The sequence below is a fragment of the Borostomias antarcticus genome (assembly GCF_949987555.1).
Source record: "Borostomias antarcticus genome assembly, chromosome: 8".
NCBI classification, from domain to species: Eukaryota; Metazoa; Chordata; class Actinopteri; order Stomiiformes; family Stomiidae; genus Borostomias; species Borostomias antarcticus.
The window spans coordinates 26872209-26940876 of record NC_140241.1 but is presented as its reverse complement, the minus strand read 5'-3'; the positions used below and the strand labels follow the sequence as shown (position 1 = coordinate 26940876).

At 44.3% G+C, this 68668-nt stretch overlaps 9 protein-coding genes across 11 annotated transcripts in view; 6 read left to right on the top strand and 3 right to left on the bottom strand.

Moving 5' to 3' along the window:
* The window catches only part of mpx (myeloid-specific peroxidase), a gene marked incomplete at both ends in the record, with an annotated part of 10534 nt that extends 8730 nt beyond the window's left edge, over positions 1–1804 (top strand). The window contains 5 exons of the mRNA XM_084442567.1: positions 231–468; positions 790–1004; positions 1212–1244; positions 1409–1462; positions 1686–1804. Of these exons, the coding sequence (XP_084298693.1) occupies positions 231–468; positions 790–1004; positions 1212–1244; positions 1409–1462; positions 1686–1804 (659 nt within the window). The remainder of the gene's footprint in view (positions 1–230; positions 469–789; positions 1005–1211; positions 1245–1408; positions 1463–1685) is intronic.
* Positions 1805–9497: 7693 nt separating this feature from the next.
* On the top strand, positions 9498–12575 carry loxa (lysyl oxidase a; the record flags this gene model as incomplete). Its single annotated transcript, XM_084441852.1, has 6 exons — positions 9498–9630; positions 9733–9841; positions 10228–10365; positions 11790–11946; positions 12085–12180; positions 12456–12575. The coding sequence occupies 6 exons, from the start codon at positions 9498–9500 to the stop codon at positions 12573–12575; spliced, it is 753 nt and encodes a 250-aa protein (XP_084297978.1).
* Positions 12576–13664: 1089 nt separating this feature from the next.
* snx24 (sorting nexin 24) lies at positions 13665–18541 on the top strand. 2 transcript variants are annotated; one of them, XM_084442344.1, is made up of 8 exons: positions 13665–13832; positions 14364–14447; positions 14749–14853; positions 16007–16101; positions 16288–16317; positions 16590–16654; positions 17249–17315; positions 17499–18541. In XM_084442344.1, the coding sequence occupies exons 1-8, from the start codon at positions 13764–13766 to the stop codon at positions 17893–17895; spliced, it is 912 nt and encodes a 303-aa protein (XP_084298470.1). In that variant the 5' UTR covers positions 13665–13763; the 3' UTR covers positions 17896–18541. The 2 variants fall into 2 exon arrangements, with proteins under 2 accessions (XP_084298470.1, XP_084298471.1); XM_084442345.1 differs by having other exon boundaries at positions 17249–17639.
* Positions 18542–18710: 169 nt separating this feature from the next.
* ggcx (gamma-glutamyl carboxylase) lies at positions 18711–26019 on the bottom strand. The gene is made up of 15 exons (XM_084441798.1): positions 25867–26019; positions 25335–25583; positions 25073–25231; positions 24438–24603; positions 24264–24342; positions 24017–24123; positions 23747–23910; positions 23261–23562; positions 22866–22997; positions 22035–22186; positions 21770–21939; positions 20653–20783; positions 19947–20094; positions 19610–19814; positions 18711–19399 (listed from the first exon to the last, which is right to left on the bottom strand). The coding sequence occupies exons 1-15, from the start codon at positions 25895–25897 to the stop codon at positions 19240–19242; spliced, it is 2355 nt and encodes a 784-aa protein (XP_084297924.1). The 5' UTR covers positions 25898–26019; the 3' UTR covers positions 18711–19239.
* Positions 26020–26862: 843 nt separating this feature from the next.
* Positions 26863–31998, top strand: gmcl1 (germ cell-less, spermatogenesis associated). Its single transcript, XM_084442645.1, has 15 exons — positions 26863–27169; positions 27372–27554; positions 27759–27882; positions 28035–28131; positions 28283–28380; positions 28537–28649; positions 28756–28821; positions 29073–29157; positions 29351–29441; positions 29611–29751; positions 29918–29987; positions 30212–30287; positions 30408–30553; positions 30715–30802; positions 30960–31998. Exons 2-15 carry the CDS (start codon positions 27379–27381, stop codon positions 31098–31100), a joined length of 1512 nt encoding a protein of 503 aa, XP_084298771.1. The 5' UTR covers positions 26863–27169; positions 27372–27378; the 3' UTR covers positions 31101–31998.
* Positions 31999–33135: 1137 nt separating this feature from the next.
* On the bottom strand, positions 33136–35539 carry fam136a (family with sequence similarity 136 member A). Of its 2 annotated transcripts, XM_084441613.1 has the most exons (3): positions 35292–35539; positions 35064–35204; positions 33136–34946 (listed from the first exon to the last, which is right to left on the bottom strand). In XM_084441613.1, the coding sequence occupies exons 1-3, from the start codon at positions 35376–35378 to the stop codon at positions 34758–34760; spliced, it is 417 nt and encodes a 138-aa protein (XP_084297739.1). In that variant the 5' UTR covers positions 35379–35539; the 3' UTR covers positions 33136–34757. The 2 variants fall into 2 exon arrangements, with proteins under 2 accessions (XP_084297739.1, XP_084297738.1); XM_084441612.1 differs by having other exon boundaries at positions 35064–35539.
* Positions 35540–35639: 100 nt separating this feature from the next.
* On the top strand, positions 35640–41273 carry pcyox1 (prenylcysteine oxidase 1; the record flags this gene model as incomplete). Its single annotated transcript, XM_084441754.1, has 7 exons — positions 35640–35835; positions 36159–36309; positions 37020–37226; positions 37325–37499; positions 37729–37940; positions 40304–40456; positions 40600–41273. Exons 2-7 carry the CDS (start codon positions 36198–36200, stop codon positions 41271–41273), a joined length of 1533 nt encoding a protein of 510 aa, XP_084297880.1. The 5' UTR covers positions 35640–35835; positions 36159–36197.
* A 5618-nt stretch (positions 41274–46891) lies between these two features.
* Positions 46892–61967, bottom strand: slc20a1b (solute carrier family 20 member 1b). The gene is made up of 11 exons (XM_084442212.1): positions 61701–61967; positions 58667–59364; positions 58290–58430; positions 57950–58035; positions 57513–57609; positions 53162–53281; positions 51694–51960; positions 50913–51492; positions 50499–50684; positions 50165–50249; positions 46892–49905 (listed from the first exon to the last, which is right to left on the bottom strand). Exons 2-11 carry the CDS (start codon positions 59013–59015, stop codon positions 49750–49752), a joined length of 2067 nt encoding a protein of 688 aa, XP_084298338.1. The 5' UTR covers positions 59016–59364; positions 61701–61967; the 3' UTR covers positions 46892–49749.
* A 1001-nt stretch (positions 61968–62968) lies between these two features.
* stard7 (StAR related lipid transfer domain containing 7) lies at positions 62969–68165 on the top strand. The gene is made up of 8 exons (XM_084441757.1): positions 62969–63701; positions 63969–64126; positions 64273–64322; positions 64544–64654; positions 64869–64951; positions 66283–66382; positions 66506–66590; positions 67494–68165. Exons 1-8 carry the CDS (start codon positions 63253–63255, stop codon positions 67667–67669), a joined length of 1212 nt encoding a protein of 403 aa, XP_084297883.1. The 5' UTR covers positions 62969–63252; the 3' UTR covers positions 67670–68165.
* The last annotated feature ends 503 nt before the right edge of the window (positions 68166–68668 follow it).

Genomic DNA, 68668 nt, shown 5'->3' with positions numbered 1-68668 from the left:
CCCTCAGCACTTTTACAGTGCGCCTTATCACCCGGCAAAAGACAATTCAGCTGATTCTCCGGTACATCTCAGCTAATAGATGCTATAAATGCTTGCCACGCTATCGCCAGAGTAATTCTGCTGCAGCAAAAAAAATAGGAAAACCTCCCGACAAATTCCACATTCCCCCCCTCCCGGACTCTTTCCCCGTTCTCCAATCTGAATCTTGTCCCGTGTCTTCCCTCTCCAAGCCTACAACGAATGGCGCAGGCTGTGTGGGCTGTCCCAGCCCAAGAACCAGGCTGAGCTGGCCGTCGTTCTGAAAAACACCAACCTGGCCCGCAGGCTGCTGAAGCTCTACGGCACACCGGACAACATCGACGTGTGGCTGGGAGGCGTGGCCGAGCCCTTCCTATCGAGCGCCCGCGTGGGGCCACTTTTCGGCTGCATCATTGCCAACCAGTTCCAGAGGATCCGCCAGGGAGACAGGTGTGTGTGTCTGTGTGTGTGTGTGTGTGTGTGTGTGTGTGTCTGTGTGTGTGCCTCAGGGTTGAGGTCAATTCATTTTCAATTCAGTCCACTCTGGAATCGAGTCAATAATAATAATAAAAACTTGCTGTCCTATACAATAGCATTTGCAGCATTTGAAATAATTTGCTATCATCAATTAAAGAATTACTGTTATTTCAGACTGAATTGAAACTGAACTGACCCAACCTTGTGTGTGTGTGGTATCTGTCTGTCTGTCTGTCTGTCTAAATATATGTGTTTGAGGCTGTGTCTCACCTCTTCCTGTATTGCTGTTTCCAGGTTCTGGTTTGAGAACCGGGGCGTCTTCTCCCCCAGTCAGAGGGCTGCCCTCAATCAGGTCACCATCAATCGTATTGTCTGTGACAACACCGGCATCACGTCCGTCCCCAGAGACCCCTTCCGCGTCACTTCAAGAGCAAATAGACTTACCAACTGCAACAGCTTCCCACGCCTCAACCTCAATCCCTGGAGAGTGAGAAACTGTGCGAGTGACGGTAAGTGACCGCTGGAGGAGGCCCCCTCTCTCAAGGCTCACACATACTGAACACTCTACAGTATAAGCATGCAATGGGTCTATTTGCCTTCACTTCTACTCTGTATTGACATTCAAACTGCATAAATATCTGCACACACAATAATTTTCATGAGAAAAATCCATGATTCTACATACCCAAGGCTCATGGTGGTATTTGGTCTTGCAGGTAACTGCGAGCTTGGCAGTGGAAATGAGGTCAGTGATTTGATATATTTTTAAAATCACACTTATGCAATAATTTTGATCACACATGGTAATAAAATTAAGCCAGGTTTTCTCTATTTCCGTCTTTCTTTGGTTTGCTGCAATGACACTTAAGTTTAAGTTGTACCTGTTTAATGTTTCCACCTTTTAAATCCTCAGATTGTGGTCGAGCCATAGGACCAGCTGGACCCCCAGGACCCCCTGGAGAACGAGGTAAATCAATATTAACGATCAGATTAATTGATCAGTCCAATTTCATTCAGTTAATTTCAGTTACTGTACTGACTTAATACAAAGCCTACAGTACATAGCCAATCTAGCACTCCAATTTAATTTGTATACCTGTAAGTGCTTAATCATTATCAACCCTTCAGAGCTTGTCATAGCCTCTCTGTAATCTCTCTGGTCTGGCCCACCTCCTCCTCTGTGATTCCAGGTCCTGCAGGTCCCCCTGGACCTCCGGGATCCAGCAGCAACGCTACCCAGCAACTCTCCGCCTTCTCTGTCCGCCTGGGCGACACCAATCCCTCTAGCAACAAAGGTCTCAAAGAATAGCTGTGAATGTGGTGGATCCACGCTATCCAGCTTGTTGCATCATGAGAGCTCTGTAATGCAACATCAACACTTGATTTAATGTAGACTCAGGATTAGCCTTTTTCGATAAATTGAATATTTTTTTACATTTTTTGCAATATTGTTTTCAACTGCAGATATACCTTGTTTGCCAGAGGCCATTTTCACATTTCTCTAATTTATTTTGTAAATGCATTGCAACAAAAAATGAAAATAAAAATGCTCTATCGCCATTTCTATTCATTCTATGAGGCTTTGGGGCACAAAATCATGGATTTTCTTGTCCCTGCAAAGGTGCAGGCAGGTTTCCTAGCAAGTAGGGCCTCCTCAAACCCGATGGGCGTGGTTTTGCTGGACATATAGTCCACGCTTTGGCGGGCTCCGTGACACAGCACACCCCGGGTGCTCTGAGTGCACTTCCTACGATGGAGCGCGAGTTTAGTTTGGTACAAATAATGTAGGTTAGGCTACTAGCCTACTTTTAGAGCTCAATGAGATAACTTTTTTATAGTTAAGTATTTACCTTTACTTGCTATTAGTTTATGAACTGGCCTTAGCAAGACCCCAAAAATTGTGTGCGTGTCACAATATCAGGAAGACAACAAACACTTCACCCCGCGAAACGAAATCTACATGAACATAAAAGAAAGAAGACCAGTATTTACCTTAGTCAGGTGGCTTAGGACCAGATTTGAGAAGGATGGGGACGTGCCAGACAAAAGCACCAATTTTTTTCCACAGGTTCTCTATCAGGATCTCTATCAGGTTCTCTATGGGGGTGGCTGTAGCTCAGTTGGTAGAGCGGGTGGTTCAGTGATTGAAGGGTCAGTGGTTCGAATCCCAGCTCCGACTGTCCACATGTCAAAGTGTCCTTGAGCAAGACACCTAACCCCAAATTGCTCCCAATGAGCAGGTTAGCACCTTGTATGGCAGCTACAGCCATTGGTGTGTGGGTGAATGAGAGGCCATACAAAGTGCTTTGAGTGCCGCTTAGGTGGAAAAGCGCTATGTAAGTGCAGTCCATTTACCATAGCTTTCAATTTTTGATAGGAGCCACGTCATCAAGATGGCGGATGGCGACCATCTTGGATTTCAAAGATGGCGACCATGTAAAATAAGTGCCAATATCTCCGGTTCCAAGCCACCTAGAAGGTCAATCTTGGTGTCAAAATATAAATTTTCTGGGTCAAGGAATGCATTAAAGCTAATTAGAATGTCACCAGATGATTATTTGTGCCAAAATCAAATAATAAATGTGTTCATTCTAGCAATGAATTTACATAATTTTCCACTCGGTTAGCGGTCAGGCACAAGGATGCATTAATTGGATTGAAATGTATCAACAAATAATCAAATTATCTCACATTTACAGCTGCAAAGCTCTGTGCAATTCCACTGTGCCTTCTTGCAACTGCATCTTGCATCACACCCACTCAAGCTTTTGCAGCTGCACTTCACCAGTTGGCTGCAGGCTTTTGAAGCCATGGGGAGAGTACTCCACACAGGAAGCCAGACCTGGTTCTCTCCATCCAAGGTCCATCCCCATCCTTCTGGACTGGGTGTCGGCTGATGGGCCAAACACCCAAAGCGCACCCAAAAACAATTTAAATATGATTTAAGTCTCTCTGGGATTTTTTTGTGTCTATTTACCATCCGTTTTGAATTGAAACTATCGTGAAATCCGTCCTGGTTTGGGGACCTATATTTCTTCTTCATTGTTGACATTGACAAGCGCTGGGTCCAGGCTGGCTCTAGACAGATCTAACTTTTGGACTACAGCTCAGCATAAGAAGAATCCCCCGCATCCTCAGGATGCTCTACACGTCCACCGTGGAGAGCATCCTGACTGGTCGCACCACTGCCTGGTATGGGAACACTACCACCCTCAACCACAAAGCCCTGCGGAGGGTGATGCAACAACCCAACACATCATGTACTGTAGGTCAGCTTCCCTCCCTCCAGAACGACACTAGGTGGCGTGGAAGGAAAGCGAGGAGAATCCTTAAAGATCCCAGTGGGATGCCCCGGTGGCTCAATGGATCGGGGCGCTTACCATGTAAAGGCTAGTCCTTACCACAACGTTCAAATCCGGCCCCGCCCTTTGCTACATGTCTTCCCCTCTCTCTCTCCCACCTTTCCTGTCTGTCCTTCCACTGTCCTATCCCTAATAAAGCAGAAATGGCATGAAAAATATCTTTAAAAAAAAAAAAAAATGACAGTCACCCCAACCACAGACTTTTCACACCAATGCCATTAGGTAGACGCTACTGCGGCATCAGGGCACACACCAATCGTGTGCGAGACAGCTTTTTCCTAACCTGACGCACCAGATGGTTTGCTTCGAATAACCATCTGGTTTGCTTCGCATAACCATCTGGAAATTCTCAGTTGGAAACTGTTAATAAAAGGGCAGGCACTTTCAAAAATACTTGGCAGGTGATTGGATGAACCATCTATCACGCACGAACTTCAACCACTCCTCGCTATCGTCACATCTAAACCCGCCCAGCGTAACTGTTAGTATTTCAAACTCCTCAGAACCAACGCTGATTGGTGAGATCGTTTTCTGATCGGGCACAAACAGATCTCTATGGAGAGTATCGAGACTGATTTGCGAGAGAAACAGAATGTGAGCTCGCGAAAACAAGATGGTCTCACGAGGCTAGCTTTTTCCCCCAGGACATCAGACTATTGAACTCCTGAGCTGTGTGCACAGTTACCACCTACTATGGTGCTAGGTGGGGCTGAAATCCATAAACAGGTTCCTGGCGTAGGTTCCTGCAGAGTCCAAGTTCTGGAATGTAGGGTCATGTTTACGGCATCGTCCATAGACCCCCGTTGGCTCTGTAGGCAAACTACAGGGGGTCCAAGAGTGGGTCTGTGATGATTTTGAGGTGGGACAATACAAGGCGCTCAAAAGTCTTCATTACCTGATGTCAGGGCAACAGGTCTGTAGTCATTAAGTCCTGTGATTATTTTGTGGGTGGTGGGGGGGGGGATGATGGCTGAGGTCTTGAATGCTAGTCTTGTATGGTATGGTTGTATTTTTGCTACACCATGTTTTCCTGTCTGCAATTGAACATGCTTCCGGTAGATGGGGCCAGTGTGTTATCATACAGTGGTGTAGTGTGCCGAAGTGCCTGCAGAGTTTAGACCACTGTGAGGCGCATTACTGCACTGCACTACACATTGAGTGTGTGCCAGTGTGATGGTACTTGACTACTGAAAGGATATTTCAAAACTGGCATTTTAATAAGCTTCAGAGTTGTCCCCATTTCCATAAACCTTTTATCCGAGGACTTCAAACTCGGTGGACTTCATGTGGACTATTCCCACAATATCTCATGCATTCCTATGCATATTTGTCTTAATATGCTCCAGACGATGCTTGCTGTTCAATGATGGGAAAGTAAAGATTTCAGATATATTGGGAATGTGCAAAAGTTGTCTGACTCAAATACAGACAGATAACCCTCATCCCTCCTGTCATCCCTCCGGGTTTCCAGAACTGGAGAGGCTGTAGTGCCGTAGGGGAGTGTGTGCTCCAAATTGGGCTGACTGTGGAAAGAGGGGGTAAAACCAGTGTGGTTAGGCTACTGCAGTTGCGGGGCAGTAGAGTGTGAGGTTTGCTGGAGCTCATTCTTGGTGCGAGGGCTCCTCCCCCTGGTCTCAGTGTGTTTAGTGCTGCATCTGCTGCGGCCCACACGTGCTGAGCGCCACGTAGCCCCTGAGTCTTGGAGCCAACTCCAGCTCCACTCCTAGACTCTGAGTAATGGAAACCTGCACTTTTATTCAAAAAATTACATGCTCCTCACATGTGTTTGTGTTAAGGATTGTCACAGTTTTGTCTGCAGTATAACACTACATAATATTACTAAAAATGATCTTAGACTACTTCAGTTGCTATTTTTAAGCTGGGGGTTGGGGGTGAAGTAGGCTTATAGTAGTTGCAATGAGATGAAAGAAAATCAGACCTTTAGTTTTAATTCATCTTGGGTGAGATAAGAGTTAATACTTACATTTATTTTTTAGCTTGAAGGATCTCAAAACAAAGATGGTGGAAAAAGATTGTGTGTGTTTTCGAGAGTTCGAAATGTTTTATGTTTTATATATCATATTTTACCTTTATCAAACCTGGAAGGAGCCATTGACGTTATAAACCTATTTTGCGAGGGTGACCTGTCACCTGACCTAGAGGTCAACAGGAGGTAGTCTGAAAGTAAGTTACATAAAGACAATACAATACAGTAAAAATACATTAAAAACAATCACAGTGGTCAACAACATTTTACTCAATTAGAGCTTTGAACTCAGCAAGCGATGCACTCTCCTCTACCTTTAGCTAAAGTTGCAGCTGGTTCCAGGACCAAGGAGCTTTACCGTATCCTTACCGTAGGGACTGTGAAGGATAGGAGCTGAGAATTTTGTCAGCTCCTGGTTCATTTACTATATAGCTGATAAAACAACTAGGGTTTTTGTCCCATTCATCCCACTCTGAGGTCCAGGAGTCAGTGGACGGGGTTTGAATATTTCCTAGTCCAATAGGCTGCCCGCTACCCAAAACCAGAGACAGAGAATTCCAGCAACGTGGACAAAGGAACTGGGTTAAGTGCTTGCAGATGTGGCTCGTCTGACTGGGGAATGCTGTTTGTCCCTCACTGGAGAGAGTATTTGTGCATGGAGTGAAGTAGTTCAATGAATTATGGGTGAAAAATGAGTGACCCTGCAGTACAGCTGGGTCTAGTGTTCCGTAGAAATGAACCCCAGAACACCCACGCATTCTTGCACTCTTTGGTAGAACCTTTGGTATGCAGAAGCAGGAGTGCAACCAAGTGATAACACACTATCAAATCATGCCGAAAAGACATCATACTGATTTTTAAATTATTGCTCTGCTTTCCTGGAAAGATGGTCCAACTTGAAATAAGGGTCCCACATACTGTATGACAAATGGAAAACTGCATAGAATTTGATCTTGGAATAAATGCTTTTGCAGCTGGATGGGAAGCCATACTTTATGAGAGAACTCCAGAGAATTACAACCAGCACACATATGAAAAATAGCTGTTATGTTCTTTACAGCTGCTTTTGTTTATGAAATTCTGTGAAATTGAAGTTTAGGCTGCACTCTAATTGTCCCAAAGTGACAATATAATTACTACTCTTATTATTACTCTTAAATGCCTTCCTAAGGTGTTGCTTATTGTATTTGCAGGCTGTCTTTGTGGTTCATTTCAACATTGAACTGGGTGAGTATGTACTGTAGCATCGAAATATGTCTGTAGCCAGTGGGCTGGAGTAGTTCATATTGGCCAACCCACTGGATCAAATATCTGCTATTTATCTCTGGTTCTCTGACAAGTCTGGAGGATACATTTTTGGGGCATCGAACAATGCCTCTTGGCTTGGATTTGCCCCTCTGAGCTTGCACAAGCTGAGCTGTGATGTCATGTGACTCAAAATGTGCAAATGGCCAGTTCCAGACAATAACCAGTCCTAAGCTAATTTGAATAGCTTATGTATTGAATATCTTATGTTGAACTATTGATTGGTCTACCTGCAATCTCTGGTACTGATGGATAGCCTTGATCAGCCTAATTATTTATTATGCCTAATCAGCAATGCTCTCAACAATATAATGGGTTAGCTGGTCCTTGCATAATTGTGGTTTGCAGCCACCTGCCCCCTAGTGGGAAGTTATGGTATTGGTATGATATAACACTGGAATTATTTGGATAATGTTCTATCATTAATTGTAATCACTGTATGTGCTGTCACATATTTTGTGTCACATATTTTGGGATATGTGCGTTATGTACAACTAGTAGGCTAATAACTCTTTTATGGGTTTTTCTATTTCTCTTAATACTATATATATATATACAATATATATATATACATACATATTCCATTTTATATTTGTCATGAATATCACAGCTCAGTCACATCTTCAGCCTCAGAAAAATTTAACAACAAATAGCAAATGCTGTGCACAAGAACTGTGTTTAGCCATGATATGGCAGTGTCTGTAATTAGTAAGAGAGTGCCCTTGTGTGGTGACGAATGTTAGTACTTTTCGGCCACATATCCACTTTGGTCAATTGAAGAAACCTTTCCTTTTCCGCCAGACAGTGGCAAATTGAAAGCTTTGATTCGGTTATCCAATTATGTTATGTCCCTTACTGGGGCAGTGTATAGAGGCCCACATGTGTTAAAGGCTTGGGGTCTGACTGCTACCACAGACAACAATTAAATAGTGACGTGTCTGAACACTGTGCCCTCACTGTTTAATTCAGAATAACTGCTGCGTTAAAATCACCTCACAATAGGTCCACTGGGGATAACCTGAACGCGTAGCCAAAAAAGGGCCAACGGGACAGAGGAGAAAGGGATATTTGTTTTAGGGGAGTAGACGTCCCAGAAAATGACATGTTTGGAACCCATCATACACTTCTGTTTATGCTTCTGAGCTCCTCCTGTGAGAAACTTGATGATGATGGAGGAAACCTGGCACAGTGACTAGGACTTCTATCAGAGTTCATCCAACAGTCAAAGTAGCATACTTTGTTTAGACAAACATGCCGTTTGTCTAAACAAATGTTCTTTATCTGTCTGTTTGTGTGGCTAGGCTCTCCTAATGCTCATTCTATGTAATTTGCCAATAAAATGTTCAATATAAGGTATTGAAAGTATAGCCTATTTGTAGTTTGATTGCGGTTTGATGGATAGGGCCTATACTTCACAGCATCTCTTTACCGCATATGCACTTGAAAATAAAACAGTTGTTTATCAGACATTATGGGCTGACCCATTAATAGTCGGTCAGAACTCGACGTATCCAATTGTTACATGAGCACCAGTAGGCTACCATTCTGGGCTTGGATAACAGCGGAATAAAAAACTTCAAATGTTCAACTCCTCCTCCTCCCCTCACTAGCGCATCTGCAAGCCTCGGAACAGAACGATGTGAGATTACGCGGAGAGCATACATTTACAAGTCCAAGATTATTTTCTTCCTGATTTAATTTAGGTAATTTAAAAAGGACTGCATATAGAAATGTATTAATAGGCATATGCAACATTCGTGCATTTGAAACATTTTAGTAGCTAATCAAAATATATTTTAATAATTAATTTCACTATGGGTATATTTGGAACGCGGCTTTACGCGTGTGCGCAGGTCTGTGTACTGGTCTGCATACTGCAAACTGCCCAATCTCAACGACACCCAGAGACGAGGCTAGGGGTTAACCAAGGAGGAACAGGTACTTTACGACAGACCATACAGTGGGCGCACAATGGCAAAGTGTTTAGTCTCCTAACTCAAGGCTCAGAGTATCAGCCACCGCGACAAAGAGGCGCAAATAAGGATCAAGAGGAACCAAGATCTGTCACCATCATTAGCGATGGAGACGCGACCGATGGAGCAAGAAAACCGTCTGTATCTTCGAGACAGCATCCATCACGATCATCTACCCAGACGATGTCCGGCGGCGCAGGAGCGCGCACAGGCGGACCACGCTGGCTCCCACCTCAAGTTCAAAGGCGCTCGAGAGGACATGCTCATCAAGATGTCCATCCAAGTAGCCAAGCTGAAACAAAGGCAAATGCCACAAAGAATGAGACACAGGACAGGCCCACTGTCAGTCCCTCCCAACCAAGAAGAGAAGACATAATGGCCGGTGATGATCCATATAACCCATACAAGTCCACTGATCCTGATAACCCTTACTACAATTATTACGACACTTATGAGAGACCAAGGCCCAGACAGAGACCTGGATATGGCACAAGGTATCATCAGCATGGTAAGAATAAATATTTAACAATAAACTGAAGGGTAATTTTTTAGTATATTGCGTAACATAGAATTAATTTGTTGGTGATCAAGACAAATGAATCCCCCTTAGGTCTGCCTGATCTGGTCGCAGACCCATATTACATCCAGGCCTCAGCGTATGTCCAGAGGGTTCCTATGTACAACCTCAGATGTGCATCAGAGGAGAACTGCTTGTCAAGGTATATTAGTATCTTACCTGTGCGTGTGTGTGTGGTTGCGTGTGAGTGCATGTGTGTGTGTGTTTGTGTTGTGGGTTTCCCAGAGGAACCAGACAGATGCATTTGTGAATAAATAGACTCGGGTGTGGCGGTGGACATCTGTAAACAGTTTAATCCCCTTGCAGTTTAACAGGAAAAGACATTACCGGTTAGACTGTTAAACTCATCAGAACGAATCCAACCATATCCTTTACTTTGCCTTTTACCCAACCTTGCCAGAGGTAAGAGGAGGCGTCTGAAAAGAGACTAATTGGCATGGGGGGGGGGGAGTGTATTCCAGTAATTGACCCACCACCACTATGGGAAGAGTATGTGTGTTAACTTGTGATGTTGTTGTGGCTGGGAAGCTCTGCCTACAGAGGGGACGTGAGAGACTACGACACCCGTATGCTGCTGAGGTTCCCACAGCGGGTGAAGAACCAGGGCACGGCCGACTTCCTGCCCAGCAGACCACGCTACTCCTGGGAATGGCACAGCTGTCACCAGTGAGTCTGGTTATGGTCTGTCTAGGGACTATCTATGGACTGTCTACTGTATGGACTGTCTATGGTCTGTATTATGAACTGTCTATGGTCTGTTTATGGCCTGTCTTTGGTCTGTTTATGGTCTGTATTAGGGACTGTCCAGAGGGTTCATATGTACAACCTCAGATGTGCATGGACTGTCTATGGTCTCTATTATGGACTGTCTATGGTCTCTATTATGGCCTGTCTTTGGTCTGTCTATGGTCTGTCTATGGTCAGTATTATAGACTGTCTATGGACTGTCTATGGTCTGTCTGTGGACTGTCTGTATTATGGACTGTCTGTTTTGTATTATGGACTGTCTATGGTCCGTCTATGGACTGTCTATGGTCCATCTATGGCCTGTCTGTGGTCTGTCTATGGCCTCTCTATGGTCTATCTATTGACTGTTTATGGTCTGTCTATGATGACTGTATATGGCCTGTCTATGGACTGTCTATGGCCTGTCTATGCACTGTCTATTATGGTCTGTCTATGGACTGTCTATTATGGACAGTCGATAGATTGTCTATTATGAACTGTCTATGGTCCGTCTATGGCTTGTTTATATGGCCTGTCTATGGTCCATCTATGGCCTGTCTATATGGCCTGTCTATGATCCATCTATGGCCTGTCTATTATGGTCTGTCTTTGCACTGATTGGCCTCTCTATGGTGTGTCTGTGGTCTATCCACCTTTGTCTTGCACTATTTATTCCTGTTTCTGCAGGCCTCTGTATCAGTGTGCCTGTTTTCTCCTGTTTGTCTCCAAAATCCTTGTTTTCTTCTGTTCCGTTCTTTCATGATGCTCTTCTCTTACAGACCACTGTACTGCTTCATCAGTGTAGACTAATTTCTTTTCTTACAGACCGGTTTGTTTTGGTAAAAATAGTGATCCAGAAATTTGTATGGCTATATCAGACTCTAACGCAAATGATTACTTGAGCTTCTCATGAGGAATGCACTTCTGGCTGGCTGTGTGGCCAGAAAGAGACTCTGAAAGGGAATGGGAGCCTGAGACTTTAGGCCAAAGTGGCTAGTTCTCTTGATTTCACAGACCTCTGTCTGCATGCTGAGCTACCTCAGTCCATAGCTATGTCCTGACGTAAGGCACTTATTACCACTGCCCACTGCCCAGTGTGGAGTACATTTGGCAGAGTCCCAATCAACATATTAACCTACATCCTGTAGTTTATTATTGTAGTGTGAGTAAGTCCAGTGGGCTCTCTCTAGTCTCATTGACTGCAAAAGCTCTGACTTTTAGGCCAATAGATGGAGAAACAAGGATCAACAATAAGAATACTTTCTGTTCTCTGCATCTCCAACATAATGCTTGCAGGAACACAATTGTGACTGATAACTTGACATTGTTAAATAACTGTGTGTTGTTGCTGTTCCATTCTGCAGGCATTACCACAGCATGGATGAGTTCAGCCACTACGACCTTCTGGAGTCCAGCTCTCAGAGTAGGGTGGCAGAGGGCCACAAGGCCAGCTTTTGCCTGGAGGACACATCCTGCGACTACGGCTATTACCGACGCTATGCGTGTACCTCACACCGCCAGGTTACTGCCACAACACTTAACCCACATAAAAACACTCAAAAGCTTTATTGTCCATTTTGTTGTGTAAAAATGGCAGGGTTTCATATCCCAGGACATCACTTCTATGCAGATTGTATGATGGTGTTTTCTTATTCACAGGGCCTAAGCCCAGGATGTTATGACACCTATAACGCGGACATTGACTGCCAGTGGATCGACATCACAGATGTGAAACCTGGAAACTATGTCCTCAAGGTTAGTTACAAAAACAGGTGACATTATTGGCACTTTACACAGTAGGCACCTCACCCAAACTCCAATAACCCTATTCCTTATAAGGACATTGTATACTGTATACCTCATTGGGGGGGGCTGTGTTGATTGGAATGTATATCAGGACCATTCAATCACTGGTCTTCTTCACCTGTCTATTGTTTTCCCACAATATTTTCACTACAAATCAAATAGAGTGAAACATGAAAAGTCCCTCATCCACAAACACCCCTTTACCCTGCCTCTTCCTGTTGTAGGTCAGTGTGAACCCCAGCTACCATGTCCCAGAGTCGGACTACGGCAACAATATTGTGCGCTGCGAGGTTCGCTATACGGGCAACTATGCTTATGTGTCAGGATGTAACATATCACCGTGAGTTAATTTACTTCATATTATTTACTTTAACTTACTTGCATTTGTCCTATCTCTTGTCATTTATTGTTGTACGTGAGTCAATTTCTGTTACTCCACTATTCATGACAGTTTGATAGCTCACATTGTGATTAAAAAGCTGCTGATTTGATTCATTTTTTTGTTCACTTTGCAGGTATTGAGAAGACTGGTCTTCAAAACACTAAAGGATAAACTCAAATATCACGTCAATTCCTCCATCAAAAGTGGTGGATAAAGAACATTAGCTAAATGGAATAAATTGTGTATGGTTCTGCTCTTCGCTGACCTTTTAAAGTAGGCTTCCACATGGACACATATAGAGATTATTCATCAGTTATAAAAGTTTATGTGTATGTTTTGTGCAGGACTGTAGGCCTGCTTGTCTGGAGTTTTCAAAATATTGTTTGAATTACTTGCTACAAGTGATGGAACAACATTGTTATTACATCTACAGTATTTACAAAATGTATTTGGAATGGTGTAAATTAAGGATTATAAATTGACTATTTCGAATATTGTAATGCTAGATGCTCTTGCCATTGTTGTTCTTCACAGTTCAAGGACAGAAATCAGCACTACATTCATCAGCTTGCTTGAGGACACCAAAGTAGGCCTAGTGCCTCGTAAAATCACTGCCTATTCCTCATCATATTGTGTCTGATGTCAGTCATCCTGTCACCCTTTACCTTATTATTCACATTAGCTTTATATTGCATTTATACTGTCGCTTTTGCAACTCAAAGTTTTTGTTTTTAAAAGTTCAGTGGTCACTCATCTTTTTATGAACTTGTAAGCGAACCTGAACCATCACTGCGAGTACTTTTTTGATGAAGTCCAGGAAATTGACTTGAATAAATCACCGTGGCATTCTCTCTCCCTCTTCATCCATCTAGCCCACTATCGAAGGATAAACATCTCTGTTGCATTCTTGCATTCATGACTCCTCCATCCCTGACTGTTGACGAGAGCTCATATACAGCAAATAGCAACCATGCTCCGCCCCGGTAGACGGCGCCAACAATAAGACCTTCGACTGCGTAATCGCTCAAGCAAGAACAACTGTAGGCAGCAAGCCAGCAACAACAATTCAACTGTCACTCTACAGAACGCTCTTCATGTAGTTCCTGCTTATTTACCAATATATCGGAATTATTGGACTCCTTTTGGCAACATGCACTCAGTCAGGGTTTCCGTCCCCTCGTTCCGCTCAGAGGACAGTGCGACGGACAGAGGATACACGGTAAGCGCATGTAGCTGCATGGGAACCTTCAATGCAGCTCTAGATAGCTGATACAGGCTAATACTTAGCTAGTCTAGCGCTTTCTCAAAATAAAACACAGTAGCTAGACAGAGACAGCTAATGTTAGTAAAACTGCTTGACAACAAACCTGTTTGAATATAGAATGTCGGATAGATGACATGTACATAGTTATCTAGCTAGCACTAAGTTAGCTGTAGCACTAATGAGAAAATACCTTGCGGAGGCTGGGCGCAGTAATCTTGCTAGCTAGCTCTTGCTATTGCATTCATTTAGATAGAACAGTTTAATGATGGGGTGTGAAAGTTCTAGGCAGAGAAGCCAGCCAAGTGTTTCCTCACCTCAATTTAATATCGACGTAACGTTATGAATGTTTGGCGAACCAGGGCACCATTGAAAACGAGACCTTGGTCTCCCCCTGGGGACATAAAGGTTCAATAAAAATCATAGTTGAAAGTACCGCTCTTTGATTCAATTATAACATGATGGACAAAGTGTGTTTTATATCTGCAGGTGTTTAAGATTGAAGTGCTGATGAATGGCAGACAACATACTGTGGAGAAGCGCTACAGTGAATTCCATGCCCTGCATAAAATGGTGAGTTTGAAATTCACAGGTCTCTACTATGGTAAATGGACTGCACTTATATAGCGCTTTTCCATCTTAGCGGCACTCAAAGCGATGGCCTCTCATTCACCCATTCACACACACATTCACACACAAATGGCGGTATCTGCCATGCAAGATGCTAACCTGCTCATTGGGAGCAACTTGGGGTTAGGTGTCTTGCTCAAGGACAGTTGGAGCTGTCCACATGTCCCGGTCAGCCACCCATTCAGTAATGGAAGGGCTACACGTCGGTTTTCCCCATAATTTTCTCTAACTTTGTCCCTCTCAGCTGAAGAAGAGTATAAGACCGCCTGAGATTCCTTCCAAACACGTGAGGAACTGGATTCCCAAAGTTCTGGAGCAGAGGAGACATGGTCTGGAGCTCTACCTGCAGGTACCCAACAGACACACACACACACACACACGTAGGTACTGATTTTTCAGGACTCGTGACTTGACTTGGCCTTGAGCACTGATGACTCAGACTGGGACTCGTGCATTGACTCGACTGCATTCAGTCTCGGAAGTTGGACTCTCCTCAGCCCCCCCTTTTCACAGCAGTCCTCGTAGTATCAGTTCTCTATTTCAGTTCTCTATTTCGATGGGTTTGTTTCAAACATGGGTCATCATATCAGAGCATCTCATCCTCTTACGGCATCACCGATACCTTTTTTTATGTGTATGTCAGCTCTTTGACTGCCAGAGTCGAGCACTGGAGAGCATTTTGGAACTCGACTCAACCTTGATGACTCGGATTCAGACTAGAGTAATGGGGACTCGACTTTCTTTAGTGACTTGGACTTGAGATTTAGTGACTCAACCACAGTAAAACACTGGTACACACACACACACGCACACACACACACACACACACACACACACACACACACACACACAGGACCAGGTCACAACCCTCTATAAACACACAATGAGGTCACATCCCAGAATACACACATGACCAAGTTACATCCCACCATAGAAGACTCTGGTCGCATCTCTCATTAGAAAAAGAGGTAAAGCGCACAACTCCTGAATGAGTAACAGTGTCCCGGTGCCCGGTTGGTGAAGTTCAAATGAAAAAAGGAGAGACCGGCACTCATGGTAGGCTATATTAAATTGCCATTTTAATGGGCAGAAAGAGAACGTTTCGGCGTGGAGCATTCGTCAGCAATCAATCATTTGCTGACGAAGGCTCCACGCCGAAACGTTCTCTTTCTGCCCATTAAAATGGCAATTTAATATAGCTTTCCATGAGTGCTGGTCTCTCCTTTTTTCACATCTCTCATTACACATAAGACCAGGCTAAATCCCAGCACACACAGGACCAGGTGCCAGTCAGCACACAGACTAGACCAGGTCACCAGCTGGCCAGCAGACCTGCAGTATGTGCTCTTTTAATCTCAGTGTACCTCAAAATTTAGAATCAAAATCAGAATTCATCATAGCAAATTTGCCTGTTCAAATGTAAATGGCCAGTGCATTTTCAAATTGATACTTGATGCTCTAACTGCTGTTTGTGTCGATGGCTGTGTCCATTTCTTTGAAAGGCTGTAATCATGGAGAATGAGGTTCTTCCAAAGATATTCTGGGATTTCCTGAACATCCGCCACTTTCCCTCACTGCCAAAAACTGAAAGTTGTGGGTGAGTGTTTTGAACTGTACTTTTGATACTTTAAAAGCAAGGCAGCCTGAAATGATACACTTTGCATGGAGAAAGTTACTCCCCTATCAACCTACATTCAAATCTAGTGAACGTGGTATTTTTATGAGCTGAAGGATATAAACTGTAACTTACTTCCGTTATTGTTCCATTTCCCTCAACTTCTAGGTCATTTGAAACTGAATCTGAGGAATCAAGGTATGTGTATCAGTACCTGTTCTACAATACCTGAATTTTCTCCATCATGGGGTAGTGTGTTTCCCTGGGAACACCATTCATACTCAATCTCTTATTTTGTGAGAACTCAAATTTGCACTACCCACCTGAACGTGTGTCCTACACCTGTTGTGTGATTTGCATTGTATTGTCCATAGTGTGATGTGTTAGTGAGTCACCAAGAACACATGCTTTGTCACGCCAGTGATTATGACTGGATTAGTACTAATCTCTCCTGTCTTGCTTTTATCTAGCAAACTGACCCACCAGCCAGCCATGCTCTTCCTGAGAGACCCCTACCTACTCCCCTCCACACACGGTAATGCATACTTTAGTAGGTAGGCAGGTAGTAGCTATGTACTAGTAGGTATTTAGTACTTTATTGATCTTGAGGGGACACTTGCATGATACCCATTCATGCAGTCTTCAGGGATTTTGGCTCATGAAACATCGTCGTGCAGTGTTGAAGAGATGTTGAGAAAAAAAGCTTACTGTTAACATTATGGCCGTATATACAGTATATATATATATACTGTATATACATGTATATATGCACATATTGGAAATATTTATTTTAATAAGGAGTCTCAATGAGACACTCTTTTTCAAGTGAGCCCTGCATTAGGGTGTGTAACCGAGTGAAACAGTGATGTGAGTCTTGAGTAGACAGCGAGTTGTTGGTTAAACTCACTCCCCCAGTATAAATACCATCCACCCTGAACCCTGAGCTTTTCATTGGCGTAGCTGGTTAAAACGGTGTTTACAACATGAGAGTCCTAGGCTCAAATTCACCCCTGGGCAATAAGAATACACCAGTCACAGGTGCAGGCATACAAAAGACCATTACAGTACAATTAGCATAATGTTTAAGAATCGGGTAACTGGTGAATTAAATATTGTTTCCCCCCTTTAGATACATTTTCAAATGTTGTCATCGAAGGTGTGATCCATGGAGTGTTCTACCCCGACCTTCAACCAAGGTAGATATGAATCGTTATGAAGGACTGCAAGGCCAGAGTGCAGGACTCACAGGAACAAAGGGATGAATCTGAAGGCTGACACGCATATTTTTAAATTATTAATCACGTTGTTGTGTGTTGATATAACATGTTTTATAGGTGATTTTGTAGGTCCCCCCCCTCACTACTAATACATATCCCCAGACTCTCTTCAAGGGGGGAAGAAGAGGCTAACAGAACTCTCAAAAGTTATCAGTATTTACACTCTGACATCATAGATACAATGATGTTTGTAACCTATTTGCGCATACTGTGGACTCAATGTTATCCATCAAGAGTTTGTATGCGTCAACTGATTCTGACATTTTTAAACACTATGTTGGTTTCCTATGTCTCCAGGTCATACTCTTTAACTCTTAATATTAGCTGTAAAATAATTAGGGGCAAAATGTACAACACTTTTGGGCTGAAAAAGCCATGGTGTAAAAGGGAAGCCGATTGTTTAGTTTGCTGCGACTGTGTTGAAATGTCATGTAAGTTTGCCCTTTCTATGTTTTGGGTGCTGAGCAGAACAACTTGGTTCATGAGTTTTCTAGTTTAAAATGCTGCTGTAAATAAAAGGGCCGTCTTCATGCCAGTTGGAGGTTTGACCGCAGTACTAATTTGACTGAAGCACTACAGATGTAAGCAAATTTTGTTTCCTGCCCCGATGTCAGTGAAATCACCTCATGTACTTGTCAATATTTTTTTTCTATGAAGCTTTTGTTTGTCTAAAATATTACTTTGCACTTGTCATTGGACAATAATGGAAAACTAAGAAATCTCAGAACATACAGTGTGATGGTCCAACCTTTTTATGTACCCTGCCATCACTGACCTTCTATGTACTCTGTCATCACTAACATTTTTGTCTGATGTGATCTGAGATAACACTGGGCTGGCCATTCTGCATTCATACTAAAGATTGACCTATTTCTATATGTTGTACTCTCAACAACTAGCTGTGCTGTTCACACCAACTGATCAAATCATGCTCTTGCGTTAACAAATCAAGTGATTTTGTACACCTACCTTATATAGCCGTTACCTTCTGTGTATGTTCTGTACAGTTTGTTCTGTCAGTGTGTATCTTCTTGTGCCATCACCCCCTTCCATAAAATACATTGTGGAGTTGTACTGTAGCACTTTAGGCTGTGCACCAGAATATGTAAAAAGATGATTTAAGTCTGACAGCAATAAAGTACAATATTTTCAAAACTGATTCCTGCTTTTGGAAAACTTCAGATGAGACTGATATGAGTTATTCTAAACAGCCGTGGCAGATGTACTGTCTTATTTCAAACTTTATATTTCTATCTTAAAATAACTTAACAGTATTAAGAACACGGTCAACTGCTGAAATGTCATGAACGCTGAAGTCTTTTATTTTCATTTTCTGTCTCTTTATTAGAAAACTACCCCCAGGTGTTTGACTATCAAAGATGATCATACAACAATCTTTATAATCATTCTCACCCCTTCTCATCACTCGCCCTGTATACAGGTATCTGTGTGTATATTAAAAGGCTCTGCTCTCTCACTGACATTGCTGTACCTCTGACAAATGACCACTTATATTAACAAATATAACATTTGCTAATGTGCAAATGTTGGCTTGATTTGTTTAAATTATATGAAAAATTATAATACTCTTAAAACCAAAACAGGTCAAAAACTATTTCAGGAGTAAGATTAGCCTCCTGTTTGTAACTATATTCCCACAACAGTATATTCAAATAAAAGGCTGGCAGTAACAAAATAAAAACGGAAAAAGAGAGGGTGCGTGCACACACCCAGTGCAGTAACAGTCTAGAACACACTCATTCACACATATTCCAAGTAACTCATTCATCAGCACATACTCTCACACAGGCACTGGCATACTGTGAAATCTCTGACATCCTCCCTAGAGCTCCCCGTGGCCAACTTCATCCTTGAGGCGTTCATCCAGGCTGCCTTCGGTTTGGGGTTGCTTCATGTTGGCGTAGGCCACCTCTCTGGTCAGCTGCTCCAGAGGAGGCAGACCCACTGCCAGGTTACGCAACGCAATGGCCGTCATCAAGAACCTTCGGGTCACAAAAACCACTTCACTTAAAGTACTGTAATGACACACCATTAGAGCTTAAAAGTACTTAGAAGCTCATGACTACATGAGCTCTCATTTCTGTTGGTCTCTCCCTGACGGACGTGGCATAAATATACATGTATTTGGATCTGGGCTGTTGAGATCACAGCGAAGACAGAACGGACTTCATTCTCGTTCGAGTATCACTCACCCTCTGCGCAACATCCAGTACTTTTTCACAACGAATCGGTCCAGCCTCTCGATCACGTTGGCCTCCCTTCGCTTCACCACCTCCTTCATACGCCGCTGCCGTCGCAGGAACAGCCGCACCACTGGGTCCGTCGCGTTGACCTCTGCCCCCTCGTCGTCATTGGGACCAACGAGAGGCTGAAGCTCTGGGGGGAGAGGTTCTGTCTCTGTGAGGAAAAACACGATGTTAAGGTCTTTGAATATGTAGAGGTTCACACACCTGTGGTGGTTCCATGTGCGGCAGAATTGACAGGAAGTAGCAGCACGTTGTTGGGTTCTGTGTGTACAGCTTCCCCAACCTGTTCCATTGCGGACGCGCTCTTGCAGTTCGAACAGCTTGGTGAAGTTCTTCTGGAGCGCTGCTTCTGTAGTGTTCACATAGATGTACATGTAGCAGGACGGCCCTTCAGACACCGTGTACACCTTATGGTAGGCCCCTGCTGGAAGCTACACACACACACACACACACACACACACACACACATTGCTCAGTGTACATTCCTGGTCTCTGTACATTCCTGCTCATGATAATGATTAGAGTCCTTCAGTTCAGCAGGGGTGATATTACGATATAGTTGTGGCAGCCAGCTCAGGCCAGGGGGGTTGTCTACAGTACTGTAAGACTGCAAGACCATAACTTATAAGGCCACCACTTCTACTGTAACACGTGCGCGTGTGACCGAATTGGTCCTCGCTTCTCAGTATAAATATCGACCACCCGTGCTAGTTCTTCGTTGGCATGCTTATGGGAGGTAGTCACGTGTGCTTGTAAGTCCGAGGACCCAAGATCGAACACAAAAAGGGGCAAGTGAGGTTGGAAGCAATACTAACAAGCGACGCAGTTAGACATGCCCTTATAGACCAGCGGTTTGCATCCTGATGATCTCTGTGCTAATCTTCCCCCCCTTGTCTGTGACCCTCTCTGCTTTCAAAGTGGAGAGGACAATGACGTAGAAAGGGTGGACTGCCCACTCCTCACAAGGACACATAACAACTGTTCTGTACCGTCATCTGCTCGCCAGGCTGCAGGGTGTAGTTCTTCTTCTCCGCCACTATCTCAACACTCACATGGCCCTGCAGGACCTGGACACTGGTGTTACCCAGGTCCTCACTAACATAGTTCTCCAGGTGGAGACCTAGAGGAGAAACACTATCAGTCAGTCAAAATAAAGAACCAAAACACAATCATGACCACATAGAAGAATCAACAAATATGAATGGTGTGGTGTTGTATTGTTAAAGGGCAATGCTCGTTTTTGACAACCTGGACCTTATTTACGACATATTATAAGAAGTTTGACTCACCGAGATCACTTTGGTGTAGTTCGGAGGCCTGTAGAAGAAATTTAAAATCCAGCGCGAGCCAGTATATCCATGTAATGACGGTGGACGGGGCAACGAGAATGCAGTTTCTAAAAATCTATTTTCGGCCGCTAAACGGTTGTTTTCATCAATCAGATTGGATGAATCGACAGTTGAGATTCCTCAACGCGAGGCATTGTAGTGGTTTTCAAATACGGGGTCTTTAGCCTCTGTAATATGATCTTTACACGCCTTTCCCCACTTGCTCCAGCACGCATGCGCACAGGCCAGCGCGCAGACTGGCTATTCTCCGGCTCACATTCTCTGCGCTACGATCGTTGTTGGTGCCGAGAATATTGTCGTCGTCATTCGTCAGCAACAATCCGATCGTAGCGCAGAGAATGTGAGGAATCTCAACTGTCGATTCATCCAATCTGATTGATGAAAACAACCGTTTAGCGGCCGAAAATAGATTTTGAGAAACTGCATTCTCGTTGCCCCGTCCACCGTCATTACATGGATATACTGGCTCGCGCTGGATTTTAAATTTCTTCTACAGGCCTCCGAACTACACCAAAGTGATCTCGGTGAGTCAAACTTCTTATAATATGTCGTAAATAAGGTCCAGGTTGTCAAAAACGAGCATTGCCCTTTAAGCGATGATGCAGTCTAATGCCTTTTTCCTATTATGAATAGGGACATGCGCTTTTATTTTTATGATACAGTATGTATGTTATGCCCTCTTGCAAAGCACATTTTTCTCAGGAGTAACGATGAATACAACTGAACTGACGGAGACGACGGGGAGGAACAGCCGAACCTGGGAAATCAGCGATGAAGACAATCTCTGTTTGGTTGTCCAGGGTTCCCTCGATCTCCTGGAACTTGGTCCTCCAGGGCGAGAGGTCGACCAGCAGCGGCATGAGCCAGGGGTTCGGGTGGAACGGGGACCAATAAGCTTTCACAATGTCCACACGGGGGTCAAAGATCCTAGCAGCGGGGTCGAAGGACAACCTTAATTTGTCTTATTTGATTTGATTGATAAGAAACACCCATTTCAGTTGTTTTGAGGTCCTACAGCCTACCTTTGCTGGAAGCGGTCATTGATGGACACCCAGATATCAAAGTAGATCTCTGGGTCTGAAATGTTGTAGTGAGGCAGGTGACGACTCAGGCAGGTGGCGTACTGCTTCAGCATGTCCCCATGGTCCTTCCAGCGCCGACTGTGAGTGAACACCTACACATACCAAACAGCTGAGCTGAGTAAAGAGGACTTGTATTTTAAAACATATTGTTCTAAGCATAAATTTCCCACTTTAAAAACTGTTGTGGGCATGGTAATGAGAACTGGCAGCTATCTATGAGTGACAGACTGTGCCCCCACTTTCCACACGTTGTTTGTTACCATAGCTACCTCCATGATACGCGCTCATTTTAGAAGACTGAATTTTCACAAGCTAACTAACTAAAGTATATCAAATATCGATAGCTAAGGTAAGGACTGACACATCCAGTAATGATTTTTGCTAGCAAGCTAGCCAAGTTAAGATAAAAGCAAACTATAATGTCCTTATGAAAGCAAACTAGCTAGCTAACGTCACCTTATGAAGGGGAGTGTGACACACTACGAGGAGAACGTTCTCAAGCATTTGAAAATAGAACGATAAATTTAACATGCCTACTTCTCCAAAACTAAAGAACGGACATTTAATACTTTCATCGTGTTTCTTCAATGCCCTCCTGTGCAAACAGCATATAAACCTAGAATGTGTGACCATGCAACCACCATGTTAATGCTTTAAAATGTCTTTTTACTATGTCATTATGATGACTTTCTGACTTCTTACCGTACCTGAAATGTTGTCATAAAATGTCTTGGTTATTGTGACTGCTTCTGTATTTGTCCCTTGACTCACCCCAGGGTTGAGGTATCCGACCTCTCCTGTTTTGCCGTCTTTGTAGGTGATCTTCACATGCTGGTGTGTGCGGGAGTGAACCATCATATCCCAGGAGTAGCCATAGAGGCCATTGGTCCAATTATTATAACCCTAGGTCACAAGACAAAAGGTTCATCTGCCTGATAACATTTCATGAAAAAAAAACCACCCCCACCCCCTCCGCTGACAAAGCTAATCTCAGCTACAGTCTGGCAGGCTGGCAGTCGTGTTGACACTGATTGTGCAACTGTCGTCCTAGTAGTAACAGGGGGTGGAAAATAACATGTGCTGCTAAAACTACTACACTCACTTTCAAATGCTCAAAACAGAAGGAGAAGCAACAAATATGTGTGGAGTAAAGAAAGCGAGCCCACTTGTGTGATGAAATGAGAGTACGGGAGGAAGAACTGTTCAGCCAGGTAGAGGACGGTGAAGAGAGCCGCCATCTTGTGTCTGAGCCGGGGTTTGGGAGCCTTGGGGACAGCGGGGGCATCCTGTGGTCCGGCCGTCGTGGTCTGGACTTCGGGGTACACACAGGAAGTGCTGGGCTGTGGGTCTGGAGATGTGAGGGGCAGCACCGCCCTGAGGAATGCTGGGAATCGTGCAAAGAACCGCCTGGGCCAGTCGGGATAGCAGAAGATAGGACTGGTGGCCAGCATGGTGTAGGCAAACATCCCTGATGTTGAAACAAGATAGCAACAGCGATCAATATTGGTTTACCTATTAACTTTAAGACAGGTAGTGCTTGATAATACTCTTTAGTTTAAAGCAGTGGACTCTCAGAATAAACAGTATGGGGATATTATCTGTAAGATATTACGCTTTAACCTTTGGGTAGTGATAGTCCAACAGGCTCTCACCAATGCTGAAGAGCTGAGAGTTCATGCAGTGGAAGTAGCTGACAAAAAATATGCCAAAGGGTCGCGTGGCATCGAAGAACAGCAGGTAGCCAGCGGACAGGTCCAGAGCCAGACCCCCTCCATGAACCACAAGAAGGTTCACCATGTCCACGGGCAGAATCATCCTGGCCAACAGACACAAGGGCTTAGTCACAGGGCCTGGTCTGACTGATGGGAAGATGAGAATGAGGAAAAGCCTTCACATGTCACATGAAGTTATATGGAACTCACTTGAATGGGTCAAACAGCCAATGGCGTGCCAGATAGTTCATGGAGTATCCCTCCACCCAGTCCGCATCCAGTTTCTTGACTCCGGCTAAGAAGTATACGATGAAAATCTGCAAAAGACAATGTAAATATATATTCGCAAGAGGGGTTGGTTACTGATGTTTCTGACAAACAGGCACAGACAACATTGGTTCTAGACAGATTCAGATTCATTAAGTAGATGTGGATGATGAACAGAAGTGGCACTGACCTGAGTCCTCAGGATGGTGTAATTCCAAAGAGGCACTTGGGCATTTCTTTTTTTGGAATTCCATAATCCATCTATTGACCTGTAAGTGATTACATACAGTACATAAACGGACACACTCACAAACACACGCACACACTGTGTGAGCACAACCTAAGAGTCATGCTACCCACTCACCAGTATCTGTTGGCATCCATGATTGTTAGCTGGAAGCCGATAAGGCCGTAGAGGTAAGAATGGTTGTTCCACGCTGTCTTGTCCAGGAAGAAGATGTACCAGTAGGTGGAGATGAACATGAGGCCAGACAGCCTGTGGAAACAACCCAGCATGATGCCCACAGCACCTGAAAAACGCATGGGAACGGACATTAGAGATCACAAACGGTGCCTCTCTGTAGGAATGGACACCATAATTGATCAAGACTATTGGATAGTTAGCACCTAGTCTCGGAGCCAGACTCTCTACAGAGGAGAGAGTCTGGACTTCAGCCGCTTAGAATTTGTAAAAGGAAGTTCTTAAAAAAACTCATCACTTCCGGTCCGGACTGTCTACTACTCTCTGCGGAATTTTGACGGGATATCCGCCCGTTTTTTCCCCAACTTCCTTCAACAAAATTTCTGCGCCTGAATACCAGACGTAGTAGACAATCTGGACCGGAAGTCGACTCGTCTGGCCCGCGAGACTAGTTAGCACCTGAAAACGGCACGCACGCACACACACACACACACACACACACACACACACACACACACACACACACACCACCACCACCAACAACAACAACAACAACAACAACTTAGAGCTGAACCCACCCATAAACATCACCACATAGACCAGGTACATCCAATCAAGAGGCAGCGGTTCCAGGAAGTTGAAGAGGGGGAAGCGGCAGACAGGGGCCCCGTCCAGGAACCTGTAGTCCACGTGACTGAGGCCCCTCTCCTGGGTGACATCTATAGCCATCAGCATACCTGGGGGGTGGGATATATGTCATCTTGACGCAGGGTATCGGAGTGTATGGGGGGGACAGAGACATTATCTCAGTGTATGTGTATCTACAGATCAACAGCTCACCAAACAGGAAACGGAAGATGCCCAGTGAAGCAGGGTCAGTGGGGCGGTTCAGGAGGCAAACGAGGCGATGCCAGGAGGACAGGTCCTCCCTCTCAAACCCAAAGAGGCGTTTCATCCTGCTCTGAGACGCTTTCTCTGGGGCGGGCGCCGTCTCCCTCTCTGCGGACGCTTCTCCCTCATCTCCCTCATCGCTGCTCCCAGTCTCAGCAGGCTCCTCCCGTCCTGAGGACTGCTCAGCGAAAGGTGCACCTGAGAGCAACGATAAAGAGATGCTTGATCCATTTTTGGCAAAACTCAGCTGAAGCATCAGTGCAGATGCCACAAGAAACTGCACGAGTTAATATCGGTTAATACGGCACAGGTGTGCTAAAGAAGTGCAATCATGAAACCCGTGCATGTCTAGCTACAGTCTCATGATAATAGATACTGTATATGCGACTATGTGCCTCAATTGTCATTAGAAACAATGTAACATGCAGCAGCTAGCTAAGCTGCAATGACTGACTACAATAACAATGCTGCTACAGCCTACCTGCAGTAGTATCGCACGCCGCAGCCTCCATTGTTTCAAATGGTTATGCAATAGACTAATAGATTTTAGGACAGAGATGTCAATGTCCCCTCCTCTCCCCAATACCGGGTACAGGTTACCCCAGACACGTAAACAGTTGGGTACGTGTCACCAACTGCATACTAGCCAAAGGAGCAGTGGCAGGAAAGTCGGAATCTGTGTCAGTGCTCTCTTCCGATTGGTTTGTTCTAAGCAGAGCCACGCCTCTACAAGAATGAATCCAGAATGTGTCAGCTCCCAGTGGTTGGGAATGGGAATGTCTATTGGAATAGCATCATTTATTTATTTTTTTACATTCAGCTAATTATTAATTGAGAGCATTATTGACTAAGCAAATAATGCATGCTGATCATAAGCCAGATAATGTGGGACCACTCTCACTCCTTTAAACACTCACCCATTGCATAATTTGCACATAAATTGTTCTACACTGACAACGTTCCTATGAATGAAATCTAGCCGACTCCAGCTGTTATTCAAATGTGTGAAAAGCTGATTAAATTCCTGGAGTTGGTCTTGAATCAAATAGAAATATGGACCTTTCACTGTTGTTGGACCTGCAAATCACAATTGTTTACTTTAGGTGGCAAAGTGCAAAGTCGCTTGAAATAAAACAAGATGATTAAAGCTCCTATATCCTGCCTCATACATGAGGGGCACAATCTATAGTTTAGCCAGCCTTACTGATCCTAGTTAATTTAAATTATTATTTAATTAATTTGTTACAATAATTATACATTTATAATTGTTTAATTAATATGTGTGTGTGTGTGCGTGTGTGTGTTTATCGTATTTGGGTGGGAAAATGTCCCTTTTTGTACATGTTTCTCAGGCCTTGTTCTTAGAGTACTGTTGTTTTACGTAGCCTTTATTTTGAAATTCTTTGAAAGAGCCTCGTGAGATCGTCCTGATCTCGCGAGATCCTGTTCTAGCTACTGCTCTGGGTGGAATCAGCATTGTTCCAATCTAGATGAAAGGAGGTGACTTTAGCCTTTAAACTGTTTTTGGAACATCTCATCAAACTGTCTATGACAACTGACCAGGGTTAGCACTGCAATTTGTTGGTATTTAACGATTTATATCTAGGTTGTCGTGGTCAAATAATCCACTACTCGGGTTGCCACGCTAGCCAGCTGTCTCCAGCTTCAGAAACACTGTCCGGCTTGTTTACGTCTGATGAAGAGCCACACCTGAGAGGACGACATACGATAGACACCTAACAACCTAAAAGCCAACATCTTGGATTGCTTAGCACACACATCGGGTAAGCAGCTACCGTTACCATAGTTGGTGTTTGTTTTGGAATCTCATAGCCTAACTAGCCAGCACATTAGCTAAACCGTTGTGAATGATCATACGCATTTATTTGTAAATATAAATGGAAACATGATAAACACTGACTTAGTGGTAATGTCTTTGTACGGATGGCGTAATACCTTCGTACGGATGGTGTGTTGCATGTCTAGGGGAGAGATGGGCACTCTGGGCAGCCGGTTCCAGGACCCCCCCCAGGGACCAGAGGAGGTGGTGGAGGGGGTCTGCCTGAGCCGCAAGCACGGGTGTGACTGTAAGAAGAGGAAGAGGAGTGCACACTGCGACTGCGACAGCGAGCCCGAAGAGGAGGACGCCCTGCAGGACACCCCACGCAGGTGAGAGGGGTCACTGTCAATATCTCTGGGTGACATACACAAATAACCTGGATGTCAGCTGTCAGCATTAGTAGGCTATAACACAGGGATGTGAGTCATTGTTCTCTTTGGCTGTAACCTTCATATGACCATATCTTTCTAAATTCTTGGTTTTGGTTGTTTTCTTTTGTGATTGTGATTTTGTGATTATTTTGCCACTAACAGGAAGAAACTGAAAAGCACCTCAAAGTATATCTACCAGACTTTGTTCCTGAATGGAGAGAACAGTGACATTCGCATCTGCGCGCTAGGGCAGGAGTGGAACCTGCACAAAGTTTACCTCTGTCAGGTTGGTGAGACACACACGCACACACACACACACACACAGAGTCTCATAACAAGTTACACAATTTCTAGTTACACAAGACAGCTAATATCTGTTCCTCAGTTCCACTTCATCCATGTCTCTCTCCCTCCCTCTCTCCCTGTGCTGACGTTCAGTCAGGGTATTTCTCCAGCATGTTCAGCGGCTCCTGGAAGGAGTCCACCATGATGGTCATAGAGTTGGAGATCCCAGACCAAAACATTGACACAGAAGGTGAGTCACTGTCAGAAACAAATTGTTTATATTGCTTGGTTGTGTCATTTAACTTTGTATTGTACTATGCTATACTAATCCTATTATGTGTGTGTGTGTGTGTGTGTGTGTGTGTGTGTGTGTGTGTGTGTGTGTGTGTGTGTTTGGGTAGCTCTACAGGTGGTGTTTGGATCTCTCTACAGGGACGATGTTCTGATTAAGCCCAGCAGGGTTGTCAGTATCCTGGCAGCTGCTTGTATGCTCCAGCTGGTCAGTAGACTGTCATCCACAGCATGATTAATCAGTCAATTACCTTTCAAATATGATTTACATGTCGCATAGCAGTATAGCTTCACAATAAGTATACAATTGATTGTGATTTTGGTGTGTATGATGATGATGATGATGGTGTGTGTGTGTTTATAGGATGGTCTCATCCAGCAGTGTGGTGAGACCATGAAGGAGAACGTCAGTGTGAAGACTGTGTGTGGCTACTACTCCTCAGCGAGTATCTACGGCCTGGATTCAGTCATGAAAAAGTGAGCAGCAGCACCATCACATCCATCTTGAATGATAATTACAATGCACAGATATTTTCCATATATTTTCCAGATATTTGTGGTCTTACAATTGTGTGTTTTGTAGGTGTCTTGAATGGCTTCTGAATAACCTCATGACCCATCAGAACGTTGACCTTATGAAGGAGCTTGGGTTTGTATCTTAAATTGATAACACACCTCTACTAACACCACATGGTATGCTGGCACCCAACTGGTTCCTATAGCAAGTTAATCGAAGTGTTCATAATGTTTTACCGTCAGGTAAATACAGCTTTATCACATACTTTCTTGGTAAATACCTACACACTGTGAAACGTTAAACAGGGAATAATGCAGGTCCAAGCCCCAGAGTGTTTCTGTGGTGATTCTGAGCAGTGTCTCTCTCTCTCTCTCTCTCTGCAGGGTGGAAGTGATGGAGCAGCTGATTCAGTCATCTGACCTGTTCGTCATGCAGGTGGAGATGGACGTCTACACAGCCTTGAAGAAGGTACTGTAGCTAGCCCCCAAAGGACCGCTGTCTATTTCCTCAGATAAACACTCTTTTTCTACCTTTTTTCACTCACTCACTCACTCACTCACTCACTCACTCACTCACTCACTCACTCACTCACTCACTCACTCACTCACTCACTCACCCTCTCTTTCTTACCCCCCCCTCTCTCTCCATCCTCTCTCCTCAGTGGATGTTTCTGCAGCTCAACCTGTCCTGGGACGGTCCCATCAAGCAGCTTCTGGCCGATGCTGACGCCTGGCTGTGTAAACGCAGGACTGGTATGTACTCCTGTGGGGTGGCTGGCATGCAGTACAACATACAGCTATGCTACAAATCTAATTTAAACACAGTGTTGCAGGGCACACACACACACTTTCACTGACTGTCCAGTCTTTACACTTCACACACACTGAATGACCAGTCTCTCCTGATGGCTCCTGCATACAGAGTTGGGTGAGGAGGAGCCCTTCTTGAAGACAGAAGACGGAGCTCTCTTCACGCCAGTCTTCAGACATGTCCGCCTCCAATACATCATCAATGACCTGGCCTCAGCACGCATTCTGGAGAGGGACAACATCCTGCCACCTGGTGAGCCTACACAGCACTGCTACTGTCTGGGGACACATTAGGAACTACTTCAGTATGAGTAAAACAATTATAGTCAGTTTTATTTTGTCACATGCCGCCTCATACCAGTACAATTAGCAGTGAAATGTCAGTTGTTTTTTCATCTGTACCATCTCCCTCATCACAGATTGGCTAACATCTGTGTACAAGAACCAATGGTTCGCCATGCTGAGAACAGAGCATGACAACGACAATGGGTAAGGAGGGCCACCCCGAAACCATTACAACACTCTGTGACAACACAGCACACAGGCCATTTCTATTCAGCTATTTTTCCTTTTAGATGTTAGCTAAAGTAACTGTGCATCTTCTCCCCAGGTAGTTCCAGCTATAAAATCATAAACGCTATCTCAGATGATTAAATTATAGCATTTGAGTGTGTGTTCATTGTGATTATTGATGTGTTTGTTTGTGCCTGTAGTCCACAGGAAGCCAACAAGGAGGAGTTTGAGTTGAGCAGCATGAGGTGTGGCAGGAAACTGAACAAAGATGGAGATGTGAGTCAGGACTTCCAATCTCTTCCCTGCAGAATCATGGTCTCATTGGTTTAAACTTTTTCATACATATCATAAACTATGAATTATATATCCTATATGATTAAAATATGTTTTTTTCAGTATTGTTGGCGGTGGACAGGCTTCAACTTTGGCTTTGACTTACTGGTGACCTACACCAACCGCTTCATCGTGTTTAAGAGGAACACACTGAGCCAGCCATGCGGGGGCGCTGTGAGCCTGCAGCTCCGCAGGCATCTAGCATACAGGTCAGTGGTCTAGCCCATCATCTGTCACAATGTCATGATCTACAGCATTAAGGACTGTTCTTTTTCTTGCAGTTTTAATTAAATTGAATATGATTGAATGGGTTCAATGAATGACTTGTCCATTCAACCCACTCAATGTTTGACCTTTGCTCTGTATCTAGGCTACGCCTGGCTTCCTTTGATAGCAGTGGAAAGCTGGTCTGCAGCAGATCCACGGGTTACCAGCTTCTCACTCTGGAGAAAGACCAGGTCAGTGAAGTGGTTTTAACCACATATTAGCTAAGCATAGCTGTAAAGTTGTGATATGCCTTGATGTGTGAATCCATAGGATTCCTCTTAAGATAATAAAGATAAATTACATTCTTTCTTTCTTCTCTCCCTCTCTCTCTCCAAATCTATCTCTCAGGAGTATGTGGTGATGAACCTGGACAGCAGGCTCCTGTCTTTCCCGCTCTATGTGTGCTGTAACTTCCTGTACACCTCCACACAGTCAGACCGGCGGCCCGACGCCCCCGAGCCAGAGAGCAGCACCCGCAGTGTCTCCTGATCCCTGGGCCACAACACCCGACCACAGCCCCTAGTTACCACCAATCCCTACGTAACGCAGCCCCATAACCCCTCGCTTATTCAGCTCCATGGCCCTCAGTTGACTCCCCCAGGACGTTTGCCTGCTCTATATCCTGGTGAAGTGTGTGGGATGTTTTCTTTCTCTTTTTTTTCTTTACATTTTGCAGCTTTCTTTTTTATATATCACATGTAATTACTTTTAAATTAACATGTTATTTCATTCCATTAAGAGATGCCTTTTTGTTATTTATTTTTTTTACTTTTGTAGGACAGAAGATCTACAAAAACCTTCAACTGCCAATAATTTGTCCACATCGGGGGGCAATGGTGCTATCAGAAAAGTCTGACTAGGTTTATCTCATTACACACAACTTTCCTCTCTGTCAGAGAGAAGTAAACGTATATTTTTGTACATAACTTTCTTGCTAACTCTTAATCATTTTACTTTTATCTCTCAAATGAAAATATGTTGACTGCTGCAGTGTTGGGATTTGGATTTGAAAAACGTATTGTTGTAACCAGATTACAGAACATGGTGCTGCTATGGGCCACTGTCATTTCTGTCATTTCATTTCTGAAACGTTCAATTTTGAGATTCAAGCACAATTTGAAACATCAAAACCATTTCCTGATTCAATTTCAAATAGACTTACTATCTATGCTATGATAGAATGTGTTGGAAAAAGCATTCATTTGGACCAAAGTGACATGGTAGCGATTTCATAGAAATCTGTGACTTCTGCTTATGTGAACTAGACTAGTCACTAGTGTCCGATACATTACCTTGACCAGTGCAGTTATCTTTGCAGTTACTTGTCAGTGCCGGTGTACCCTCATTGAAACGCTGTCACTGAAATTCCTTTTTTTGTACCATTGTATGTGCCTACATATGTATTCTACAGAAACATTTGACTGCTGATTATGCTTATTGTTAATAGAGGTCTAAAATGCTGGGTGTCTGTATGTTACTTGTTATGAGTGCTACTCAAAGATGAAAAAAAAAAAGTTCATAGGTGATCATTACATTAGTCATTTAGCAGACACTTTTATCTAAAGTGACTTACAATAATTGCATTTAACATAGGGAGTCAGTATACTACTACTCACCAGAACTCACAAGTGCATCTCTTTTCTAAACAAGACTAAGAGCAAAATCTAGTGCTAAAGCAAAATAATTAGAGCTACTGCGCAGCACGGGGTCAGGGCCAGGCATTTTGAGGAGGAACGAGAAGACAAATGACAAATACATGAGGGTCTCTGCCTGGACTAATTATTTAAAAGTGAAATCCAAACTACTGCCTGAGTAGACATTAGCATGTTTATTCTGTATCACCCAGGGCTAAAACTAACTATGGTTGTGAGACCAAGGGAAGGTCATGTTCTTGAGCCAAGTGAGAAGCTGGCAGTTTGGCCTTTGCTTGATCTTCTAATGAAACTTAAGTACTACAAAAGAACGCTCTCAAACAAACTTAAATCACGAGGCATGTGGCAGCCTTCATGTATGCATCATCTTCGGTTTCATGCATGACAAACCCTGCTGGGGAATGAAATGTTTTTTCGCTGTCTTCCTAATTGCAGAGTAACTGCAGCTGTGCATCAATCTGGCTGGATGCATTAGTTCTAGGCAAGGGTTGGGTGGGGTTGCCAACAGCAACCTCTGATTGGTTGAGGGGGATGGGATGACAGAATTCAAAATGTGACAGTATTTGAGATTTGAGATGTTGCAGTGAATATGAGGAGCATGGCTGGCTTCATATAGCTCTAATTATTTTTTTATTTTTTTAAAGCTGAGCATGGATTCACTGATTGACTGAATTGATTTGATTGAACACAGGTGAGATTGATCCAAGCAGACAAAAGACTGGCCAGATGAAGACAAAAGACTTGTCAGATCAAGATGCAAACAAGAAGCACAATGAGCATGCATTCACATTTTTATTCTGCATCACCTGGGCATGAACTCACAATGGTTTCACACTATGACAAGCAATCAAGGGTTGCATGTAAATGTCACAGGTAAATGTAACATGGAGGCTTCATCAGTTTCCACAAAAAGCTTGTTAACAGCACCACAAGGTAAAAACTAAACCAAAGACTAAACACTAAGGTACACACTTAAGTGGAGAACAAAAGACGGCTTACAAACTTACAAGATGGCACAGGAAACACCAGTGACACTGCACAACTACAGCAAATAATGAAGAATCAAACAAATGGACTGGGGGAGCTACATGTAGGCTATACACAGACTAACAAGACAGGTGGAAACCAATCAAACAATCAGTGGCACAGGTCTCATCTCAGTCAATTTACCCAGTTGTAGACTGGGTCCGCTATTGGGGCGGGGTTGCCATCAACGTCTCTGATTAATGGAGATTGTTGCACCATAGGATTGTGGGTAGTGTATTTTCTCCTGTATGAACAGCAGTAGCTTGAGAGGACAAAATGAGGACAGGCTTCAAAATACTGTCAACATTTCAGTTTTTGAGATGAAATTATGAAAAATGTCACATACATCTACCATGTCATGAAAATGTCTTTTTTCATTAACATTGGAGATTTATTGCGCAAGTATTTGTAGTAGCTGCATACAGTACTGTCTACAGTAAAACATTTTAATGCACTGTGGGCTACATTTTTTATATTTCAAAAATCTGAAGATTGTTTGTGGAGGACAGTCTAAAGAAGTAGTGTAGCAATTGGGGTGTCAACTGACCAAAAAATGTGGGAGTAGGGTTTGATGGGCTTTACAATTTTTAAGATCAACGGAGTGAAGGACTTTACTGATTTTTCATGCATGGAAAGTCACACTTCCTAGGACGTTTCAGATTCAGAATACAGGGAAATACAAGGTATCGGCAGCTGAGGCTGCCTGGCCCCTAAATACAAACATTTTGATACGCTGTAGGACATTTCAGTTAGGTAACCAACCTCTGCCAAACTGCTGATCCTCAAGCTCTGTACTGCAGCAGGTGTGATTTGACTCTTATGTACTTTTAGCAGGCGTGATTTCCTGCTATTGATGCAGCATGAATTTTTACCATCTGCTTTAATTTCCATATAAAAAATACAGATTCACAGACAAGGTAAAGGCAACCACAGCCCATTCCATACAACAAAACAAGTAGTTTGTTTTAAGGGAGAAGTTGGACAAAAAAAAATCACAAAACAGTTGACGAGGTAGAGTTCACACAACAATTCCTCATGTTTGTTGGACAAGTCGTAGTTCAGTGCAGTTCACAGTGACAATTTGGGCAAGGTAGCTGTAAGCTCAAGCACTCACTACAATGGGAAGTCAGGTCTCGCGAGTGTGCCCTTACCCATCCCCACCGTAAAGCCTTCAGAGTAATCTTTCTTACGTTGAAAAGTACGTTGAAAAACTGCATGGCAATAAACGGTTTCTGATTCTGACTCCAAGCCCCATACTCCCCAATCCTGCATAATTAAGTGGCCAATCTGCTTTGCCTCATTTGAACGTTCTATTCTCTGCAGTGTTAACTCTTGAGTCTGTGGTTTAGTCTCCCTCACTACCATTCAAGTCAAACCGGATATTCAACTATGACCTCCTTGTTTGCAGTAATGTGTGGAGTCCAGGCTGTCTTTGTGCAGCATGCTGTAGGTCCTTCTCTCCCCGTCTTCACTGAGGTATCGAGTCCAGGTTGTCTTTGAGTCTGCGTGTCATGCTAGGGATGAGGTTGACGTGGTCGTCCACACAGCTGCCTACACAGCGCTCCATCAGGGCGCGTACCGCTGGCTCCTTGGCCCCTGAGTCGAACAGGTCCTTGGCCTTGTCATTGCAGTGCATGGTACACCTGCTCAGTCGATCCTGGGGAGAGGAGGAGCCACTGTTAGCCTACACCTGGCAGTAAATTGGGTGTCACACATCCGGTTCATACACAGCTATTCAGTGTGTTAGAGGTTGTTGTCCTAAAAGTATTCTCACCTGGAATTTCTCTAGTTCGGAGGTGACCAGTCCTTGAGCTTGGGCCAGAGGGGTGTGGCAGCGCTCGATACAATGGTGCACCTGCGACATTGAGTCGATGGCGCGATCACAGCACTCTGCACTGCACTTGAACATGCGACCCTGATAACATGAACATGGAAGAGAAGTCACTCCCTCAAAGAAAATAAAACGATAATGAGAATGCATAACTGCAGCTAATCCACTTACTTGCATTATGCGAATGTGGTCCCGTTCTAAGCTCTGAACCATATCCTCTACGGCGGTCTGGACACGAGCTTGATGCGCCTCGGCCATCTCTGGTTCTCTCTGCAGCGTCGATACTCAGGCTAAGGAGGACCTGCTTTAAAATGTGTGCGTGTGTGTATTATTTCCACAGCAGCCACTTCTAACAACACAAAACGTATCGTTTTAAGTAAAAGGCTCTTTGTATTGCTGTTGACTAGTATCTAAGGTCACCTCCGTGAAAGCATGTGTTCTTCCACCTCTTCCGCCTTCAAATTCTACATCCGGTAGATTTCCGTTTCCGATTACAAACAACGTTGCAATATGACCAAACTGGCTTCTTCTTTTAAAGACCAAACTATCGAGTAGAAAGTGCTATAGTTACAATATTATATATATAACAACTAATAACTAGATAGTTTGTTATTGAGGTAAAAAAATATATACGCGTTAAAACTGTCAAACTCGTCAAAACTGCTGTTCGTGACGTGAAAACCGAAGTATTCACTTCAACTGACTTTTTGAAATGGTAAGCAGTGAGCGAACGGTCTCGTCAGGTCAGCTGTCATGCAAAATAGTGTCCGGGTAAAAAGTCCGATTGTCTAATAACATTTCGTGACCATTTTAGCAGCTAAAATGGTTTGACTTTGTATCCGGACACATTTATGCATTCCGGAAACTATTTGGCATGACACAACAAATGAAATTCTGATAGTGCAAGTGTACCTAGGTTGCTTTAATATTATCTTGCCCCGGCATAATGATCTCTTTTACAAAGTTCGCTTTATCTGCTTGATAGGCCAGGTACTATGTGAGGTCGTCTTATTAATATGAATTTGTTTATTTTCACAGGTGCCCATGCGCGACTAACTAACTATCTTAAGGCCCATAATGACTTTGAGTACCTTGTCAGTCAGGACCCTCCTGTTCCTGGGTCTATGTCAGGCTGGACGGAGAAGTCTAGCCTCAGCTCCAGAGCTCAGAGAACAGCCAAAAAAGATAGGTAAGCCAGGCCAAGGCTAGCCCCTCACACGACTGCTAACCTGACGGACTAGTCCCTTATCCCCCCATTACGTTGAACCTGATTTTGCTAATGGGGGAGATAAGGGACTGCTAGTCCGTCAGGTTAGCAGTCGTGTGAGGGGCTAGGCCAAGGCCAGAGTCCCCACTGGATTTGTCAATGGCATTCTCCACACTGTATGTATTGTTATATCCAATAATATATGTGAAACGAACACGGCACTGCCTTGATCCATGTATCCGGTTGTAGAAAGATCTGTAAAAGCGGATAATCTACCAGTTCTGTTGGTCTGTTGGTAAGCATTCATGTAGGCCTATTACCAGACGTATAGTCCTGTTTTTTTTTGGGGGGGGGTTGTTTTTTGTTGTTGTTTTTTGTTTTTACCAGAGTTTGATAGGAAACTGTAGTTTAAATCTGGACTCAGGATGCCCCTCTTTTGTTTTGCTTTGGTTCACCTCGTTATGGGGGTGGCTGTGGCTCAGGAGGTAAAGCGGGTCGTCCAATGACGGTTCGGCTCCTGTCCACATGTCCTTGGGCAAGACACTGAACCCCAAACGAGCAGGCTAGCACTTTGCATGCCAGCTGGCGCCATTGGTGTATGAATGTGTGTGTGAATGAGAGGTAAAGTGCTTTGAATAAAAGCGCTATGTAAGTGCAGTCCATTTACCATTTACTGTACCATTCGTTCCCAGCTGTTGTTGGAGCGGGCATTGGAGGCACAGCAGCAGCCTTCTTCCTGAGGGAGGAGTTTGGAGCCGGGGTGAAGATCGATGTGTACGAACCAGACACCACTGGAGGGCGACTGGCCACCGAGAAGATCGGGGAGTATGAGTATGAGACAGGGGGCTCAGTCATCCATCCCCTCAACCTCCACATGAAGCACTTTATCGATAAACTGGGTAAGACAGGTGTCAGTACAGTATGTCAGCTTAGAGGGGGGTCTGGGTCAAGGTCCTGATCTGATAAGAGACCAGTCCTTGTCACTCGTTTCCGTCAGGCATTTCCCAGAGAAAGGATGTCCCTTCCAAGATGGCCATCTTCGATGGGAAAGAGCTCACCTTTGAAGAGAGCGACTGGTTTTTAGTGAACTTCCTGCGCATGCTTTGGCGATACGGGTTAAACTTCCTCCGCATGCACATGTGGGTGGAGGGCATTCTGGACAAGTTTATGAGGTGAGGGTTTTTGTTAAGATCTCATCTGTACAGCCAATACAAGTCACAGTCATGATTGCTTAAGTTGTCCATCCGCATTCATCAATTGGTCCTCAGCTCTGTTCTCAGCACACCTTCCCCCAGACACTCATACACATAGCCTACACACACACACACACACACACACACACACACACACACACACACACACATTAACAGGAGTCTTGTTTCTTGCCACCTGTTTTCTCAGGATCTACCAATACCAGCAGTTCAGCTACTCGTTCTCCAGTGTGGAGAAGCTCCTTCATGCCATGGGCGGCGACGGTTTCCTCGCACTAGTCAATCAGACGCTGGAAGAGGCGATGCTGGGGGAGGGCTTTTCTCAGAGCTTCCTCAACGACATCGTAGCGCCCGTCACTCGTGTAAACTATGGCCAGAGTGTCCGCATCAACGGCTTTGTGGGTAAGTTTTTGGCACATTGAGTAGTAACCTTGCTATACTGTACAGTGCCTCTAAAAAGTATTGAACCCCCTTGGACCTTTTCCACATTTTTATCGTATTACAATTTTGTTTTTTTTGTCACTTATAAACATAAAGTATTCTATAATGTCAAAGTGAGCAGAAAAATCAATATTTTCCTAAATGAATTACAAATAAAAAACAGATGATAATTGATTCCATAAGTACCCCCCCCCCCCCCCCCCACAGGGTTAATACTTGAATAACATAGAACATTTGTATTCGCCATATATAACCAGTACAGGTACGTTGGAATTCTTGTCATCGCTTGTCCTCACATGTCTTATCAGCACTGATCAGTTCCTCATTCCAGCCCTAGTTACGCAACTAAACATTATAAGGTTACCAATCTGGCAATTTACAATCTGTAGTCTAGCAGTCTATCAAATTGTTTGTACAGGCACATGTACTTCTTTGCAATATTGCTCAAGCTCCATCATGTTGGGTGGGTACCGTTGGTGAACAGCAATTTTTAAGTCTAGCCACAGATTCTCATATTTACTTTTTTATATTTTTAAGCCACTCGAGTATGGCTTTGGCTGTATGTTCTGGGTCATTGTCCTGCTGGAAGATCAAACCGCTCCCAGGTCCCAGGTCTCTTGCAGACGGCAGCAGGCTGCTCTCCTTCAGAATTTCTCTGTACTTTGCTTCATTCACGTTTGCCTCTATCTTCATGAGTTTTCCAGTCCCTGCTGCAGAGAAACATCCCCTTAACATGATGCTGCCACCACCATGCTTCACAGAAGGGATGGTGTTCTTAAGTTGATGTGCGGTGTTAGGCTTGCACCAAACATAGCCCTTAGTGTTGAGGCCAAAAATGTAGGTTCTAGTCTCATCAGACCATAGAATCTTCTTCCACTTGGACTCAATGTCTCCTACATGCCTTTGATGAAATTTTATGTTGTTTTCTTCAAGGGCTTTCTTTCTCCCATACAGCCCAGATTTATGGCCCAGACTTGTGAAGTGTACGGTCTATTGTTCTTCCATGCACAGTTTCTCTCTTCTCAGCCATGGAAGACACAGGCCTCTTCTTGGGCCGCATTTACACTGCAGGTCTTGATGCCCAGATCAGATTTGCCCATTTCCGATTTTTTTGACCGCCTGCTTACATATACTTTTAAAAGTGACCCATATCAGATACTTGTACTTACACGTACATACCTGCTTTACACTTGAAATAACCCGCATGCGTACACGAGGGTTTGCTTACCTTGGTTACCTAGCAACCGGAGAAGGGGCATGCAATACGACTATTGCCACTCTTGCTGTTGTGGTCTTTAGCCTCCTATTTATTCGTGTTTAGCTTTTAGGGACTTGATTTGATGACACTGCAGCCATGAGCATTTAAAGCTTTGCTCTGCCATCACGGCTGAAATTTCCTCTTAAACGGCTTTGTTTCGGTGGGCCTACTGTACAAACCAGTAATTGGCTTGCACTTACTCTTCGCCCCAAAAGCTCAAAAAACAGGTTACCTCGGCAGGTGTCCACTGACCTGAGCCTTTGTCCTCCATTATCTTTTTAAGCGGGATAGTTGTGACAGGTGTTGATGGATGTGGTTGTGTTGTGCGCGTGAAAGTAACGTTATACGTCATTAAAATTAGAAAAAGTCACATCTTCAATGACGTGCCAATCGCAATGACAGGGAATATCCGTTCTATCCGCTTAGACGACAGTCGCATTAGCAGATGTCTGATTCATATCTGATTTATTTCCACATATGATTGAGGCCTGAAACGGATCTGAGAATATCCGATTCCATGTGCTTTTTTCCTGCTTACAAGTGCGTAATACATATCTGATATGTGACTAAAGACGGAATTTGGTCACTTCAACCAGGCAGTGTAAAGGCGGCCTTGGTGGCCTCTCTGACTATGGCCTGCATGGCCCGGTAACTGAGTTTTTGAGGACAGCCTGTTCTAGACGGATTCACAGTTGAACCATATTCTCTCCAATTTTTAATGATTTTTAACTGTGCTCTGGGGTATATTTAATGCCATGGACATTTTAAATCTTTCCCCTGATTGGTGCTTTTCAAGAATCTTGTCCTGGATGTTGGAATGTTCCTTGGTCTTAATTTGGGAATGCACTAACTGTGGGTTCACCCAAGGACAGGTGTATTTATTCTGAAATCATGTGAAACACCTCAATTGCACATAGGTGGACTCTTCTTTATGACATTATAGAGTACTTTGTGTAAAAAAACTAAATTAAATGTCCAAGGGGGGTGAATACCTTTCATAGGCTCTGTAGCTAGTACAAAAAAACAATCACCAGCCACAGATTTAGTTGGGACCTCCTGTGTCCAGGGGCGGTGTCTCTAGCCGGGGCGGACCCGGGCCTGTGGGCGGTCGACGGGGGGAACAGGAGGGTGTGCTCTGGCCTCCTGTACCACAGCAAGGCGGAGCTCATCCCAGCCAGAGTAACGGCCATCTCTATCAAGGTGCGGCCGTCCAAATCAGGTACGCTGGAAAGATTTAAGCTCTGCCAGACAAGAGCTGCTAGTTTTGGAGATCTGACTTTCAATTGTCGTTCACTATATATACTATTGCCTGCTTGTGTGCTTTCCTCTCTCCCTGTAAATATCCCTTTCTCACCCCCCCAGGCTCCATAGCCAGTCTCTATGAGGTGAACTATGTTGGGGACTCTGGGGCTGGCCACTCCCTGTATGACATTGTGATTGTGGCCACCCCTCTTCACCAGGGGAAGTCTGACATCACCTTCGCAGGCTTCTCCCCGCCCGTCCCCTCTCACTACCCCGGGCGCTACCACCAGACCGTGTCCACCCTGGTCCACGGCCTCCTCAACGTGTCCTACCTGGGCACCACGGAGCTGCCCTCCGAGTTCAGGGTGTCAGACGTCCTCACCACGGACACCAAGGACCCCACCGTCATCAGCAGCCTGAGCTCCATCGACCCCGTGCACATCCCCCCGGGGTACAGCCGCCCCCCGGCCAGCCACAGCAAGGTGTGGAAGGTGTTCTCCTCCCAGCCGCTGTCCCAGGAGCACCTGCGCAGCATGTTCCTGTCCTGGGACTCTGTCGCGGAGACGCGCTGGCTGGCCTACCCCTTCTACCGGCCGCCGCACCGCCGCACGCCGCCCTTCATCCTGCACGAGCGGCTGTACTACCTGAACGCCATCGAGTGGGCGGCCAGCGCCATGGAGATGAGCGCCATCTCGGCCAGGAACGTGGCGCTGCTGGCGCACCACCGCTGGCACGCCCAGACGGGCAAGATCGACCAGGAGGACCTCCACACCCGCCTGAGGGGGGAGCTATAGAGGGAGGGAGGGAGGGAGGGAGATGGAGGGTTGGGCGGGCGGGTGGAAGGAAGGAAGCGAGGAGAGAGGGAAAGGGGGATAGAGTGATGGCAGGAGGGAGAGAGGATTAGTAGAAGAGAAAATAAGCTTGTGTCCAAAGCAATAATACTGTATGAAAACAGTCAGGTGTGTCATGGGTATCCCTGGTCAACCCAACACTAATGAGAACCCTTTCACTTGCATTACTGTGTTATCAACAGAAACAGCATGTTTAATACCACCATCAAGCCTTCTTGAAAATGTGGGAACAAGATGTTATTGCACTGTTAAAAATCAATTGATCACTGTGACAACATTATAGCAAACTATGCTATACTGCAGGGTAGAGACTTTATTGTTCTTGTGATTATTGTTGTGGAAGCCTGATTTTTTCTAGCTGGTGAGGTACTACATTAATGGAAGCGAGTAGTAGAGGTGGGAACTCAATCTATTCAAAACACTGTGGCTAATAGCAGTAAACTGTGTAGTGAAGTGTATGAATGCTTGATCCCTTGTAGATTAATTTGATGTCTTCCTGCTGTGTCGCAAGCTCTCTACCTCTGAGGGAATTGTTCGATATCTCTAAAATGCTTCTTAATTGCTAGTTGCAACAGACATTGATACACAAAGGGCAGTGTTTGTTTTAGAAATTGGCTAACTGCAAAACTTATTTATCATGTAATGAAGAAAAAAACAAAGCCATGCCCTTTTGACTGTTTACTGTATTAATGTTAGAATTATGAACGCCATTAGACAGCGTATTCGCACTGATCACAATGTGTTGTAGTCTTCTTTACAAACGGTGGTGCCTTGGAGATCACTGAGCAATACGTTTATAACTGACTTTAGCCTTTGTACATTCTCTCAAAGTATTTTGTCTGCCTGCTAGGTGCTGTGTTTGATTAAACTGCCCCACAGAATGAGTATACCATCAGGATTAAAGCCTAGTTTGTACTGTATGCTTGTCTTATACAGTATAAACTAAGCTTCAAAAGATGTATTGCAAGAACACAAAGGACTTTTTACTTTCCTGGGAATGATACTTAAGGATTTTAATGTTAGATGATCATCCACTATTTTTGGAGTTTAAGGCCTGTCCCACTTCAAGTTTCTATAATTATTTTTGTCAAAAACTAGTTGCTTCTGACTTTTTAATGCACTTTTAGATGTTTATAGGATTTATATTACGAAGACTTTGTGAATCTTGTGTTAAAGATACTGTAACCCCAAAATGGATGGTGCACTTTGATCCATACAAGATTTGTCAAGTTCCCTATTTTGAGATTACCAAATTACCATTCAGAGAAGGATTATGAGGACAATGTAATTTGAGCAGTTTTTGTCAACATGCTATTTTGATCAAGGGTTGGCAAATGTTGCATTTATGTTGCTTTACATTTGACATGCTTTATATAAATGAAAAAATTAAAAAGTGCTCAATCTTGATTGTTTAGCAATGAGAGCCATTATGAAATTTATGTTTACAATCATCAATAAACCATTTTTGGCAGAGATTATGTATGTTATTTCTCTTCTTGAAGACTTTTCCTCTTGCCCTTGGCTCAGGCCTTACACATTCTAGAATAGCCGTCATTGTGATAACTGGCCCTGAAGATGCAAATCCCACACTGGTCTGTTGCTCTTCAACAAACCAGCCCTCCGCAGGTTCAGTCAGGGAGCTTCCCTGGGTAGTTGTACCGTATGATACGCACAGAAGCCTCAGCTGTGTTACTTCATCTCATAAACTGCTACCTACTATGGTGGCTGCTTAAGTCAATGAATTCACGTATGAACACATATACATTCAGTGTTTGGCTGTGCTGTTTGCCTTGCTGGCTATTTTCCGACCCACCGCCACCCCTGCCTCCTCCGTACTGGTTGTAATGTGCTGCTGTATTGGTGTATTGGTGCTGTACTGCTGCTGTATTGCTTGTCTGCCAGGGGGGGTTGTTACATGTAGGCTCCCTGCCTTTTATTGTTGTGTAAATGATGCTACCTTTAGGCATGGAATAGATACAGATAACTGCATATCATGTATCCCATAGGTCAGGTACTGTAAGCAGAAGTATCAATCAAAACGGGAATATTGTGTACTTCTTGTTTACCAAAAAGTGACACCATCGTCAGTCTGCACAATGGAAGGATTGTCTCTGAGAGATCTCTGCCCCCCACCCCTCGACAGTGTCGATGACACTCAGTAAAACAAGCATTTTGATTCCTAAGAGGAAATTGGTATTGCTTTTGACAACATGGACAGCCCCTCCTCCCTGTGATCCCCCCTTTCCCCAACACAAGCACCCCAAATAAAGGGGCATCTGACAGTGGACCCGACAATGGGTGGCATTGACAGGCTGGATAATGAGACGTCTGTGCGGTGTCGGCGGATGTGCCAGCCAGCTGCCCTCAGGTAGGGAGGGACAATGGTACCACAGCCTCCGGTCTATGCAAAGCATGTGATGAGAGGGATGGTATAAAAGGCCTGGTGGTTTCCTGACAAATACACAATACAGTTTTGGACTGACACCTTGCCTGCCTACCTTCAGAGACCAACCACAGAGCCAAGATGAGATTTGTAGTGCCTATATTTCTGTTTCTGGCCACAGCAGGATTCCACACCGGTAAGAGAATAGTGTGAAATATATTCCTGGGTTCAGCATGACGGACACATTGACTCATTGTTCTTTTATACTTAAACTGTACTCTGTCACAAGTGACTTTGATGAGTTGGATTATGGTGTACCCCTACTTCACTTTAGTGTTGTGGGTGTTGTAGTACATATATTTAGTGTTGTTCCAATGGGTTTGATTATGATATTCTCCGTGTGGATTGATGTGATATTTCGATATCTGTGATATTCCCAGCTCTTACTGCATCACTGGAGTCCGCAGAGAGAGACACGTTTGTTGAGGAAGGTAAGAGGGTATAATGATGATGATGAGGATGATGATAATTGATTATGAGTACATTGATTATGAGTGTCACTGAATGTAATTTGAAACTCACCATTTTAGTGGAGGACCAAATGGAATTGCAGAAAAGAGGTACAATGACCTAAGAATTCAGTGAATCTCATATCCATTTCTGCATTCATATCATTAATTTTAAAACACTGGCATACATAATATTACACAGCAGCCACAAAATGACTTCAGGCACGTGCCTTCCTTGTCATTACTACTGAAAGTCATTTGACTGAATTTGTTCATCACTCCTGTGGAATCATATCTTCTTTGAAACCACAAACTGAACAGTGTAATCATGCTAGTGTTATACGGCCCTCTCTGTTCCCAGGTCAGATGCAGTTTGACGCAGAGGACGAGGAGGCAGTTCAGGACGGTAAGGTTGAGATAACAGGGACCAGCGACCAGGTTAGGATAACAAGGAGGATCAGGTTCAGACTGGGATAACAGGGACCAGGTTCAGGGCAACATGACATCAAAGCCTGAGAGGCCATTGTGTTCAAACAAATATGTCTTATTTACTTTACAGCTTCTGACATTGTATCTGTAGAGGATGGAACCAGTAGGGAGGGTGAGCATTTCTTGGGTAAGGGAATCCTGATTTTATAACTATTTATGTTTATGTCAATCATAATTTGCCCCTTGTACATGTATTATCAGGTTGATAAGGCCAGTAATTATAGACAAATGCCATTGCCTCATTTTGTATTCTGTAGAGGCTGTTCAACAGGGAAGTGGTAAGTAGTAGCTGTTGTTTTTCTAAAGATTAAAAAAATTAGAATTTCTTTAAGTAAATTAGGATTTAGGTAAACCAACATGCTTCTGAAATATCACTCATTTACATTTTTTCTTTAACTAAAGACGAAATTGAGGCACGCAATGACGACTCAGGTATGATGGGAATGCAATGAAATCTAGATTAATATTATAAAACATCATGAAAAACACTGGTCACTGAAATTTGCCATAATATGATTACATAAATGTGTTTGTGTCATTTTCCACTAGAGGGAGACATGGATGCAGACAACGAGGGTAGGGGGAAACAATACCATAACATACCGTTAGATGGCGATAACGTGTCGGAGTGTATCTTGATATTGATTTCACAGAAGAAAATAAATAAGCCTTCATACACAGATAATAAGAATGTGCCGATTGGAAATGTTATAATTTCAGATTAAACCATCAGCATTTGTGATCTGTGAATATTTTGTAATCCAACAGAAACCGATTCAGAATCTGTATCTGATGAGACTGATGGTAAGCTCTATTTTACCACATGAATCATCTCTACATTCAGAGTCAATATTAGAGTATAGTATAGAGTATGCAAAAAAAGAAAAATGTTTCTGTTTCTAGTCTGTTAGTTTCTAGTCTGCTGTTCTATTCATATGTATATCACTATTTTTGTTACAGGAATGAGGCAAAAGCGAGGTAAACTGCCATACATAGGCCTACACACACACACACACACACACACACACACACACACACACACACACACACACACACACACACACACACACACACACACACACCAGTCATGTGTAATTTATATTTTGATGCACAATATACATTCTGAAAACTGATGCTACAATGCTGCTGCCCTGAGTAAAAAGCGCTATCCTTTTCTGTTTTTAGAACATGTTGAGGCGGAGGACATGAGCAGTCTGGGTAAGACAAAGACATAACCACCGACTAGACACCAACCTATGACCACCAGCCTGCTAGTAATACCCTCATCTTCTCTTAACAGACTCACTCCTTGAGGACATCAGAGGAGAAGGTGATGACTCTTTAAATTTTAAATAGAGGGCACAGCAGCTAATAAAAAATGGAGGATAGATTTAATATCCACCCAAAATACAAGGTTTCTGTAGGCTATGAAATGAAAAAGACTAAAACTAAAAACATGTTCCTCTATCATTTTAGTTTTAGTTAGTTTTGTAAACACACAATATAGTTTTAGTTAGGCTAGTTATCGTTTCGCCTAGTTATTTTTGTTTCAGTTAACTAAAATGTTTCGTTTTTTATAGTTTTCATAAATAACCTTGGTGTGCGTGCATGCGTATATCCGTGTGTGTGTGCGTGCGTATGTCCGTGTGTGTGTGTGTGTGTGTGTGTCTGTGTGTGTGTGTGTGTGTGTGTGTGTGTGTGTGTGTGTGTGTGTGTGTGTGTGCGTGTGTGGTTTTGGCTGGTTCATCCTAAAGTAACCCTATAGTTCTGCCAGTAAAATATTTATGGTACACTTCCACAACACAATCAAGAAGAAACAACTTCCTTTCTTCAGAACTGTGGTGTTGTTGACCTCAAGATTGCGAAAAACATCTGACACTCATATTTCTGTTTTGTACAAAGTAATTACCTCATTGCAGTCCTCTAACAACTGTGTTTTCTCATATGGGAACACAATCTGTGTTCAAACTGAAAAACACGATTTTTACGAACAGTGTCAGGCAGTTGCTGTAATATAAGTACCTCTGTTGTAAAGCAAATGCCTTTTATAGGTCGTGCTACTAGTAAATATGTGGGGAAAAGCAGCTCATGGTCCAAGACTTTATTAGGTATTTCATAAAGCACCACATCACAGGGAAGAAGACTTTGTCACAGATCTCAAGTCACTATTTCTGTCTCCTATTCAAACCTCACTCTCATCAAGTCCCTGGCTTAGGCTACTAGGCTACACGACATTCAGGACACTGGCAACACATGATTATTTATTTGAGTGTTGGCTCCCCTTGCTTTTGACTGTATCTAGGACAGAAATCCAGGGCATTCAAAGACGCCTGTCCCCACGTGCTCGATGTGCTTGATTTATACTGTATCATCAGCTTTGTCCCTGGTTATTTTCGGACCCAGGAATGCAAGGCTCCTTTCCCAACCCCTGTGGTCAAGGGAACAAACTACTAAAAAGCAAGGTTACATCAATCAATTATGCCATTATAGATCGATCCGTGGATGAGTCCCTTCTTTAGATTCACTTATAGAAAATAAACTATTTAGCTTAAAAGGGAGTAAATCACATTCAAAATGTACCATTCAAAGGGTAAACACACACATACATTTTGTCTGTTATTTCTCATTGCACCTACATGTTCCTGGTAGCCTATTAGGCCTACACAGCTTCCATGCCTGACTCAGGTCAGGACAGTCTATGTCGGAGGCAGTCTGGATGAATGATTCACACATGCTGCCTTGAAAGCCGCATGGAAAAGTACTCAATTGTTTGAGCGTGATGGTTAGAAATCCTAAAGAAATCCCTTTTCTTCTCCTGCGTCATAGCTGTGGTGGAGTGACAGGCGCTGAGGAGGGCCATGTGAGGAGGCGGGGCGTGCGGACCCACCCACCTGTCATCACACGGCATGAACACCATGCAGTGGAAGTTTACTGCCAATAAAGAGGATGTTTCCTCCCATCTATAAACCTATTGTGTGACTATAATTCATCTCCATAAATGATAAGAATGTCATGATTTATTAACTTTTAAATCCTTTATTTCAGGATTTATAATCGTGCATGTTTATTTAGAACTGTCAGCAACTCATACTGCAGCTGCTCCTCCTGGGATTCACACAAATCTCATGAACAAAGAAAACTCATCACATGACAAAATAATCGCTTTACATTTTTTATTTGATTTTTGTTTTTTTCCCACCCCTCTTCCCCATCCAGACTAGAGGGTGTAAGTATGCCGTTTGTGCATAACAAACCAGCCTTGTCTTTGGTACCTAAGAAAAAAAATAATTAAGGCAACTACCAGCATCTACATAGGTCTGAATGCGTATAATATTGCAGCCCCAATGGCCACTCTGGGTGGCTTGACAACAGCAATGCATGTATGTCCCCCCACCCCCCTCATTCCAACAGATCAGCTAGGCCCTGTCCAAACCACCACACCCCCCCCCCAGGTCCAATAGCACTAGGCTTAGGGCTCCTACACTTCCTCAAACACTCCAATCTTATCAACCAGATAATATAGCTCAGATTACTGAGGGAGACATCAGACCAATCTATGCAAGTGTGTACAGAGAGCAAGAATACAGAATACAGGGAAGTTGTTTGTTACAACTTTTACAGTTTGAACTGCAAAACAAGGACTGATACAGGGTTGAGCAGAACTAACTACGCATTACACCGTCTGGTTTGATCAAGTTTTACAGGAAACTTAAGGTATTTTGTTTTAATGATTTCTGTCTCCCAGCATTAACCAAAACCTTGTTGGTTAATGTTTAAGGAATAACGATATGCAAATCAAGTGTGTGTTCTGAAGAGATACCGATGTAGATATGTAAAGCTACACGACAGGCTCAGACTCAACTTTTTACAATGATCCCTTTAAGACATCTTCACTTAAAACTACGTTGTTGGTCATATTCAAATGTTCATTTCCAGTTTTTGTCTTGTTCTTGGTGGGTGCTCAAGTGTCAACTCAGTGTCCGAGTCTCCCAGTAACACTAACGCTACTCTCAAGAACAGCATATGGAGGGAGTCACTGGATCCAGAGATGGGTGTCTGCCTGTCAAATGAAGCGTCTATCCAGCCCTCATTGTGCTTAAGATCATGTTTCATTCAAATTAGGTAGCACGCTACACACTGCCATTCTAATTGGCTCAACTTGAACAAAAATAAGCTATGAGAAAAACCCAAAAGGGATCATTAAGAAGTTGAGAGAGCAGAGAATGAGATGATCGGTTCAGTCTATGCTTCCCTTCTCTATGGTACAAAGGTTGTCTAGCTTGATCTCAGAACATGGCAGGGAGAACGTTACTCCTCCCTCTGCAAAAATGGGGTAAATGCGATCAGATTCAACTAAATTCTTCTCCAAGTTGATTAGTGACAAGACTCAAAACTCACATTCTCTTGACAATAGCATTTAAAGATGGGATAACCACACACACCGATAACCTCGCTTTGGACCTAAAAATACTGCTTATATTCTAGGATACTTTCAGCATGTGTAATTTAGAATTGACTGGACAAATACATCTGCAACAAAGGGTAATACTGCATTAATTGTTCTTTTGTTTTCCTAACTTGTAAAATAAGATTAAAAAACAGGAACAGATGGTTGTATGTACATAATTACACAATAAAAAATGTAGTAGTGGAGCAACAGGGAAAAAAACTCATTTGATTGATGGTTTTTAAATTGGCTATTTACAGGATCAAGAGCATCGAAGAAAAGGTAGTCAAGAAAAAAATTAAGAAAACAAATGTTCCCATTGGAAGTGATCTGGCGCAAACAACATAACCATCAATTTAAGGTTGAGAATGATGCAACCAAAAACCACAGGACCATATCACAAGTCTTTTTTTCTCCTTTTTTCTCTCTTTTAAACACTTTTTTTTCCTTTTTCTTCGGGTGCGTTGGCTCTGGATAAGCGGTTTAGCGTCCGCCTCCAGCTCGCCTCTCCCCTCCCTCCTTTCATCTGGTGCACGTAGGCGTGCGCGCTCGCTCTCTCTCTCTCGCCCATCGTGGGCCGTCGCCCGGTGCTCACAGGATGAGGTAGAAGAAGATGGCCATGATGGCGGCGCTGATCAGACCGGAGATGGGCACAGTCACAAACCAGGCCAGGAAGATGTTCCGGAACAGACGCCAGTCCACGGCCTTCTTGGCACGCAGCCAGCCAACCGCCACCACTGAGCCCACCTGGACACACACACACACACACACACTTGGATCAGCTGACTGGCATTATACACCTGAAATCCATGACATCGCTTGACCCACCCATTCCGAAGATAATACCCAGACAACGTTCATTTTCTAACTGAGTTTAGTAACTGTGGAATTAAAATTTGTTAAGACTGCAGCAAAAACCTAGACTTCCTGTTTACGCTAACCTTCCTTTCACTTGACTGCCCACCCCCTCCAGACCTGGTCCTAGCCCAGTGTCTGCCCTGCTTACCTTGCAGTGGGTGGTGGACACAGGCAGGCCAATGTTAGAGGCGACCACAACGGTCAGGGCCGATGCCAGTTCGATGCTGAAACCACTGCAGGGAGAATGAAAACCAGACTTAAGTCACCGAGTGGATCCGTTTATGTGTGTGTGTGTAAGCTTGGTGGTGTTTTTTGTGAGCTGTGTGTGTGTGTGTGTGTGTGCGTGTGTGTGTGTGTGTGTGGCAGACTGGTGGTATTATTGTGAGGTTAGTCATGTCTGGGGTGGATGTGGTTTCTGTGAGGGTGTTTTTTTTTTATCCTGGAAGAGAACCAGGGTTTGTAACCGGTCTGGTATCTGGTACCTTGAGGGGGTGATGGGGGTGAGGTCCTTGCCCATGGTTTGGATCACTCTGCGACCCCAGACCCAGAGACCAGCACAGATACCCACTCCTCCGTATAACAGCAGCCAGATGGGGGTGGGGGCTGTGGTGAACACGCTGCCTTCCTGGTACACAAGCCACAGCCCCACCAAGGGACCGATAGCATTACTGCAGGGGGGGAAAAGACGGGTTATTTTAATGTCTTTAATTACTCTAGACGAAGATCTAAAGCTAGCTTAGCTAGCAATGCTACTTAAGGTCAATATAAAAGTGCTACAAACATTTTAAAACGCATTTTACCAAACGACTGATAACCAATGACCCGCAGGGCGGTCCTAGCGTGACCTATACGAGGAGTCGTTACTGCAGTGAAGTGGTCGTCATGGCTGAACCCACCTGACGTCGTTGCCTCCGTGGGCGAAGGAGCCGAAGCAGGCGGTGAGGATCTGGAGGAACTGGAAGAGGGTGGAGACCTCAGGCCGGTCCGCCTCCAGCCGGTCGTCCTCCAGGGAGCTGTGGCTGCTGCCTGCGTCCTCCTCCCCCAGCTCCAGGATCACCTCCCCCTCCCCCAGGCCCTCGGGGGCCCCGTGCTCCGCCACGGCGTTGCAGTAGCTGGTGTAGCTGTCCATCCGGACGCGCTTCCTCTCCTGGCCTCCGCTGCCGGGGGCCTTGTCCCCGTCCTCGCTGGCACGGAACTCGCCCTCCTTGTGCCGGAAGTCTCCGTGCATGCCGATGATGGCCATGGTGTAGGAGGTGTAGCTGTTGTTGCGTCTGATGGGCCGGTCGCCGCCCTCGCCCATGCAGTCCCCCACCTTGGCCAGGTGAAGCTTGTGGAGCAGGTCCTTGTAGAGGCCGGAGTCCTTGTGGACCGTGTGGTACTGGCTGTAACCATTGCTGGGGACGTGGGCAGGCCCGTTGCTGAACTGGACCTGGTTGTTAAACTGCACTTGGTTGGTGGACTGCACCTGTTTAGGGACTAGTGACGAGAAAAAAGACAAGTCCATTTCATGGGCCAGTTTGTTGGCAATGAATTTCAATGGCAAAAAAAAAAAACTGGCTCCATTTTTGGTTCCTTCTGGAGAAGGGCGACCATATGCACACATGGAATAGTTCTACTCAATACTCCTCACTCTTCCCAACCGCCGCCTCCTGCCCCCTCCTAGTGACTCACACTCACCACCATTAGTGTTGCTGCTGTCAGAGTCCTTGCCGTCCTTGTTGTCGGCATCATCAGAATCTCCGATGTCAAAGGTCACCCTCCGCGGCTCCTCAGTGGGGGTCTGGGGCTGCGTGGGGGGGGTCTGGGAGGCGGGGGCAGCGAGGGAGGGAGACGGGGGAGTGGAGGTCTCCTCGGGGACCGGCTTCAGGATTGGACAGTGGGCCTCTCTCAGCTCCCTCTTCTCCATCAGAGGGCTCTCAGAGGGGCTGGAAGACTTGTTTTCTCCTGGGGGGTGGGGTGGAGGAAGAGAGAGGGAAGGTGGGGTTGGTTAGCCTGCCTGGGTCATGGTGTCCCAACACTGAAGAATATACAGCAATAGAACCCGGCACGGTACACATGGCCCCTTTGAAACCACCACACTGGGGAGTTACAGGAGTTACGTAAGCAGACAGACAAAAAAGCATTTGTCCCATTTTACTGCAAGGTTAATCCCGTTCATATGCTGAGGGGACACAAAGTGTTCACAAGACCAGGTAAATGGATTATGACCCTATTAGAAGAGCATATTTACCAACCTGTGCTGCGGGCTAAATTTGGAGATGTGGTGATAAGGCTCAACAGAATATCAGCCTCACATGATTCTGCGCGTGGCTTCTAACAAAACCTGATACTCTACTGCAAATATTTTCCAACTCCAAAGAACATTTCTGCCCACTAGCTAGAAACCCAGTTGTCCTTATTACATAAAAACTGATGAGGAGAGCGGGAGTTAGTTGAAGAGGTGGTTTATTTTTGACCAGGGGCCCCAAAACGGCTCGGCTAGCTAGAAGCACCCTCAGCCTTCACCCCGCAACGCTAGGGTGCTAACTGCATGTCATCAACTTAGATCACCCAGGGCTTTTCTATTCAAGGAAATGAAGGGCAATTAGTGAATGACTACGACTCAGTTAGGCTGCTGCCAAAGTGGCCCCAGACAGATCATAGCTGGTCGGATGGACCTCAACAGCTGGCATTTACCTTTGCAGTGAGACAACATACAGTACGTGTCTACATCCATTATCAAAGTCACTTTCAGACAAATGACGTGGTTGTCAAAACAAATCTCTAAGAGATGCACTTCATCAAGGTGCTACCCTTTACATAGTGAAACCTTGAGCAATATTGGGGGGGGGTTGGCCTCAACTTTGATCATGCGTCATCTCATTTGGGTCACTGGTGTACAGCCAAGTGTTTGAGGGATCTGAGGTTTAATAGTGCTCGTGTGGCCTCAAACTATTCATGCCGAGGGATTAATCTAATCCATCAAAGGGATTTCAAGGTAGTTCAAATGCTAAATGTAAGCAAGGGTAACCTTTTGAGCTGATAATACATTTCTCACACTGCAGACTTAAAAAAAAGAAAGAGAAAAACCCCACATATCAAAAAATTTGAATGGGCGGCAAATTACGCTATAACTTGGAAACAAGTGTGTGAGGGGGAAACTTACGTTCAATCTTCTTCTTGAGTCGAGGGCAAACGAAGAACCAGACGAACATGGCGGTCAGCAAAGCGAAGCCCAGAGAGATGAGCAGTGTGCCCCACCATGGGACCTTGTCAAAGCCCAACACTGGAGGAGCCACGGGGAGGACAGAGGAGAGGACAGAGGAGAGGACACGGGCACAGAGGAAGAAATGGAGGGAGAGAAAAGGGAGTTTTGAAAACAAGGCAGCGGGTGCTACCTTTCTAAAATAATAGTCTAAGGACATTCAGCATGATATTCTGTCTGTGGTTCTGCTGGGATTAACACACGCATCCTGCTGAAATTAAAAATGATATATATATATATATATACATATAATAATCTTTACAAAAGACTTAGCTATATATACACACACAAGTTAGAGACTGTCACACAAAGAACAGAACAGGAGCAGTCTTTTGATTTTTAGAACATGAATTGGACAAGTGCAGGGAAATCAGAAGGCCATTTGCTAATGATCAACTGAACACTGCAGGAATCTCTTTGACATTGTTCTCTTGACATTTCTCCTGGAGGTAATCTGCCCCATGCTTGACATTCCCCAAAATAACTGGACAAATATCCTAGTCAAATATAGTGAGTGAGTGTACACCTTTAGGCGTACGCAATGCCGATTGGTGTGTGTGTGAGAAAGACGAGGGATGTGGCACATGGACAGCACATGGACAGCGTGTTCCTGAGGGTGAGGGGATGTGGAAGGGGGGTGGGGAGGGCTTTTAGGACAGTGTTCTCTGGAGCATGAAAGGCCTGCCAAGATTGCGGCGTGGCGCGTCAACGCGGCCCTGTGCGGGCTGGCAGACGGCGCCGTCGCAGAATTTCCCCGGGGAAACAGCAGCAAGCAGCCACCGGCATACGGAGACGATGCTAGCCGGCGACGTGGTTAGAGAGTCGTTGAGGAATTCCTGCTAGATCTCTGCGGTGTGAACTTGGGCCACCGTCGTAAAACAGCCAGGATGGGATGTGAAAAACAAACAGGAGCGGGAAAGAGGCCAACGACAGAGATAACGCCTCCGCGGTCACAACGCTCACTTGGGGCCAGAGTCCACGGCGAGTCGACCTCAATCTGCCCCGGTCTATTCTAGACTGACTCACTGGTGTGTGTTCAGTTACGCAACACGCACTCCCTTGGGGGAGGGGAGAGGCAGGCAGGCAGGCGGGGGGAGGAGGAGGAGGGGTTCAGAGAAACAGGAAGAGAACGCGTTTCCCCTTTTTTATTCCTACGACAGCTGAGACCTCAAGTCCTGACCAGGACCCTACAGCCAACAGGTGCGGCCGGGACACAGGGGTGGGGTGGAGTGAGGGAGGGGGGTGATGTGCCAAAATAAGAGTGGACAAAAGCCAGTGACCGGTGACAATGGGGAGAGAACGGGATCTGTGTTTAGTACAAGCCTGGACAGATGTCTATGTAGATAAACGGCAGCTTGTCTCTGCATCGATGACACTACAGTAGGTCATCTATGAATAAAATATATATATAAATAAAATAACATTGGGGGCGGGGGCTGGTCATACAATAAACACACCCACATAACAGGGGCGCGTTTCCACCACAAACATGCAGTGGGATGAATGAGTGCTCAGGAAGTGGAATTCGACCACGGCTGCGTTCCAAACCCCTCCCTGTAACCCCTGTATCCCGTGGTACACAACGGTACACAATAACACGTTTTGTTGTCGTTTGTTTCCCTTCCCGTAACCCAAGTGCAGTCCAGTGTCGTCGCTTATAAAAGTGAATTAAATGATGGGTTATGATGACTCAGGTTGGGTTGGAGAGGAGCTTACGTGGACAATCTTCTCTATTGTCTAGGATCTCTGAGTCACTTTTAACCACCAACAATATTCAAAGCACTACACTGTACATTCCTATGTTCAGACTCCAGAAATATTCCCAATGAAAGGAGCTCTTGTGTGACATTCTCTATTGCCTATTCTACCAATAAAAGTAATTTCCTGTTCTCTCTACCAATAAAGGTAATTACCAATAAAGGTTAAGCCTATGATAAGGCATAATATAATGTCATTACCTTGTAAACCATTTCATGCCATAGTGACACCAACCTGGCACTTGTACAGTAGCATCAAAGTAAACTGTCATGTATGCTAGTTATTGCTAACACAATCCTAGTTATAATAGATAAGAGTTAAAGGATGGAATTTCTTGATAAGATAAAGTGCCCATCTCATCACAACATTTCAACTGTGACATTTCTGGCATAACTGACGTAAATTCTGACTGGTGGGTTTGGCTAGTTTAATCACACATTCAGTTCAGCCATCCTGTGATCTGTCGTCTGTGATCCTGATTGTTTAGCGTCCCCTAAGCAACCAATGCCACACAGTTTGTTTTTCAAAGGGGAACCCAAGCAGAAAATTAGCATTCCAGCTAAAGCGTACTGAAAGACTAACCAGAGCGGTGTCAAATGTTATCGCGTCCAATTCTCAGAACCAATGCTGTTCATAGTACAAAGCCTTATTGAAGGCCATCCGGACAGACGGGTTATTCAAAAAGGGAAAGAAAAAATAAATAAAAAAGTTCGGTAAAAGGAATTACTCTCACCATGTTAGCAACAGCGGTCTAGCACCAACGCTTTTGTTAGGTCCACAAATCAATGTGGACAAAGTGTGGTCAAATCAAAAATGGTGATGCTATCCTTTTGGTCTGTTTAGTAGCTAAGGCCTTCCCATATGGTCTGTTTAGTATCTAAGGCCTTCCCATATGGTCTGTTTAGTATCTAAGGCCTTCCCATATCAGCAGTTCCTTGTCGTCCATACTGGAGCTTCTGAATGACCAAACAGAGATGTGCTTAAATAGACGGGGTTGGTGTGGTCAGGTGGTGATTTTACAAGGCGTCGAACGCTCATCTGCCGGCGTGTCACATATCTAAAATGACTGTGACCTCCTAAATTCCCTGGAGTTACATTCCACTACTGACTTGGTCTCTGGCGTTAGTATGCAGCCCATGTGGTGTATAAGAATGCGCTGTGGGACGCCAGACTCCTGCCACACTGCCATGCTACAGAAACGCCAGCAGAACATGGAGTTCCAGCCTTCTCCTCCCCCCCCCCCCCCCCCCCACTGCAGTTTACTGGGGCAGATCTCTCAACACTAAAATACTGTTACACAACCCGGGGGCCAAATAGGAAAATCAGTCCTTTTTACTAGCCATTAGGATGTAATCACCAGAGCCCCTTAATCTAAAAAAATAAATAAAAAATAACGTCCACATGAGAGGGCAGTGCACATCTATCTCCTATCTGCACCTGAAAAACACCGAGAGAAAATGGGGGGGGCTCGTGTGCTCCTGACACTGAGGGAAGTAACTGCCCAAGTGTGGCTATAGGTCAGGATGATCCTACTGTTAAAAAGCTGGCTCTGTTACAGGTTACGGGCCTGGACGTAAGCCCGTGTGTAAGAATATACTTCCTCCTCTCTAGCTGAGTGTGTGGGCAGAGTAACAGAACGTACTGTCGACTGTGTGCCAGTATACACAGCCCTCTGATCCTCCTCCCAGTCACTCCTTCTAATCTCCTCCTCTCAATCTTCTGGGGCTGGGATTGTGTGTTTGCACTGACGGCAGGAATGCTATCCTGCCCATCTGTCTACATTTCATGTGAGGAAAACCCACAGTGCAGGTCCTCATGTACAGTACCCTCACATCTTGGTGTGAATGACGTAACTGTACACCATGTGACTTGAGTCAGCAGGGTGGAGGCTTCTGCTTTGAGTGTAAGCGATCTCCTCCCTGTGAGTGTGCTGATGTGTACAGACACACACCAGTGCATATCTGGTCATACTCTGGCCTGTAGCCTTCATTTAATGGCCCAGGCCAGTTGACTTCTTGAACGGTTCGGTCCTGTAGGTAGAAGAAAACAAAGGAGCAAAAGTTGCTCGTTTAATAGGGTTTCTTTACGAGAATAAATCAACAACAAATAACTTGCATAACTAGTTAACATGTGCTAGCAGTGTAACTACCGAGAGTGGAACATTATGGCCATTTGCAGAGATAAGACACCCTCTTAACTTCATTTTCATCCTCTGTGTTGGAAAGGGACAGACACTGACGTCAAGAAGGAAAAAAAAAATCCCCGTTGTGCTCCTCTCTGAAATTTTTTGTTGTGACCCACATAGAACCCCACTTACAAGAGGCCCCAGACATAGAACAGGTTAAAATAACAGGCCTTTGTGAGAACAGTAAACACAGTCTGGTTCAGTCTGGAATAACGTGTGGGCTCCGGCCTCTGGGCTTATTTTAGGCCCGTGGCTGGCTGTGCGGGCAGGCATGCAGGGTGGAACGGGCAGTAGAACAACGATACTCACTTGGCGCTCCAGTGTACATGATGGAGAACAGGTTGACTCCCATGGTGACTGCGTAGAAGAAAGGCAGAGCCTTCAGACCATTGGGAACAGGGTCTTTCTGCAGGGGGGGAAAGAGCGAGTTAGAAACACTATGCCCACTGTGAGGAAAGGGAGCCAATTGTACCGTCAGATTACAGTTGATGGCAGAAAACAGGGCATTACATGTGCTGATAAACTGGAGAAGACATTATAATCGAGATTAAGTGGAGAAATTGCTACCTCTTTCCAGAGCACAAAGACTGGGTTTATTCCTTCATGAAACATTACCTTGTTTTGATGTCAAGTACATCATTTATGCTCTCGAACACAGCCGCCAGCCTCTTTCAGGAAGCCTTCACAATGTATAATGTACATTCTTTAATAATACGATTATTAGACTTTGATGGAGGGCAGCTTACCTTGTGCAAGATGAACATGCGGATTAGGTAGAAGACAATGCCTGACATGATGCCAGACAGAAGTGGAGAGAGGAACCAGGAAGCGACTGTAGAAGGAAAAACAATAAAAATGTTCTTTCATGATGATTTTAACCACTAACATTTAATTTCTCACATGCTGTTCGCTTGTAGAACGTCAACTCATCAATCAGTGACGATAACATTCAGATTGAAAATGGTGCAATACAAGCGTTTTTCTAACAGTTGTAGGAGAGGTAACTAAAGTAGGTTTAGGTCACTTATAAGCGAGCTGCAAAAAAAAATTCATTAAAAAAAATAAATAAGCGAGCTGCTGTCTCACCAATCCTGAGGAGTTGCATCCACTTGACACCCTGCTGGCCCCTGGCAACCAGAGAGTAGCCAATGGTGGCACCAACAATACAGTGGGTTCCAGAGATGGGGAGCTTGAGGAAAGAGGCAACCAGTTGCCACACAGCAGAGCCTAAAAGGTAATGTAATAATCCTTAAGAATTCCACACAAGCAGAGCATCTTTCAACCCCTCAAAACAGGAACAAAGCGTCATGCAGGAGTACTATTTTTTTTTTAACCCGAACATGTACACTACTATAGTGACAAGTCGTACACCATGTAAAACATGCAGCCTGTTCCAATATACTCCTCCTTTCTCCCGCGGTCTCTAACCAAACGTGATCCTGAAGCCAATCATAGCCACTCACCGAACATGGCGCTGACAGATCCAGCCATCAGCACTTGTTCGGAGCCATTGTACAGGCCAGGTTCGATGATGCCGTCGCGGATGGTCTTGCTCACCTTGGCCCCGAGCAGCACAGAGCCCACCGTCTCAAAGATGGTGGCGAGGATGCAGGCCTGCCGCAAGGTGACCACCCCGGAGCCCACCGCCGTGCCAAACGAGTTGGCCACGTCGTTGGCTCCGACGGAGAAGGCTAGGATGAAGGCGATGACGAAGCCAACGATGAGCAGCCACATGTACTCGGTCATCGGAGAATGGGCGACCACAGCTATGGTGGTGGCCAGCGTGAAGGTGGCAAGAGTTGTCGAAACCATTGTGCGTGATTGATTGGTTGTTCTGAACGATAATTTACTTTTTAGGGTTTGCCAAAGAAAGGCAATTCCTAAAGAGAGTTATAGATTAAAGAGGTATGGAGGTTTTCAAGTAGTGATTTCTTCAGGTCCTAACCCGCTAGGGTTTCAGAGCTGTGTAAACTACTACTGAGGATAGCTAAGGTACTTTGTTCCTGACTGAACGACAATAAGTTAAGTTAAATAGTCTGTGGGCGTATTGCTATCCTGTAATTATAATATTGTTGTAGCAGGTTCTCTGGCTCTGAGCTACCAGGCAGATTGAGTGGACTCCCATTGTGCAACAGTTACTGAAGGTGAATGAGGGTACATCCTGAAACACAAGAAGAGAAAACCCCGTTACATAACCATTTCCAACTCAAACAAAAGCTCTTCTTTTGATTTAACATAGCTTAATGTGAATGATGCAGGTGACAATGACATGTATTCTGACATTTCTGTGAGGGACGCGCCAGCTGAGCAATATAATACAAATCCATACAGATTAATAAACTCCACGATGAACGCTCAATATTTTATCTAGCTAATTTATCAATCGCCTGTTGAGGTGGGATTTCGACAATTCGAGCTCCTAGACTCTCACCATTGGCGATTTTATAGGGGGGGGCAAGTGCCCCCCCTGATTGTACAGCCCAACTCTAATCAGATTCTTTTTTTTACTAATTAACACAATTATTAAATACATACTTGTGGTTTGTACTAGTTTGTGTTAGATCATCATTCATTTTAAAAGTGAATTTATTACTTAAACTAGGCTACCTTTAAACATATATATATATTCATAATCCACTAATGGCACAACTCGTCCGTCGAAAAAAAATGAGATCTGACTGTAGGGCCTACTGCTCAGTGCTCAACAAGCTACAACTAGCCAACCTGCTCACAATGGCAAAAAGAGCTATAAAAACAATTAACTATCGGAGCTAGCACTAGCACTAGCACTAGCACTAGCACTAGCACTAGCACTAGCACTAGCACTAGCACTAGCACTAGCACTAGCACTAGCACTAGCACTAGCACTAGCACTAGCACTAGCACTAGCACTAGCACTAGCACTAGCACTAGCACTAGCAACATCACCATCGGCGAGGAAGCCAGCACCAGCAGGCAGTGTCAGTGTGATGTTGTGATGTTGGATATGGCCTAGTGCTCGGTCATAAAGTCATATTGACATGCTCGTGGTGTCTAGATGAAGTTTGATGCGTTGTACATATTTAATTGTCATACGGATTTCTTATTAGCATACTGTTCACAACTGGTATTCTTTGTAAATAGATGGGACGAGACGGCATAACTGTTTTGTTTTTTTCTCACGTCAAAATGTTGCCCCCCCTACTCTCAGAGGGTAAAATCGCCTATGACTCTCACTGCACTTAAATTCATAAAGCAGTTTACATGTAATAATGCTCTCATTTTATTCGTGATAAACCACTTCTTAGCTTTATTGCACAGCTACAGTCTAGTTGGGCGGAATGAGGACCCCTAACGGCGTTAGCTGGCTTGCCTTAAGCCAATAGAGGAGGCCATTTTATAGAATGTCGCAGGAATAGAATAGGCGCTGTAGTGGTGCTCACTAGCTAACGTGGGCAAGTTAATACATTGTCATAACGTTACTAAACATGAAAAACCATATACTTGAGCGCCAGTAATTAAAAAACCCAGGCAGTTATGTATGACGAAGCGTATAAGGCCGCTGGCTCGCTGTCTCATTCATTTTTCTGTCAAAGAATGACGAGCACGTGTCGTAGTCGTTGTCATTCATTCATAACAGCTTGTCTGCCTAGCCCTTATGGTGCGTTCGTTTGTGGTCGGAGGTGGCAAGTCGCAAGTGGCAAAATACCTACCTCCGACCTGTGTGCATTCGAGCTATATACCATTATATCACAGTTACCTAGTTATATCTATATACCATTATATCACAGTTACCTAGTTATATCTATATACCATTATATCACAGTTACCTAGTTATATCTATATACCATTATATCACAGTTACCTAGTTATATCTAGTGCATTCGAGCAACTGGGGGCTGAGAAACATATCCGAATTTGCGACGAGGAAGTGCGAGTTTATGCGGTGTTTTATTTAATCATTCCTAGTAGCAAGTCGCAATTTGCCACCTCCCAGTTATAAACGAACGCACCATAGCCACCCACCCAGACACACAACTACAACCATTCAAGTCAAATTTCGCAAGGAAAACGAACGTCAACAAAGTAATCACGTTTTAACGTTGGCTTTTTAGCATAGCTATGCGCTGATTGGTTAGTTTACGTAGCTGGCTAACAAAATCATAGCTAGATAACTTAATGGATATGTAGCAACCTAGCCAGTCTACTAGAACAGATGGCTAGCTAACTTTAAATCCAAATAACGTTAAACAGTGGTGTTTTAACAATCCAAATTCAAAAGTTAGTGGCATCGATTCTAGCTAACGTGATGACAGATTCACAAGAGTTGAAGCGGGTGTTCCAGCCAGCTAGCTCACATTGCTAGCTAACGTTAGCTTGTTAATTAGGAAAGACCTAGCAAGGAGTGGACAGCAAGCTAGCTTAGCACTTTAGTTAGACAATGGCCAAGTATAGACTATGGTCAAGCTAAATTATCTACATTGACCGTAGAATAGTAAAAAATAATTATTTACTCACCACAAGTCACACAAGTTGCCAAAATTGAAGAGTATGTCAGTGTATTTAGTCGAACGGCGCAATATCAATATACGCGGGATCAGGAAACTGAGACGGGAAACGGATCAGAGATCTGCCCTAACGTGACACTAAATACTCTGGATGTGTCTCGTATACTATAGTATTTCTATTGAAAATAAACAAATCTGGTAGCCAACTATTCTGTCGTGTCGTGTCCCGTGATATCTAGTCCGGATGAGTCACGGTAGTGGCCGCGTGTGTGGAGGGTTTGCCGGTAAATGGAGCTCCGGTTCTTTATTCAGAGACGGTGGACGGGTGGTGCTCCGGTGCTCCGCGTCACAGCTGCACCGCCCAGTCAGAGGACACAAGTCATTAACGTAGTCTCTACGGTCCAACACTATAATTACATGCCTTAAGCTGTTTATACATTTACTAACTGTACCAATAGTACCCAGTGCACACATAAAATAGCAGTTTGTCCGGTAGGTTTCCGATAGGGGTCATGTTGATTAAGACAGTTAGAAAAGAACATGCTGTCTTTTACAGTGTACAGCATGATCTTATATTTGTTTATTAAAATTAGACGATATTGTACTATGCGTTAATAAACATTGACAGTGAATAATGTATGAGGAGTAAAGGCCGCATAGACCTAGTAGTACACAACAAAGACTAGGTAGTTGAACCATTGATTCTTGTTCGAGAAGATTGTAGACTTGACTGTAATGTTAGTGCTACTAGGTTACAACAAGAAAAGCCACGGACTCCGCCACCTGGCGGACTTTGATCGTCCTATTCATCAGTAAAATATAGACTACTGCTTCACATGTTGCTAAAAAACGTTCGACAATAAGTTGAAATAACACGGTTATTTTATCACCACATTATTCAATTGTATAGATCATTTCATTACACTTATTAGTTAGGCATTTGTTTAGACTCATACACTTATTAGTTAGGCATTTGTTTAGACTCATTTTCACCTTTATGGTGGTCCTCTCGTTTGCTCAGAGACAACCGAGCGTGCTAGTGTACGACTGTCTAAATCCAGAGATTGGCACTAAAAAGAGCCAATGAAAATGCCACTTGAATGATAGGCGACCAATAAGAATCCTGCTCAGGTTGTAGGAGGATCGGGTCAACTGTATTCTGTCATGGTCATGGTCAGAGATGTGTGTGAAAACGTGAGGGGAATTATTAGAGGTGAGAACGATGCGAGGGTGAGTTAACAAACCAGTACCCCGAGAGTGAAACTCATAATAGTGGATCGAAGGGCCTTACGAGCATATTTCTGTATAATTGCTCGTATCTAACTACTACTTGTTATATGTGAAGTGTATTGCTATCAAAGCTAAGGCATGGTTGGTTAGTCGGCTAAGCTACCATGTTGATTGGATCTCGCACTCCCCACACTTGACGTGAAAAGACGTTCGAATGCAATGGGACATGCACGTCCAGGCACACGTCACTAACTAGTTTGCTGAGTGCGAATTTGCTTTTCCACCATCGGTGTCTAACGTGATCGTTACTTGGTCGAGCTTAAACCAGCAGCATGTTTCAGTCCATGCAACGGCGTCCGATTTGCGAGATCACTCTATCAGCGGCCAGGCTTCAGAGCAGTAAGGCGTCCAGAGAGGGGGTTGGCGAGGGCAAGGGCAAACCCGCAGCATGGCTGGGCCGACGGATAGGCCTGTTGTTGTCTTGGCTCCAGAGATCAAGGGTGGGCACGAGTGAAACGGTGGGGTCTGACAAGAAGAAGAAAGGTCTGTTGTCCATATTTGCCAACCATTGTAGTTTTGTGACCGGACAGAGGCTCAGACGCGCATATCAGATTGGAGAGCTTTACTCCAACCTGTACTCTGAGCGAACCAGGTGGACCCTGGTCGGGACTATATGGCGACGACTTCAGAGCAAGAACGCCCCCACGGGGAAGCTTATGGCCGCACTGGCTGGTGTCTTCATGTGGGAGGACCAGAAGATTCGAGATGAAGAAATGCACAGGTATTGTGATCATGTTGTATTGTAATAATGTCAGTAACGTAAAGTTAATGCTATTGTATTTACTAAATGAGACTAATTATCAATTGCAATTTGCATGCCACATTGCACTAAAGGTTTTTGCTCTAGGTGTATGTATACAAACTGTACCTTGCTTGATCCAGACTTTGTTTTGTGATATCATTGGTCAAGTCTTAAGATAAGCACCTGTATGAGTACTGCTGGACTGTGTGACTGTGACATTCTTCGTATGCTTGCACCCTTGCCAAGGTGTGGACTCGAGCTGCACGCATTGGACGCTGTGAAGAACATTAGTGGATTCATGGCAACGGGGTACGTGGAGGCTGACTGGGAAGATGTCATGGAAAGGAAGAACTTCAGAGTCTGGAGAAGACCTATCCCAGATAGTCACCTTTATGAATACAGAGGTAAATGTGAAGACAGTTTTCAGCTTTTTGATGTTCAGTCTTAGCAGTCATTCTTCTCGAACGGCCATTGCAATGATAGGCATTCAAAGTCAGTGTTTAAAGAGGGTCCTATTTGTTTATTTATGATTGTTAATAACTTTTTACAGTTTTGGGCTCTTACACCGATGTCACTCCTAGACAATTCTTCAATGTCCAGGTACGGCATGAGCTTCCTGTTTGTAACTATTTTGTTAAGCAGTGATAGTTGTACAGCTATGTTATCTATTCGGTACTTTGTGTTCATATGCTACTCTCAAGTTTATATTTAGCTCTTTCACCTTAACTAGTCTTTATGTACCTTTTAGGTAGCTCTAGTATGTAGCATGTGCTATTTAAAGCTGTTAGTTACGTAGTCTCCTGCTCTCCCCTTTGACCCAGTTGGACACGGAGTACAGGAAGAAGTGGGATGCTCTGGTGATCAGGCTGGAGGTGGTGGACAGAGACGCTAACACAGGCTCAGAGGTCGTTCACTGGGCCACACATTTCCCTGTAAGTCTGTGCTTTCATACTTTTATGTTGTTTACATGTTTGCAATCTGTTTGGTTTTCATGCATATGGATGGATACATTTAGGGTTCATGTGTCTTTGTCTCTTTGTTTTTTGTTTTTTTTGTCTTTACAGATACAAACTTGTGGTTCAGATGGTAGACTCTGAATCATGACGATTTGGAACATGATGATTTGATGTGTTTATCTCCCTCCAGTATCCCATGTATTCGAGGGACTATGTCTATGTGCGTCGCTACGACGTTGACCCAGAGAACAACCTCATGGTCCTGATCTCCAGGTGAGTACATGACTCGGCTGCATGCATGTACAGGGCTTGACCCGCTGGCCCGGTGCTGTCTTGAACACCTCCAGGCCACTAAATGGCGCTTTTCAATGGCCCGCTCCGGCCGGTGCAAATATAACTTTGAGATCATATATATATATATATATATATATATATATATATATATAGCTGCAGTCACATTCCACAAACAAAGCAGAGAGCATGGAGACGCAATGATCACGGGTGAGTTCAGCCCGGACAAGACGTTTATGTTTTGCTATGCTTTCCAGGTTGAACGACACGTTTTATATTTGTTACCCAATGAGCAGAGTGTTCCAACACACCACCGTTTAACGTTGGCTACATTTTGTCGGGGCTTAAGTTTAACTCACCCCAGCTGTCAGCTGGCCTTTACTCTGATTGGCTGTGGTAACGCGCCAGCGTGAGAACATGAATGTGAAGCCAGCCGAATGGACAAGCCAGCCGAATACCTTGCACATAGTAATAATCAATAGCCGCTAATAAAATGTTTCTGAAGGCACCTGCTACCGGCAAAAAAAACAGGGAAAAAATAACTGAAAAAAGAAACCACCTATCACCAGAAGCACTGTGCGATAAGGACAGGGAGTATGGAAAAAAACAAGAGTTTTCCAGCCTCACTGGCCAGATCGCTGGCCTTCGCTTGAGTATGATGAGGAGAAGGGAGAAGTATTTTGCAATCTTTGCCGATCTATACCAGCGTATGCAGACAAGTGAGTGAAAACATTAGACAGCTCTTAAGTGAAATAGCTAGCGAACTAGCTAATATGTTTGAAGGTTTAGTTCTTAGTAATTGCAGACTAGATACCATCATCACTAACATTGACTTTACATGTACTTGTATCACGTCATTCTTCTGAGACATGATGATGATCAACCACTTGTAGAAGCACTCTTCACTCGGTGACAAACCACTGATATCTGATTCTATAAAATGCTTGCCATATATGTCCTGTTGAAGCGTTAGCAAAATTTCCCTATATCTTCCAGGCTAGTGATACATAATTGGGGCCAGTGATACAACATTGGGGCCAGTAACTTTGGGCCAGTAGAAAATTCAACTGTATGTCAAGCCCAGCATGTATAACCAGGGCCTAATATATTGCACATTTTCTTCCCAGATCAGATTTTTGAATCCCCATTTTGTTGTCCCTCACCCAATGCAATTGGAGGGGGGAGACTATTAAAACTGAAAGAAGAAAAAATAATTTTACGGTTCGACCTCTTCATTATCACAATGGAACATGCATCATGGGTGGAGGACAACATGTACTTTACTGTGCACTTTTGTCGTTTTGTGTCATCAGGGCTGTCCAGCATCCTGGAGTCCCAGAAACCCAGGACTTTGTCAGAGTCCACTCCTACCAATCCAAAATGGTCATCCGCCCTCACAAATCCTTCGACGAGGTGAGTAGAGAGGATGGCGCGTCAACGAGGAGTGGGCGTCGTCTCATCCATGCTGGCTCGTGTGCCCTGCAGCCATTGGCTTGTGAACAGCATTTGACCTTGTTTCATTGCTGTATTGTACAGAATGGATTTGATTACCTGCTGACCTACAGCGATGACCCTCAGACCGCCTTCCCTCGTTACTGTGTGAGCTGGATGGTGTCCAGTGGTGAGTCCTCCATCTCTCCTTTTCACTAACATTGAACGCTAACCTTGTATGGAAGAACACAGGTGTGGACATCAAAGGAAAGTCATGTGATGCAACAGAAACAGCCACACTGTGTAAGACTACCAATATACAGGTGTATCCCAAAAAAAATCTATATTGTGAAATAGTCCATTATAATCCATAATTTAATTCAAACAGTGAAACTTTCAGGTATTCTAGATCCATCACACAAAGTGAAATATTTCAAGCCTTTTTTGTTTTAATCTTTATGATTGTACAGTATGTTCATTATGTTCATTTATACACTCAATACTTGGTGGGGGCTCCTTTTGCACAAATTACTGCATCAACGTGGAGCGTGGCATGGAGGCAATCAGCCTTGAAATATTTCACTACATGTCATGAATCTATAATATATGAAAGTTTCACTTTTTGAATTAAATTACGGAAAATAATGAACTTTACACAATATTCGAATTTTCTGAGATGCCCCTGTATATGCTTTCCCTAATGGAATCTCCTCACTGAAGGACTAAACAAAATAAGCTATCAATACACGGTGGGAATCTTCAAATCCAGCCACATGACCGTATTACTAGCCACTGACTAGGCATGGCCATTTTGACCACATTCAATGAGGGAACGTTTTTAGACTGAGGTGGATGTCTGCTGATTCAACATGACCCATCGCGAGTCTGCTGCTATTGTGGTCCACTGCGTTGTTCGTCCACCTGTTTTTATTTTGGTTGCGGGGTGGACCTTTGGGCCATATTCAACTGAACTTGAGGATGGCCCAGGGTCTTTAGGATTCTAGTCAAAGTGGATCATACCCTTGCCGTTCTCGCCTAATTTTGAGTCTGTTTCTGACTTCCTAACCAAATCTTGTCCCGCTCACTCATATAGGCATGCCTGACTTCCTGGAGAAGCTGCATACTGCAGCCTTGAGGGCCAAGAACCTGGAAGTAGATATCTATGACTACGTGGGTGTCAAGTCCAACGAAAACAAGCACCAGCCCAACCAGGACCGTCTCACTGGGGACAGCCCACGTGCGAGGGGGCCCGAGCAGATCTACGCCTGAGTGTGGACCTGGTCAGGGTGGGTAGATGTGTGACCTCATCTATACCTGCTCACGAATGGCTGATACCAACCGGTCACGCTTTTGGACACAGTGGCATGAAGGTGGAGCACCATTGAAGATGTGCAGACCTCCCTCTTCACAGACATGGTTTAATCCATCTCCCCAGCCCAGTCATTGAGTTGTCAAGAAAAACAGAGACTTCATCAACATGAGCATTTGTGCCCTTTGGAGTAAAGACTATATTATTGTTGCCAGGAAGTCGTTCTTTTGGCTACCTGCCTTGCCACCCCTAGTGCTACCCAGACAACATCCCTCATGCTTCCTTCTGCTAATGGCAACTGCACCAATTTGTGAGACTGAGCCAAAACAATGCCCTCAGAGATGCTGTTTGCCAAAGCACTGTTTCTCCATGTCTGTCTTTTGTTTTTTTTGCCACATCAGCACTGCAACGTGTGTCTATGAAGGCTAATGTAATCCCATAGTTTTTTACACAACAGAAAGGGTGAATAATAAAATATATATATATATATATATATATATATAAAAACAAACATGAACGGTTGGCATATGTTCTGACTTCCATAGACCAGGGGACTCAAAGGCTTCCGTGGTCTCTTTCCCATTTGGTGAGTGGTGGTGTTTGGTGCTCGTGGCAAAGCCCATATTTCTCACTGTCCTTCCTGTCTCGTCTGTGCTTGCAAGTGTTTCAAACTGCCAGTTGTTGTATATTCTAACAGCCTTCAGAGGATTCAGAGTCCTTCGACTCACAAGGGGCATAGTGTCTTATGGCAACCGGAAAATCCTCAACTACCACGGTACAATGCTCTGGAGTTTTTCTCTGGTAACATTGCAAATTACCCTCCACTTGATGAATGTCCTTATCAGAGAATTTACAGGCATCTGTGTCCTTATGCCATGTAATAACCATCTGCATTGCAATGGATTTAAAAAGGTGACAATGTACTGCTGCTGTATTTCTTGCTTTGAGATGATACCAAG

Excerpts from the sequence above, each read along its gene's own strand:
- snx24 (XM_084442344.1), top strand. The coding sequence starts at position 13,764 with ATGCACTCAGTCAGGGTTTCCGTCCCCTCGTTCCGCTCAGAGGACAGT. Across the intron at positions 14,448-14,748 it reads TCCATGCCCTGCATAAAATG|CTGAAGAAGAGTATAAGACC; the intron begins GTGAGTTTGAAA and ends TGTCCCTCTCAG. Across the intron at positions 16,655-17,248 it reads CCTACTCCCCTCCACACACG|ATACATTTTCAAATGTTGTC; the intron begins GTAATGCATACT and ends TCCCCCCTTTAG.
- ggcx (XM_084441798.1), bottom strand. The coding sequence starts at position 25,897 with ATGGAGGCTGCGGCGTGCGATACTACTGCAG. Across the intron at positions 20,784-21,769 it reads CTTCATCGCTGATTTCCCAG|GTCTCCACCTGGAGAACTAT; the intron begins GTTCGGCTGTTC and ends TTTCTCCTCTAG. Across the intron at positions 20,095-20,652 it reads AGCCTGGCGAGCAGATGACG|CTTCCAGCAGGGGCCTACCA; the intron begins GTACAGAACAGT and ends GTGTGTGTGTAG.
- gmcl1 (XM_084442645.1), top strand. The coding sequence starts at position 27,379 with ATGGGCACTCTGGGCAGCCGGTTCCAGGACCCCCCCCAGGGACCAGAG. Across the intron at positions 27,883-28,034 it reads ACAAAGTTTACCTCTGTCAG|TCAGGGTATTTCTCCAGCAT; the intron begins GTTGGTGAGACA and ends GCTGACGTTCAG. Across the intron at positions 28,132-28,282 it reads CCAAAACATTGACACAGAAG|CTCTACAGGTGGTGTTTGGA; the intron begins GTGAGTCACTGT and ends GTGTTTGGGTAG.
- fam136a (XM_084441612.1), bottom strand. The coding sequence starts at position 35,378 with ATGGCCGAGGCGCATCAAGCTCGTGTCCAGACCGCCGTAGAGGATATG. Across the intron at positions 34,947-35,063 it reads CCGAACTAGAGAAATTCCAG|GATCGACTGAGCAGGTGTAC; the intron begins GTGAGAATACTT and ends TCCTCTCCCCAG.
- slc20a1b (XM_084442212.1), bottom strand. The coding sequence starts at position 59,015 with ATGGTTTCGACAACTCTTGCCACCTTCACGCTGGCCACCACCATAGCT. Across the intron at positions 50,685-50,912 it reads CACGGAGGCAACGACGTCAG|TAATGCTATCGGTCCCTTGG; the intron begins GTGGGTTCAGCC and ends CCCCCCCTGCAG. Across the intron at positions 49,906-50,164 it reads TGTCCACCACCCACTGCAAG|GTGGGCTCAGTGGTGGCGGT; the intron begins GTAAGCAGGGCA and ends GTGTGTGTCCAG.
- stard7 (XM_084441757.1), top strand. The coding sequence starts at position 63,253 with ATGTTTCAGTCCATGCAACGGCGTCCGATTTGCGAGATCACTCTATCA. Across the intron at positions 63,702-63,968 it reads CGAGATGAAGAAATGCACAG|GTGTGGACTCGAGCTGCACG; the intron begins GTATTGTGATCA and ends ACCCTTGCCAAG. Across the intron at positions 66,383-66,505 it reads CTCACAAATCCTTCGACGAG|AATGGATTTGATTACCTGCT; the intron begins GTGAGTAGAGAG and ends TGTATTGTACAG.